General features: G+C 45.4%; 1 pseudogene; it reads right to left on the reverse strand.

Moving 5' to 3' along the window:
* Positions 1 to 36,100: 36,100 nt before the first annotated feature.
* LOC134445481 (uncharacterized) lies at positions 36,101 to 40,329 on the reverse strand (annotated as a pseudogene).
* Positions 40,330 to 72,089: the final 31,760 nt, after the last annotated feature.

Genomic DNA, 72,089 nt, shown 5'->3' on the forward strand with positions numbered 1-72,089 from the left:
CCATCCTACGTACTTCCGCCAAGACACTTGGCTCCGCACTACGTCTGGTACCTGTCTTCTGTGGAACGATGTTGACCGGTAGGAATTTCGCCTGTGTTCTGACAAACAGTCATACATTGTAATTTTATCCTACGGTAGGATGTTCTGTCAGACATGTCTGTTAAACGGTCCTACATCGCCATAGATAGACGTCAGACATGTTTGTTCAACAACGTATAAGTTAAATCCTGATTTTTTTCCAAAAATGTCCTTCCTGCTTCCTGTAATCGCGTCAGATCAAACAAAGTCCAGACCATGAATAGGAAATGGAAATGGTAGTATTATGGGATGGTCAGGACCAGGCTTGGTATCCATGGCAGATAATAAGGAAGTAGTAGGAAGACACCACAGAGCAAAAGAAGAAGATGATTAAGACATGGGGTTCATCCCAATATGTGTCCTTGCCTCCTCCACTTGTGCTTGTCTCCTCGTCCCGCCTCCTGGCCCCTCCTCCGTGGAGAAAACGATAAAGTTTCCCAGCTGTCAGCCTAGCCACAACAACTTTTGAGGGACTGTTTTTCATTCACCATCCCAATTGCAAATGAGAAAAAGACTTTACAATTGAGCTTTTGCAAGATATTGAAATATAATGCTGTTGTCAGTGATGTCATCATGACGAGAAGCGAGTGGAGGAGGCAAGTGGAGGAGGCAAGGTCCCATATTAAGATGCACTCAAGGCCTCAGGTTTAGCAAAGCAAATACACGCAGAGAAGCAGGAACGCACGCTCGGACCAGCACAATTCTGCCCAATGCTCAAACCGGCTCAACCTCATGGAAGGTAGCCAATTTTCCCCAAGGAGGCTTTGATACACTGTAATTTTAAGCTAGGACAGACAGACAGACAGACACACACACACACATTTCCAGCCTTTATGTTATATCAATTTGCACTTTCTGCGTTTTCGACGGCAGTTACGACGGGTGTAGATCTTATTTTTTCCTGTGTTTGGGTGGCATGTCAGGAGTGCGGCCTGCCGGCGTCTTGCCAGCGTGACGCATGCGCACACACACACACACACACACACACACACACACACACACAGACACACACACACACCCCGTGCCAGTTCATCTAACCTGTTGCCTCAGTGACAGCACTAGGTCAGGTGGAAACGAAGGCAGACAGCCAGCTTTCCTGCAAATCATCCACATCATAAAAAACTAATGAATGCCTTTCGAATGCCTACTCAAGTCTGTCTCTGGCAGAAACCAGTCAATGACAGCACCAAGGCCATCTAAGCCATCAAGAGAGGGCTCTGTAAGAAGCAAAACTGCCTCACAGCCTAGCATCAAAGCTCATCCTCTCCCTGACTGCGGAGAGAAGCATGATTCTATTCTTAGACCTTTTACCACTGAGGATGCCACAGAAAAAGGGCATATTTATTTACAAACATTTTCCAAGTAATTCTAAGTAAGACATAGTTGCACTGAAACCCTCAGCTCTTTAAAGGATAACTCTCTGACTAAATAAACGTTTTCCTTTACTGAAGTAGATGTTCTGTATAGCCTACTGGAGCCAGAGATAGTGAGATTCTATCCTCTTGTATTCTCTCTGCTGGAGCTTACACAAACATACAGCTACTCTGATAAAATTAACAGCACCACACAGCACAGTACTACACATGCATGCTGTGAGATTGAGGCTTGACCACCCCTCTCTCATATCAGGATGACCGCAAGAAGAACGACCAGGCAACTCAAAACTAAAGTGAAGCGGGTGCGAGTTTATTTACAGTGCAGTAAGTGACTTAACAAAAAGAGAAAACAAAAACTGAGAATAAACGAAAAAGAAAACCGGCCTCAATCAGGCAACTCAAATATAACTACAACAAAAGACTTTTCAGATAACTGTTTTAAATTCTGCACTTACTTCTCTGTCTCTGCACAGCTTCACAGCAAGCGTGCTTTCCCCTGGCCCTCTCTAGCACAAATGAAAACCCCTGCCCTTTTGAAGGGCTCACAATCTAGCAGAGAGCAGTGATTGGACATACATTCAACCAATCAGAAAATAGCATTACATAAATCCTTAAAATACACATTTAGAAATACATTCACATAATCACAATATCCCCAGAAAATAGATTATAAAAAGTAGAAAACATACATCCAACATTTACCCCATATGTATATTAAATAAAGCTACAAAACACTATTTACTCACATATGACGTCACTGTGCCAATTCACATTTCGCGCCACTGACCGGACAGTGGTTAAAAACAATGGTTCCGCAAGGGCTCCGGTTTCCCCACGGACCATTTGGATGGAACACCCATTGGCAGCGGTGAGTGAGAATGTTTGTTTGTAGTGTTGGGAAACTATTGCGTTGCGAGTGGAATATGGGACGAGACAGCGGGTACCTACACTGCTCGCGGTGACGGTAAGTACATGTTTAATTGTGGAATATGTGTGTTTGTTACATGTGTGCATTTTCGCGATAGCCGCGGTAAAAAGGTAAAAGTTTGGCTGAGGTGTGTAGGTGATGCTAACAGGTGTCTGGGTCTATGTGTGTGCGTGACTGCGTGCGCTTGCGTGTCAATGGAAGTGTCTGTGCGTGTCGGGAAGTGTATGTGAGTGTAGGGAGGATGTGTCGCTGGCATTTAGTGAAAAATATCAGTAACACCCATCATCATTTTTCACATTTCCTCCCCCTTCTGTTGGCTCGCCATGGTGGTGGCGAGACAGGAAGTCCGCAACAGGGTTCTGTGACCCCGCCCTGTACCTCACAGTAAACCTAAAAGGTTGCAATGACAAAAACCAACGAGTGATTCGAGCATTTGAGTCTTTCATTCGGCCCAACCATTGTAGGGCCCTGTGGTCGGTCTCCAACAGAAAGTCTCTACCCAACAGGTAGTATTTAAAAGTCTCAAGTGCCCACTTTATAGCCAGGCACTCCAGCTCCACCACAGAGTATCTGGTTTCGCGAGGGAAGAGCTTGCGGCTTATGTAAGCCACCGGCTTCTGCTGCTCCGCCTCCCCCTGAAGAAGGACTGCCCCCAGTCCAACTCCAGAGGCATCAGTCTGGACTGTGAATGGCTGTTCAAAGTCCGGGCTCTGTAGAACAGGCTCGGCAACCAGAGCCCCTTTCAGGTCCTGGAAAGCCCGCTCGTGCACCTCTCCCCACTCGACCTTGGTTGACCCCGACTTGCGAGTCAGGTCTGTGAGGGGTGCAGCACGGGAAGCGAAGTTGGGTATAAATCTCCGGTACCAACCGGCGAGACCCAAGAAAGACCGGACGTCCTTCTTTGTCGTTGGTCGAGGACAGTCACGGACCGCCTCAACTTTGTCTTTTTGAGGCCTAATGACCCCCTTACCGATGATGTGGCCCAGGTATCGAACCTCTTGCTGGGCCAGAGAGCACTTTTTCGGCTGGATGGTCAGACCAGCCTCGCTGATCCGACGAAACACCTCGGCTAGGTGTTCAAGGTGCTCCCTCCAGGTGGCGCTCCATATCACCACGTCATCCAGATAGGCCGCTGCGTAACCGCCCGTGCCCTCCAGGACACGGTCCATCAGCCTCTGGAACGTTGCTGGCGCCCCCTGCAGGCCAAAGGGCATGGTGGTGAACTGGTACAGCCCCTGCGGAGTACGAAAGGCTGTGTACTGCTTCGCCTGCTCCGCCAGGGGCACCTGCCAATACCCCCTGCAGAGGTCCAGCGTGGTGATGAAGGACGCCCTCCCAAGCCCCTCGATCAGGTCCTCCAGCCTGGGCATTGGGTAGGCGTCGAAGGTAGACTGTGCGTTCAGCTGCCTGAAGTCAATGCAGAAGCGAATGCTTCCGTCCTTCTTCGGGACCAGCACAACTGGACTGCTCCAGCCGCTGCTGGACCGCTCGATCACGCCCAGCTGCTTCATCACCTCCAGCTCCTCCTGCAGAGCGGGAAGCAGACGCTCTGGGATGCGATACATGCGTTGCCGCACTGGAGTTGTGTCTTTCAGCAGCAGGTCGTGTTCCACCAGCTGCGTTCGGCCTGGCTGCTCGGAAAACAGGCCAGGAGGAATGATGGCCTTCAATTCCTGTGCCTGCTGAGCAGTAAGGTGGGAGATCTCAGGGTCAGTCGGGGAAACTGCTGACGGGAAGAACTGCTCTGGTGGCTCGACATCCCCCTGCACATCCTGCACCATCAGCTGCTGGCTGGGCACTTCATCACGGTCCCGCCACTCCTTGAGCAGGTTTATGTGGAAAGTCTGCTTGGTCTTTCGACGCCCCGGCATCTCCAGTTCATATGTCACCGGCCCCAGCTGACGTGTCACCCGGTACGGTCCTTGCCACCGGGCCAGAAGCTTGTTCTCAGTGGTTGGTAGCAGCAACAGGACCTGCTGCCCAGGCACGAAGCTCCTCTGCCTCGCCCGCTGGTCATACCACCGAGTCTGGGTCTGCTGGGCCTTTGTCATGTTGTCCTCCACGATGATCGCCATCTCCTCCATCTTCTGTCGCATCTTCAGCACATACGAGACCACGCTGTCCTGCTCCTGGGGTTTCGGGGTCACCCAGGCGTCGCGCAGCAGATCCAGTGGGCCCCGGACCTGGCGCCCATACAGGAGCTCGAATGGGGAGAAACCAGTGGATGCCTGTGGTACCTCCCTGTAGGCAAACAGGAGGTATGGCAACCACTGGTCCCAGTCTTTGCCATTGTCTGCAACAAACTTCTTGAGCATGGCCTTTAAAGTCTGGTTATACCGCTCCACCAGCCCATCAGTCTGGGGATGGTAAGGAGTGGTCCTTATCCCCTTAATCCCCAATAAGTTGTAAACTTGCCTCAATGTTTTTGAAAGAAATGCGGTACCTTGGTCAGTGAGAATTTCGTGTGGTATGCCTACCCTGGAGATCAGTTGGAGAAGTGCACGTGCAACTGAACCTGCTGTGATTTTGCGTAGTGGGAATGCTTCTGGGTAGCGTGTTGCATAGTCACACATTACAAGGATAAATCTGTGACCTGACCGTGTTTTCTCAAGGGGCCCCACTATATCCATCCCTAACCTCTGAAAGGGAACACCAATGATGGGTAGTGGATGCAAAGGGGAAGGTTTGGCTTTGTGTTTACTGGTCAGTTGGCAGATGGAGCATGAACGGCAGTAACGCATAACATCAGTGTACACGCCTGGCCAGTGAAAACGCTGCGTTATTCTCTCAAGTGTTTTGACATTGCCTAGGTGTCCTGCCCACGGTATGTCATGACCCAAACGCAGCACTTTATCTCTGAGACATTTTGGGACAACAACCTGCTCAACAGCCTCATCTTTTGATTGGTGGTACAGCACATCATCTCTGACAAAATAAAACTCTCCATTAGGATCAGGGGCCACTCCTGTATCCACACCATCAATCTCAGTTACAGCAGAGAAAGCATTTTTCAACGAGTCATCACTTTTCTGTAAGTCACTCAAGTTACTTGGAGGCTTCCATACCTCATTAACATCAATGTTTGGTGTTGGCATTTGGCTAACAGACTTTTCTGCTGTCCCCTGCAGTTTAGCTAGCCTGCGCTGTCTGCGTGTTTTAGGAGTCTTGTATACTGCAGGGAGGTCAATATCGATGTCAACATCACTCTGACTGTATGGCAACACATCGCACAAAGCATTTGCATCATCATCAGCTGACAGCTTAGCCTGCGCTCTGGTAACCACCATGCTGACTGGCTGCACTGACTGCACAAGTTCAGGCAAAATCAAAACATCCTGCCCCAACACTACAGGATAGCGTAGCCCACTTACAATGCCTGCTCTCAACAAAAAAGCTTGTCCCTGCACTTCCAGACGAATGTCAACAACTGGGTATACATGTTCATCTCCATTAACACAACACACTCTCAGCTGCCCTTTCCCCAAATCCTCCGACATGTCTATGAGGTGTGGCTGGACTAGAGTGTGTGTGCTACCAGTGTCTAGGAGTGCAAATGTTGACGTGTCATTTACAGTTACAGGGACTGTTTGTACTCTGGACATTGCATCGTCAGCTCCTTCTTCGGGTCTTAGCACATTACAATAGCCAGACCCCTGAGCTTTTCTTGCTGGGCAATCTCTAGCGATGTGATTGGGTTTACCGCAGTGGTGGCATAGCAAAGGTGGCCTTTGTGGTGTAGCTGTCGGTGCTGGGTGTCTAGGTGGCGGGGTGTAGGGGCGTGTAGGTGGCCTTGGTGGTGTGGTGTAGGGTGAGGTGTAGGTGTGCTGTGGTGCTCTGACCTGACCTAACCCCCTAGGACCAACTCCCCCACCAGGAACCCCAGACTTACCACTCATGGCTGGCCGGTTGAAGTTCTGGTTCTGGAACGTCTTTGGTCCAGGTCGAGCTGCCAGGAACGCCTCCACCAGTTCTGCCGCCTTCTGACCTGTGGCTGGGTTGTGCTCCTTTACCCAGACGCGGATGTCAGGAGCTAGGGTGCGCAGATACTGTTCCAGGATGAGGATTTCTTCTATCTGCTCCACCGTCTTCTCTGTTGGTCTCACCCACTTTCTGTAGAGGTCCCTCAGGCGGTGGTACAGCTCACGTGGGGTCTCTCCTGTTCTCACGTCTGGGTCCCGGAACCTTTGTCGGTAAGTCTCTCCATTAATTTCATATTTCGCCAGGATAGCGGTCTTCACTCGGTCATACTCCATGGAGTTTTGCATGTCCATTGCCACGTACGCTGCTCGGGCCCGACCTGTAAGATACGGCACCAGGTAGACGGCCCAATCAGCTTTCGGCCATCTGTAGGCTGTGGCAAGTCTCTCGAAAGTCATCAGGTACTGTTCTATGTCGTCGCCCTCTTCGAGCTTCGGCACTGCGGCCCGTGTCCAGGAAACTGGAGTCATCACGGTTGGGCCAGATGCGGGGGCTGGGGGTTGCGCTGCTTGCTGTGCTGGAGGTCGTCTGGGAGCCATCACAGGAGACACTGGAGCTGCTGGTGCTGGTGCTGGTGCTGGCTCTGGCGCTGGAACAGGAACTGGATCTTCTGGCGCTGGTTCTGCTGGTACGGCTCCTCATGCTGCTGCTGCTGCTGCTGCTGCTGCTAGGAGGTCTGGGGGTGGCGCTACCAGGTTGCGCGGTTGTCCATCCTGCGGTGGATCTCTGGCGCCGTCGTCACCTGGTTGTCCTCGCCACTCTGCGGGAGTCCGCCGTTCCCTCTCCAGCTCATCATGGACATTGTTCAGCTGGATCTGTACACTGCGCCATCGCCTTTCTTGCTTCTGGGCCTCCTGCTGCTGATCTTGAATGGACTTCTGAAGCAGATTGAAGAGTGCGCCCATGTCCAGCATCTCTGGAACTGCCGTCGCTCCAGCCATGGCAACCTCTGTGTGCTCCCCAGCATTCGGATGCTCCTCTTCATTCTCCGCTGTGTGCTCCTCCATGGCATCTTGGGGAAGACGCCGATACGCCATGCTCGGCTGAACCCGCCTGCCTGTCGTCTTCTTCAGCGTCTTCTTTCGAGGCGCCACTGTCGCCACTTCTTGACACCACCTGTGAGATTGAGGCTTGACCACCCCTCTCTCATATCAGGATGACCGCAAGAAGAACGACCAGGCAACTCAAAACTAAAGTGAAGCGGGTGCGAGTTTATTTACAGTGCCGTAAGTGACTGAACAAAAGAGAAAACAAAAACTGAGAACAAACGAAAAAGAAAACCGGCCTCAATCAGGCAACTCAAATATAACTACAACAAAAGACTTTTCAGATAACTATTTCAAATTCTGCACTTACTTCTCTGTCTCTGCAAAGCTTCACAGCAAGCGTGCTTTCCCCTGGCCCTCTCTAGCACAAATGAAAACCCCTGCCCTTTTGAAGGGCTCACAATCTAGCAGAGAGCAGTGATTGGACATACATTCAACCAATCAGAAAATAGCATTACATAAATCCTTAAGATACACATTTAGAAATACATTCACATAATCACAATATCCCCAGAAAATAGATTATAAAAAGTAGAAAACATACATCCAACATTTACCCCATATGTATATTAAATAAAGCTACAAAACACTATTTACTCACATATGACGTCACTGTGCCAATTCACATTTCGCGCCACTGACCGGACAGTGGTTAAAAACAATGGTTCCGCAAGGGCTCCGGTTTCCCCACGGACCATTTGGATGGAACACCCATTGGCAGCGGTGAGTGAGAATGTTTGTTTGTAGTGTTGGGAAACTATTGCGTTGCGAGTGTAATATGGGACGAGACAGCGGGTACCTACACTGCTCGCGGTGACGGTAAGTACATGTTTAATTGTGGAATATGTGTGTTTGTTACATGTGTGCATTTTCGCGATAGCCGCGGTAAAAAGGTAAAAGTTTGGCTGAGGTTTGTAGGTGATGCTAACAGGTGTCTGGGTCTATGTGTGTGCGTGACTGCGCTTGCGTGTCAATGGAAGTGTCTGTGCGTGTCGGGAAGTGTATGCGAGTGTAGGGAGGATGTGTCGCTGGCGATTAGTGAAAAATATCAGTAACACCCATCATCATTTTTCACATGCATGCATACACACAATGACCCTTCACTAGTACTCATCATCTCCTGCCTGATAAACAATGCAGGATATTTATGGTGGCAAAGCTGAATTCAGATAACCGTCCTCTACTACAGTGCACATGCTGTGACCATAAGCTCCTCACAGAGAGAGAGAGAGAGAGAGAGAGAGAGAGAGAGAGAGAGAGAGAGAGAGAGAGAGAGAGAGAGAAAGAGAGAGAGAGAGAGAGAGAGAGAGAAAGAGAGAGAGAGAGAGAGAACTGAAATAAGCTTCCATGTGTGGGATGAGAGCCAGTAAAGTCATCTCTACATCTCTGGCTCTGGATTGGAGGCTATTACAGTAAACAGTACATGCATATGCGCAGGCACACACACACACCAAGACAGATATGAAATAAACTTCCATCTATGGCTCTGCATGGACGGCTACTACAGTAAACAGCACAGGTCTTTAACTGCATCCCTGCCGAGCCACTCAACTCAACAATCACAGACAGATGCTAGCAATATGGTATTTCCCTCTCACCTCCATTAAGCCATGTTCTGTTACCACACACACTAGTGGTATGGATCGGCACTGCCCTCACGATCCGATTCGATCACGATTCGGGAGGTAGCGATTCGATTCGATTTGATTCGATGTGATCCGATTCAATTCTACAATGCATTGCAATGCATTACATCTCTACTGAAAACAAAGCAAATGTTTAATCAGTCATGATGAGGCAATACAAGTAGTCAGATACTGAGCAACAATTTATTGGCTGTTTTCTGTATCAGTCTGTATCAGTCTTGCAATGTTTTGAAGTGCTTTTATTCAATTTAACATTCATTTGCTCCGGAAATATACATGGAAGTAGTTGAAACTTTTGCTGGATCGATTCTGGAACTTGCCGGATCGATTCTGGATCGTCCATGCCCCGGATTGGATTGCATCGCCAAATCGGTCATTGTTGACACCACTAATATATATATACACATACCCACACACACACACATGCACACAATGTACATGTGCAAAATGATGCGCCTCAAAAAATATATATACAAAGGAAGTGTGTGTGCGTGTATGTGTGGTTGTTCTGGTGGTGAGAGCTTTGAGATTCACTCATACAGATGCATATTGGGATTTGTTGGCCCACAACTCTTCTGTCTCTAATAAAAACAACATCCTCTTTAGTGTATAGACTTCCTCTTGTGTTTTGAGGATGTAGACTTCCTCTTGAGGGGAATCTGTGATGTTTCAGTGGAAGGTGGTGCAAGTGAGGGGAATAGGAAAACAACTGAGAGGTAAGAACAACACTGACAGATCAGACGGGGCCAGAGGAACAGTGTGCTGCTGTGCTGTGGTAGTTACTGTGCCAGTGATCCAAGTCAAATAAAGAGAAAACAAGCAGCAAGAAGGCACCACTGAGTAACACGAGGAGATGACAAAAGAAGATCAAATATGCCACACATACACACACACGTACGTGTATGCATTGCACACAGACGCACAGACACAGACACTGCACAGTTCAGCTATACCTACAACCTGCATCCACACAGGAAGTCTAAATTGGCAGAGAGCCGTGTTCTCAAATGAGCTAAAGCCTGCAGTATTAGAGAGCCACAGCCTGCAGTATTAGAGAAGGCAGTCATGGTGTCCCTTGAGGAGGCTTTAATTCTGTTCTAGCATCTGTTACACTCAGAGAGAGAGAGCGAGAGAGAGAGAGAGAGAGAGAGAGAGAGAGAGAGAGAGAGAGAGAGCTGAGATAAGCTTCCGTGTGGGATGAAAGCCATCTCAGGCTCTGGATGGAAGGCTATTACAGTAAACAGCACAGGTCTTAAACTGCATCCCTGCCGAGCCACTCAACTCTCTTCTTCTCCCTCTACTCCATCCAATTATCATTTACCAACAAAAACACACTCAGGAGGAATTAGATGAAGCCTAATTGGCATAGCGGGGGCAGAGTTGTCACTAGCCTACCTGATGACATTTTAAGTAAAGTTGAGCATTAAATCTCTGCAAAGTTGTTTTTTTTTCCTTTTTTCATTTGTCACATACAGGTACACTCTGTCTTCATTTTCTAATTTCTTTCATTAATGATGCAGAGGAGGTGAGAAGAAGCCTACTCTATGGCACACAAATACAGGCACACATATACACATATTGATTTATTTATTACAAATATGATCAAGTTTCAACAAAGAACTTCCATGGGAAGCGCAATTCTCTAAATGGACCATTTCTGGGTGCTTTTCAAACAACCCGAACTCTGACTCGGAGTGCCCTTGAAGCGAACCACACACTCACACACACACTCACACTCATGAATATCCAGCAGGGTACTCAGCCAGATGAAGAGGCATCACAATATTCTCTCAGACCGAATTGAGGAAGCTTTGCTTCATCATGAAAAGCTAGGTAAGTGGCTTTAGACTCTAACATAATCTAATCTAAATCTAAATAAACCGTTCACACTGCAATCCCGGAAGTTCTGGCACTCAGATGATCATACCAAGTTTCAAGTTTCAAGTTCCAAGTTTCAAGTTTATTTAGCCATATCAACAGTATAAAAATACAGTTGTTAGGAATGATGCTTGGTGTGCTCACACAACAACACAAACAAAAGACACAAAACTGGGGAGGGGGTATGAAAGAAAAAACAGGGGGGTACACAGTATAAATAAACAGGGAATGGCATACAAAACATTGGAGACATAGAAAAGTGCAATGGAATATTTAAAGTGCATGGTATGTAAAGAACAGTAGTAGCATTGTGCAAAGTAACAAAGGATACACACAGGATGTGGTGCTCTCTCAGCTGAATAGCATGCTGCACCAGAGACACTGGAAAATAAGGAGACCAATCAAGCTCATACTTTTCCAGGATCCACTTGACGTTTGGTGAACCCCTTTAGGTTGAGAATACAGTAAATGGAGTTCCCTTCACGCACATCTATAAAATCGTCACCAAACAGAGAAAGAAGAAGAAGGAGGAGGGGACAACGCCCCCTTGGGAGACTGAAGTTGAGCACACTCCTTTGCATTGGGTGGGCAGGAGGGGACAACGCCCCCTTGGGAGACTGAAGTTGAGCACACTCCTTTGCATTGGGTGGGCAGGAGGGGACAACGCCCCCTTGGGAGACTGAAGTTGAGCACACTCCTTTGCATTGGGTGGGCAGGAGGGACAAACGCCCCCCTTGGGAGACTGAAGTTGAGCAAACTGCTTTGCGATGGGTGGGCAGGAGGGGACAACGCCCCCTTGGGAGACTGAAGTTGAGCACACTCCTTTGCATTGGGTGGGCAGGAGGGGACAACGCCCCCTTGGGAGACTGAAGTTGAGCACACTCCTTTGCATTGGGTGGGCAGGAGGGGACAACGCCCCCTTGGGAGACTGAAGTTGAGCACACTCCTTTGCATTGGGTGGGCAGGAGGGGACAACGCCCCCCTTGGGAGACTGAAGTTGAGCACACTGCTTTGCATTGGGTGGGCAGGAGGGGACAACGCCCCCTTGGGAGACTGAAGTTGAGCACACTCCTTTGCATTGGGTGGGCAGGAGGGGACAACGCCCCCCTGGGAGACTGAAGTTGAGCACACTCCTTTGCATTGGGTGGGCAGGAGGGGACAACGCCCTCTTGGGAGACTGAAGTTGAGCACACTCCTTTGCATTGGGTGGGCAGGAGGGGACAACGCCCCCTTGGGAGACTGAAGTTGAGCACACTCCTTTGCATTGGGTGGGCAGGAGGGGACAACGCCCCCTTGGGAGACTGAAGTTGAGCACACTCCTTTGCATCGGGTGGGCAGGAGGGGACAACGCCCCCTTGGGAGACAGAAGTTGAGCACACTCCTTTGCATTGGGTGGGCAGGAGGGGACAACGCCCCCTTGGGAGACTGAAGTTGAGCACACTCCTTTGCATTGGGTGGGCAGGAGGGGACAACGCCCCCTTGGGAGACTGAAGTTGAGCACACTCCTTTGCATTGGGTGGGCAGGAGGGGACAACGCCCCCTTGGGAGACTGAAGTTGAGCACACTCCTTTGCATTGGGTGGGCAGGAGGGGACAACGCCCCCTTGGGAGACTGAAGTTGAGCACACTCCTTTGCATTGGGTGGGCAGGAGGGGACAACGCCCCCTTGGGAGACTGAAGTTGAGCACACTCCTTTGCATTGGGTGGGCAGGAGGGGACAACGCCCCCTTGGGAGACTGAAGTTGAGCACACTCCTTTGCATTGGGTGGGCAGGAGGGGACAACGCCCCCTTGGGAGACTGAAGTTGAGCACACTCCTTTGCATTGGGTGGGCAGGAGGGGACAACGCCCCCTTGGGAGACTGAAGTTGAGCACACTCCTTTGCATTGGGTGGGCAGGAGGGGACAACGCCCCCTTGGGAGACAGAAGTTGAGCACACTCCTTTGCATTGGGTGGGCAGGAGGGGACAACGCCCCCTTGGGAGACTGAAGTTGAGCACACTCCTTTGCATTGGGTGGGCAGGAGGGGACAACGCCCCCTTGGGAGACTGAAGTTGAGCACACTCCTTTGCATTGGGTGGGCAGGAGGGGACAACGCCCCCTTGGGAGACTGAAGTTGAGCACACTCCTTTGCATTGGGTGGGCAGGAGGGGACAACGCCCCCTTGGGAGACTGAAGTTGAGCACACTCCTTTGCATTGGGTGGGCAGGAGGGGACAACGCCCCCTTGGGAGACTGAAGTTGAGCACACTCCTTTGCATTGGGTGGGCAGGAGGGGACAACGCCCCCTTGGGAGACTGAAGTTGAGCACACTCCTTTGCATTGGGTGGGCAGGAGGGGACAACGCCCCCTTGGGAGACTGAAGTTGAGCACACTCCTTTGCATTGGGTGGGCAGGAGGGGACAACGCCCCCTTGGGAGACTGAAGTTGAGCACACTGCTTTGCATTGGGTGGGCAGGAGGGGACAACGCCCCCCTTGGGAGACTGAAGTTGAGCACACTGCTTTGCATTGGGTGGGCAGGAGGGGACAACGCCCCCTTGGGAGACTGAAGTTGAGCACACTCCTTTGCATTGGGTGGGCAGGAGGGGACAACGCCCCCTTGGGAGACTGAAGTTGAGCACACTCCTTTGCATTGGGTGGGCAGGAGGGGACAACGCCCCCTTGGGAGACTGAAGTTGAGCACACTCCTTTGCATTGGGTGGGCAGGAGGGGACAACGCCCCCTTGGGAGACTGAAGTTGAGCACACTCCTTTGCATTGGGTGGGCAGGAGGGGACAACGCCCCCTTGGGAGACTGAAGTTGAGCACACTCCTTTGCATTGGGTGGGCAGGAGGGGACAACGCCCCCTTGGGAGACTGAAGTTGAGCACACTCCTTTGCATTGGGTGGGCAGGAGGGGACAACGCCCCCTTGGGAGACTGAAGTTGAGCACACTCCTTTGCATTGGGTGGGCAGGAGGGGACAACGCCCCCTTGGGAGACAGAAGTTGAGCACACTCCTTTGCATTGGGTGGGCAGGAGGGGACAACGCCCCCTTGGGAGACTGAAGTTGAGCACACTCCTTTGCATTGGGAGACAGAAGGCACACTCCTTTGTGGGCAGTAGGGGACAACGCCCCCTTGGGAGACTGCTTTGCATTGGGTGGGCAGGAGGGGACAACGCCCCCTTGGGAGACTGAAGTTGAGCACACTCCTTTGCATTGGGTGGGCACTGGGCAGGGTCTGATGTATCGGACTCTACTAGACAGTGGCCATTTCTCAATGTTAGTGTGCACCAGATAATCGTATATGAGAGAGAGATATATCAGGCGGGTTCTTTTCCCAGTATCCACTTTCCGTCGGGTGAACGCCCCTTTAGGAGACCTTCGATTAGGAGACCTTCGATTAGGAGACCTTCGGAGTCTTGAGGTTGAGAATAAATGGAGTCCCCTTAGCGCTGTAGATGGCGGTAGCGCACGTCTTGTGCAAACACCACGAAAAGAGAAGAAGAAGGAGGGACAACGCCCCCGTAGGAGACCGAATTTTGAACACACTCCTTTGCATTGGATAGGCGGGTTTTAACAAATCTCTGTCTAGAATATCTCTGGTGTGCACCCTTCAAAGTGTGTCAGCCTAATTAGTCATGTCCAGTGATTGGATACTCCGCAGAGTTCACCAAAAGACTATGGCCACTGTTTGGCTGTTCTGTACACATCAGGCTTGTACGAAATTACGAATTGAATGAATTTGAATTCAAAGTAATGTCATAATACAAACACTAGGTGGTGTCATTACCTCGAGTTTCTCTGAATTTAAGCTACACCACCCATTGAGAGTACATTGCTACTAGACACCTAAATTTCCTTCGGGATCAATAAATGTTACTCTACTCTACTCTACTCTACTCTAAAACACCACCACCTAGTGTTCATATTATGGCATGACTTTGAATTCAAATTCATTCAATTCGGAATTTCGTACAAGCCTGGTACACATAGTACATTTTGCAGTGTCACAAACCAAACAGTAGGGGCACCAGAGGAGCACCAACTGAACACAGTGTGGTCGGATTTCAGCTGCCAGATCCCTTTTGGCCTTTGCTTCATCCTGAGTTCCACAGGCAGCAGTGTAGTGCTGGGAAATATGAAATATGAAAGCGAAGTGAAAAAGTGAAAGTGAAAGCCCATTGGGAAACTCCAACTCCCATTGTCATTGTGACACAGCACTCCACAGCACACAAGTGAACACAAGTGAACACTGCACACTGCACACAACGAAATTGCATTTATGCCTCACCCGTGCAAGGGCAAGGGCAGCCCTCAGTGGCGCCCCATGGGGAGCAGTGCGGTGGGACGGTACCATGCTCAGGGTACCTCAGTCATGGAGGAGGATGGGGGAGAGCACTGGTTGATTACTCCCCCCACCAACCTGGCGGGTCGGGAGTCAAACCGGCAACCTCTGGGATGCAAGTCTGACGCCCTAACCGCTCACCCATGACTGCCCATAGGGTCTGTTAGCGCTGTAGCATCTCCATGCCTCTCCACACCTACACTGTGCTTTGGCAATGACTTCTCTTCTTTTCCACACAGTTCTTTTCCGCATTTGTATCCCACCCTTTTTTACTGTGTTGTAATGCGTTTTGTTTCCTGCCATGTGCAATACTTCCCCTGTTTTGTTTTTTATTCTTCAGTGAATAAGATACAAGGAGCATGATGTTACAGCTTGAAACACTACCTTGAGACCCATTTGAGCAGTGAAGGGAGTGTCTCTAGAATAGACCAAAGGAAACTGTGTAGTGGGGGATCCCTTCTCTTGGTGCGTGTGTGTGTGTGTGTGCATGTGTGCGTGTGTGTGTGTGTGTGTGTGTGTGTGTGTGTGTGTGTGTGTGTGTGTGTGTGTGTGTGTGTGTGTGTGTGTGTGTGTGTGTGTGTCTGTGTGTCTGTGTGTCTGTGTGTGCATGCGTGTGTGCATGCATATGTGCGCATGTGCTTCTGGACTCTCTGAGCGCTATCATGTTTCTCACACTAATCCAGCCGTTTAACTAATCCTGACGTTTACAGGTCTGTTCAGTACAGAAATGCCCTAAGGCTACGACTCTATTCTTGTTGAAACAGAGCGACCTCAACAGAATGCTCAGCAGTTCTGTAGATATGAATCAAGTCATCAATGTGAATGAGAATGGCAGTAGTCGTAAGAAACTGTTTTTTTTTTTAAACGATTTGAAAAACGATTTCCTTCGCATTTTCCTCCTGAAGTAAATACGTACATCCTTTAGAGAAAACCATGAGTGCTTGAAAGACAGAGGGATCAAAAGCCTAGTCAAGTTGTTGTAATTAACTTGGGTTTGGGAGAAATAAAAAACCTTCAGAGAAGGGACAGTTGGGATGAGTTTACTGACACTCCCCAGGCTTTGTTTTACAGTTGCATGATAATGAGTTAGGCGACAGGCCTGCATTGACACAGCAGAGGAGACATCGGGCTGCATAAAGAAATGAATGTGTAATGAATGTGAATATAGACATAAATGTGCAATATGTTGTTCAGCCCTTTTACTGGGAGGAATTTTGAAAAACTGTCCCTGTGACCAGGGGCGTATCCAGGACATTTTTACTAGGGTGGCCAAGATGACACACAAATATAGTCTGAGGTGGCCATGGAATCATGGAATTATATACACATACGGGGGTCCTCCCACACAGAAAATGTTGCATTTATTCTATGCTATTTCCTGCATTTTAAAGAAAAGCACCAGTGAACTTCAAATACAATATTTTATAGTAGTATAAAATATATATATATATATAGTATTGAAATGTTCTATGTTTAGGTCTTTGTTTTCTATGTACGTATTCACAGAAATTAAAGATAATGCACACACATATCCTCATTAAGTTATTTTAATGTGCCAGGCTTTTTAATTGAAAGTGCAGTGTAATCTGGTTAAATGCTATGCATTCACATATAAATATGCATAATTGGCCATTTTTAAATAACTGAAGTATGAGAGAGTAGACACCAACTTCATGAATGACATCTGAACCTGACATACCATGCTCAGTAGGTGGAGATCCAGACAAACACAGATTCACAGTCCGTCTCTCCTCCTCCTCCAAATGTGGCTGGTCAACTGTGGTAATACAAGGATAGTTTAAAATGACAGACAGACAGACAGACAGACAGACAGGTCCATGCACATATACATATAATACAAATCTTTAGTTCATCATCTTCTGTCTCAACATTTGTCAGCTGTTAAACCCTTTAATGCATGGCGTTATACCTTTGTCGTTACCAGAGAGTTACCATAGTGTATTACTAAAGACCCCTGTGTTATGTAGTGTGGCACTATGACAGAACCTTTTTGATGACAATAACAGTGTTTCACTGGTTGAACGGTGTGCATGAAAGGGCTACATGTAACTAATTCAAACTTTCCATGCACAACCTACCATCTTGTATTGGGATAGTGGACTGCTCATCAACACTATCCCTAGGCTGCTGGCTTGTGTGGGCATCTGCACTGGTGCTGGTACTGGCTGTAGCTGACTCTGACTCTTTTTTTTTCTTGATAAAGAAGCTCTCAATATCGTTTCTTCTCTTCATCTTAATGTCACTCACTGGAGGAAATGTAATCAAATCAATGCAACCAATTAATCATTCAATCAACTCACTTATAAGCATAGTAACTGGCTACAATATCAGAGGGATTATTGTCGAATTGGCAGAGTACACATGTTGTGTTCATGAGTTTTGTGTTCGTGGTTCCCCTTAGAGTAACAACTTTGACTTCATTCAACAATGTCAGAATACAAAAAAAACTATATTATTGATGTTGACAGTGTCAGATGTCAAAGCAGTGGCATATGGTTTTAACAAAGAAATTACATGACGTGAATTTCAAGTCTGAGGCGCCGTCGGCCTGCAAGGCAATTACAGCTGTGAGGAGTGGCTGATTCTAAAGCCGTGGCTGCAGGGTTTTAGCAAAGAAATTACATGACGTGAATTTCGTTGGTGAACAAACTCACATCTGTACCATGATTTTGTGTGCGTGACGATTTATTTTCGCTACGTTTGAACAAAAGGATTACGATATATTGACACATTTGAGGTCAAATAGGCTATGTGAGGCAGAGGTGCTCTTTACTATGACTTACTCCGACTTTATTTAAGTTTGATTTAAACTCCAAGAAAAGTCAAGACAATCGAAGAAGCAAAGGAGAAGCTTCTCACTGAGAGAAGGCATCACAACAATCATAGTCCAGCTTAGTTCATTACTCCATACTCCATTAGTTCATTTCACATGCTTTTCGAGCTAGGTACTGACTTCTGCCTACCGATCCTGACTGTAGATAACAACCGACTACCCTTTCCAATGTGTGGCCATTGGGCCAATGCTATCCATGCCATGTCCCTATATTAACTATCCTGTTATCAACAAAAAAATAAACTGACGTGCACGTTAGGATTGTGCTGTGCTACCAACTTGGTTTGCAGCTGCCACAACACTAACTTGCTCTCATTTAGTCATGTTGTCGTTTCGTGTAGCTATCTCGTATGTTGGCTCTTCCTGGCTGCTAATAGGCTACTTGCATAAAGTTTTCAGAATTAGGTTTTCCAACACATTCAGACAATCAACAAATCATTAAATTGCCATACCTTATTGTCCAAATTAGACTGTCCAGGCAGTGGATGCGGTCTCTCGTGAAGGAACTGCAGGTGACACAGTGCTCCTCAACATCGCTGGTGCGGGGTTGCCAGATCTTTCACGATAAATAAGCGACTATAGGGGCAGCAGGCGACACGCAGTGGTCATCTCGTGTAAGCCTACTGATCAGAAATCAGCCTTGTGCAGCATCAGTCCAACGACTGTCGTGTTAGTTAAAGTGTAAAACTGACCCTAGATCTGTCAGCCAGCGATCACCATGGATTGACAGTTTTCTCTTGTTTGTTGTTGGGTTGACGAACTTGAATGAATACCTGATAATTACCTATTATTGGTCTTATACTGTTGTTATTATTGTATATTTATTTATTTATTTTTAAAAATATATTTTTTTATTAATTACTTGTCGAATCAAGGGTGGCCAGTAGGGTGGACAATAGCGTCCCAGGGGTGGCCCTGGCCACCCCCTGCCCCCCCCTAGAATCGCCAGTGCCTGTGACCAGCACCCCTCATGTAGAATGTGTGTACGCCTATGCGCTGTGGGGAAAAAGGCATAGCCTACTCTCTTAGACCCTTTTTGTCTATGCGTTAACAATTTCACAGTGCTCCTAAATTCTTATCTGTGCTCCTATTTTGTTTTTGTTTTTTTCAATGCATAGACCCCTGCATTAGGGACGAATGAAAAGTGTGTTGCAAACAGAAATTATTCACTGTATTGCATTTTTTAAAATATAAATGACAATGCACTACATGTCATGGGTAAAATCTTGTGTAATTTCTCAAAACATAAATGGCTGAAATGTAGGCCTATAGTTTCTAGCTTCTCCATGCGCCAATGTCATACTTTACTCATTGTTTGGCCATTTTGCATTTACGCCGTGTGAATTTCCACGCGAAGGACAAAGACATGCGCCTTTGTGTGTGTGTGTGTGTCAGGCACGTGCACTCCAATACGGCAGGGGAGGCACGGCCTCACCAGCTCCAGATGATTATGATGAGATGCAGTAAATGTGAATAATAGCCTAGCCTAGTTACAATAACAGCTATTGTTGTCTAGCATCTGCACCATAACTACAATTTGAGCCGTGTTTAAACTGTTTCACTCGTTCTCAATCATTTTTGTGGCCAAAATCGTAATATTTGCCCATTTCATGTCAAATTCCTCCGAATACGCCGAATTTGGGGCAACTCTGAATTTGCCTCACCCCCGGATTGCGCAATACCTCGTTAACAAGCTTCAGCGCATGCGCCATTTTGCTCGTTCTGTGAATGCAACCTGGTAATATTGTATTAAACGTTTTTATACACTTAATAGAAGTATGTATGGTGTGCCCTCATTTCCTGATAATTTTTTACTATTTTCTACGTGTGATTATCATTTCTTTACTCTGAACGCTTTGGCATAACGCCCACTGAAATATACAGCGGTGAGGCCAGCAGTAGCCTGGCCGCAGACTCCTTCTGGAGTTGAGAGTATTGCTGGCCAGTTACGTCATAGCGAATCTGAAGTTCACAATTACTGTCAGTCGGTGTTGTTGGCTAGCTTGTTCTCTTTGACTGCTACAAGTGGATTTCATAACGACACTAAGAGCATTCTCAAAGTTGGATTTCCAAGGGGAAAATATGTGATAAAGAATGGAGGACCGACAGAGCTGAAGGGTTTGCTACTGCAGATGACCGATCAGAAGATTATAACTACCCGATCATTTCAAAGTGAGTGGTACAACAGAAACTATTTTTTTTTGTTTCCCCTGTGTCTTGTTTGCAACCGGCGAGAATGTGTGGAAGACCATTCGCATGGGATTTTACGACTTAACAATTTACTAAGGACTAAGGAGCCTCACGAAACACAAATCCTCGCGGCTACTCATATTCATATTCAATGCCAAATTGCTTTGGACGTTTGGTGCGTCTCGAATAGATGTGGCTTTGGATGAACAGCACCGGCTAAAGTAACGTTAGCATGCGCAACGCCAAAGCAAAGGAAAAGAGCGGCGCATGGACCTGATGATCGAGTTAAAGGTAAGATCAGTGTTTCCTATGTGTGTGAAGCCTGTGTTTGTGAGACCCGTGGGGAGATCCGCCGTGATTCTGTCTGGTGTGGTGGTAGCTTTTGTGATCTGAACAGGATTCTCATGTGCCCTGTAACTGTTTGTAAAGTTGAGTACAGGGTACCGTTGAGGTAAATCAAATATACCCGTGTAACTACAAGACTCTGATCCACTGACGTTATAATAGAAGTCTGTGCTCTGATCTAATTCCAAAGTGTAGGCATAACATAAATGACAGTCCCAAAATATTTGGTGACCATATCGAAGCTTGTGTAGTAATCTCTGTTTAAATGTCGTAGCCTCGTACAAGTAGATGTAGGCCTACATTTGCACGAGAATCCGGTGCTTATCACTAAAGTTATCACACCAGTTTGTTCGCCGTGGTGCTCAGCGGTCTATATGACACCATGTTTTGAATCCTGTGTGTGTGTGTGTGTGTGTGTGTGTGTGTGTGTGTGTGTGTGTGTGTGTTTCATTGAGCATCCGCCGTGATGTGGTTTATGTGAGACCACTGTTTGAATCCTGTGTGTGTGAGAGCAGTGGGCTTTGAAGGAGCTTACACTCTTCACTACTCCCCTCCTCTCCTCTCCTCTCTTTTCCCATCTCCTCTCCTCTTCTCCTCTCTTCTCTCCTCCTCTCCTCTCCTCTCCTTTCCTCTCCCCCCTCTCCCTTTCCTCTCCCCCCTCTCCTCTCTTCTCTTCTTTTCTCTCCTCTCCTCTCCTCTCCTCTCTTTTCTCATCTCCTCGCTCCTCTTCTTCTCTCTTCTCCTCTCCTCTCCCATCTCCCCTCCTCTCCTCTCCATCTCCCCTCCTCTCCTCTCCTCTCCTCCTCTCTCCTCTCCTCACTTCTCCTCTTCTCTCCTCTCCTCTCCTCTTCTCTCCTCCTCTCCTCTCCTCTTCTCTCATCCTCTCCTCTCCTTTCCTCTCCCCCCTCTCCTCTCTTCTCTCCTCTCCACTCCTCTCCTCTCCTCTCTTTTCTCATCTCCTCTCCTCTCCTCTTCTCTCTTCTCCTCTCATCTCCATCTCCCCTCCTCTCCTCTCCTCTCCTCTTCTCTCTTCTCCTCTCCTCTCCATCTCCCCTCCTCTCCTCACTTCTCCTCTCCTCTTCTCTCCTCCTCTCTCCTCTCCTCTCCCCTCCTCTCCTCTCCTCTCCTCTCCTCTCTTCTCCTCTCCTCTCCTCTCCTGTCTCCTCTTCTCTTCTCTCCTCCTCTCCTCTCCTCTCCTCTCCTCTCCTCTTCTCTCCTCTTCTCTCCTCGTCTCCTCTCCCTCTGCCGTGATGGTGCAGTGTGGTTTATGTGAAACCACTGTTTGAATCCTGTGTGTGTGTGTGTGTGTGTGTGTGTGTGTGTGTGTGTGTGTGTGTGTGTGTGTGTGTGTGTGTGTGTGTGTGTGAGTGAGAGATCTAGTAGCATTTACTCTACGGAAATGCAGCATGTTTTATTATGTAGGCCTAACTTATGTTAAGAAAGCTATGGCATATGAAACTTATCGGTAGGCCTATTTGATAAATTTACTAAAACTGTAGCTGTAGTATTATATATTTGAAAATCTGATATTGGAAAAGTCAGTGCCTCACCAGCCATAAAGTTGACAGCACGTCACTGGTGTGTGTGTGTGTGTGTGTGTGTGTGTGTGTGTGTGTGTGTGTGTGTGTGTGTGTGTGTGTGTGTGTGTGTGCCACACCATGGCTTTACTGTAATGGAGGTGACAAGTAAGACCATGTTCCTAGCATCTGTATTTGTCTTTAATCCACCCTGTGGGAGAGCAAAATGTGTGAGTGCGTTGTGTGTGTCCGTGCCTGTGTGTTCGCTTTCTTTTCCATCTTGTGTCCTGTCTTGTGTCCTGTCGAGGGCTTTTTATTCCCTCCAGCAGCGGCCGCTGAAGCTGAGTCGTGGTCCCAGCAGCTACTCAACCAATCACATGCACCGGCCCTCACAGCCTCCAGTGTACTGTCTGCTGTCAGAGAAAACAACATCCTCCCCACCCCCCACCCCACCCCCATGAGCAGAGCAGCAGCTAGGCAAAGGAAATGGTTCCCCCCTTCCCCACTGTTATTCATGTGGGGTCATTTGTCAGAGGCCGACGATAAGGCGACAGGGACGCTGGCACACGACTACATTAAATAGCTATCTAATATGCTGGCCTTGTCTGAGTTTTTCCTCTCCTCTGCTGTTCTTCTGCTTAATGCCCTGAAGTAACTTACCGTGGTGGTTGTTTAAAATGTGTGAAATATTAATGTGGGTAATGATACTAATTGGATTAATACTTTCAGGGAAGTCGTTTAGCGGACGAGCTCCGGTGTCGGTGAAAGCTGGAGACGTAATCACTCCGCTCCGCACCGCACCACAGTCCCCTGTGTGTGCACTACCCACCTCTCTCTAAACATGTCCACGGCTGCAATTACTGATCTGAATCCCAACAGACTCATGGTTTATTTAATGAAATGAGGTCACTGCTAATAAATCACACACAGTGAAGGATTAGACTAATTACCAAAGCAGATTCCCTGAAAGGTATAGGGCCTAGTTAAGGACCTCTTTTAAATGGAAGTAGACCTATAGGGATCTCCAGTCAGGCCCGCCGACACGAGCCCAGGGAGATAGGGGGTCCAGAATTTGGTCCCCATTACATTGTATGTAAGGGGCCCTTTCAGATGACTTTGTCCTGGGCCTAGCAAAAGCTGTCAGCGGCCCTGTCTCCAGTATATATATATAGAGAGAGAGATATGCAGTGAAAGTAAGTGTTGTGATACATTGTCATGAATTGATGCAGTATATCGTGAAAATAAGTGTTGTAATTTCAACACTTTCAACACTTCATAAATTCACTCTGCTCTCTGAAGAAGACGTTTCCAAACTCATCACAAGAAGCCGTCCCACTACCTGCCTACTAGACCCAGTGCCCACGAACCTTCTTCAAGACATTGCCCAAACAGTGGTCCCAGCAATCACATCCATCATGAACTCCTCACTCTCCTCCGGCACTGTCCCCTCCGCCTTCAAACAAGCAAGGGTGACACCACTACTGAAGAAGCCTACACTGAACCCTGCTCATGTCGAAAACTACAGACCTGTCTCACTGCTTCCCTTCCTATCCAAGACGCTAGAAAGGGCAGTTGCAAAGCAGGTCACCAACTTCCTAAACCAGAACGGATTACTGGATCCAAAACAATCTGGTTTCAGAAGTGGACATTCAACTGAAACTGCGTTACTCTCAGTGACTGAAGCTCTAAGGACTGCAAGAACGGAAGGACTATCCTCGGTTCTCATACTACTAGACCTGTCTGCAGCCTTTGACACAGTCAACCACAAGATCCTCCTGAGGATACTCACAGCCATGGGAATCACAGGCGTTGTCCACTCATGGTTCAACTCCTACCTCTCTGGACGCACCTTCAGTGTGTCATGGCAAGGGAAGCTGTCTACGACTCACACCCTCTCCACAGGCGTACCCCAAGGATCAGTGCTGGGACCCCTTCTGTTTGCAATATGCACCTCCTGCCTGGGACGTGTCATTCAAACACATGGGTTCTCCTACCACTGCTATGCTGATGACATCCAGATGTACCTGTCGTTCCGTCCAGAGGACACCACGGCTTCGGAACGCATCTCTGCCTGCCTCACCGATTTGTCAACATGGATGAAGGACCACCACCTACAGCTGAACCTGGCCAAGACAGAGCTCCTGGTGATCCCAGCTAAAGAGTCGCTCAGTCACAACATCAACCTCAAGATAGGCTCCACCATCGTGACCCCAAACAAAGTCGCCAAAAACCTTGGCGTCATGATTGATGATGAGCTGTCATGCTCCAACTACATCAACTCGGTCACCCGGACCTGTCGAATCCAGATGTCCAACGTACGGAATATCAGACCTGTGCTGACACAATATTCTACACAACGACTGGTCCAGGCCACAGTCCTGTCCCACGTTGACTACTGCAACTCACTCATGACAGGTCTACCTGCTTGTGCGCTAAAGCCTCTGCAGATGATCCAGAATGCGGCGGCACGGTTGATATTCAATCAACCCAAAAGGACCCATGTTACTCCTCTATTTATTGAGTTGCACTGGTTACCGATCGCCGCCCGGATCAAGCACAAGGCATTGACCCTTGCCTACAAAACCATCACAGGAACGGCCCCAGCGTATCTGAAGGACCTACTAACGCCTTATGTTACTGGAAGAGAACTGCGCTCATCCAGCACAAGCCGTCTGGCTCTGCCATCCAGTTGCTCTAGGTACTCCCAGTCAAGATTGTTCTCCGTTGTGGTACCCAAGTGGTGGAACAGTCTCCCAGAGGCAGCAAGACTAAGCACATCTCTTGCAGCCTTCAAGAAACAACTAAAGACATTCCTCTTTCGAGAGAATCTACTAGACTAATGCTTGAACTGGCCTTGCCCCAGGGCAGACTCCTGACATGATGTTTAGTTTAGTTTAGTTTGTGAGTGTGTGTTTGTGTGTGTGTGTACTCGTTATTTACTCTATATAAAAAATAAAAAAAAAGACTAACCCCTCTTTGCAACTGCACTTGTTGTTCTGTATATCTCCTGTGCACTTTGTATTTGCTTGTGATGTTGGCTTGATTATGTCCTCTTTTGAAAGTCGCTTTGGTTATAAAGCGTCTGCCAAATGCAATGTAATGTAATGTAATGTAATGTAATTGTATTGTCATGACGATTTTTTGCACGCCCCTTGTGGCTACCAGCCTGCCAAAGACAGAGCTAGTTCATCTTACTCTTAAAGATTAAAGCTGCCCCACTAGTAGAGGGCTGAAGCCCAAAAAATAGGCCTTTGACTTCAAGTCATGATGCAAAGGTCCCCTTTGGCATGGAAGTACCTTAAGGTCATACAAATAAATTTGTCCTAAGACAAAAGTGAGATCTAGCCTCGCGAGCCATCCACGTACTTCCGCCCAATACGAAATGAAATGGTAGTATTATGGGATGGTCAGGACCAGGCTAAGTGAGATCACTCAGAGATTGGAAGATTGGAATTCAACATGTTGGCCAGTTTGGGTCACAGAAAGTATGGATGGGCACAGACTACGGGGATGCTGTCATTTATTACTTATAATTAAGTTTATTACTACAGAACAAAAACTCATCACAACAGATCAGACATTCAGTCTATAGAGCACTATCAGTCTCTTATTGCAGCGCCCTGTGTTTGTGATATAGTCCATCTGTGATGTGATATGTAGGCCTAGTTCATCTCCTGTGCTGTGATGTGTAGTAAATCTGTGATATGTAGTCCATGTGTGATATGTAGTCTATCTGTGATATGTAGTCCATCTGTGATGTGTAGTCCATCTCCTGTGATGTGATATGTAGTCCATCTCCTGTAATGTGATATGTAGTCCATCTCCTGTGCCTGTGATCAGGCCTGGATTAATGCACAGGCTAGATATGGCTGCAGCCTAAGGGCCCCCAACTGCCAGGGGGCCCCTGAATCGCCAAAAGTGAAAAATTGCAGGACTGTGACAAGATGCAATATTGAAAAATCCATCTGTCGAGTTGAGAACAGTTGGTAGACATGTTATCCTTAATTTCTAGCTCCTAATTATGACAATGTCTATGTAACTTTGTTGTGAAATTTGTCCTCTGGGGGGGCCCACAGCAACCTGTAGCCTAGGGGCCCCAGGCCATCTTAATCAGGCCCTGCCTGTGATATGTAGTCCATCCGTGATATGTAGTCCATCTGTGATATGCATCTCCTGTGCCTGTGATATTTAGTGCTTTTGTGTTGAGGCTAAATAAGGAAATACATCCAGGGCTTAGACTCTAAAAAGTCTGCCATCTTTACAGCTGCCATCCAACACGTAGAGGATGTTCATCTTCAACTCCCACTCTGGTGTTGTGGACGGGGCTGCGCTGGAGAGGATAAACAATTGATGTGCCCAGGGCCGGATTAAGATGGCCTGGGGCCCCTAGGCTACAGGTTGCTGTGGGCCCCTCCAGAAGGCAAATTTCTAAAAATAAATAAAAATAAAACGAAAAATGCACATAGACATTGTCATAATTACATAGCATGTTTACCAACTGTACTCAACACGATAGATGCATTTTCCAATATTTTTCACTTTTGGCCAATCAGGGGGGCCCTGGCAGGTGGGGGCCCTAGGCTGCAGCCATATAGCCTGTGTGTTAATCCGGACCTGGATGTGCCATAGTCATAAACAAAACAAAAGCGAGACTCTGCCAACAGCTTGTTATTCTCCACCTCTCTCTCCTCCTCTTGTTATTCCCCTCCTCTGTCCTCCTCTCTCCTCTCTTCACCTCTGTCCTCCTCTCTCCTCCTCTTCTTATTCCTCTCCTCTCTCCTCCTCTCTCTGTCCTCCTCTCTCCTCCTCTTCTTATTCCTCTCCTCTCTCCTCCTCTCTCTGTCCTCCTCTCTCCTCCTCTTCTCTTCTCTCCTCCTCTCTCCTCCTCTCTCTGTCCTCCTCTCTCCTCCTCTCCCCTCCTCTTGTAACCTCTGTCCTCATCCTCTGTCCTCTCTCCTCCTCTGTCCTCCTCTTTCTGATCTTTCCTTCAAGCATGGGGTGAGTTTCCGTCTTTCTTTATAGGTTGATTTACTGTACGTGCCCCTTGTGGACACAGAAAGCAAAACCACAAAGAACATACACATACATACAAACTAACCCATAAAGTGTAATTGATTTTTTTTTCATAAGACGTGCTATAAATTCACCAATTGATTCCAGGTCAGTTGAGAAATTATTTAATCCGGGGCCCATCCATGCCACCACCTACTCAACATCAGATGCTTCATAAGCTTCATTTACTTGCTCGAGTCAGGGTTAGGTTTGTAGGCTGTCTGTAGATCGTGTACCCATCATGCACTTCACTTCTTGGAGAAAACAGAACAGAAAGCCATTTATCACAATATTGACTCCTGTGGTGCCTGTTTCCATTGTGGCAGTAAGTGGTGCATGAGAAAGAAACATATGACAAGGGAACATGGTGTAAAGTTCTTCATGGAACTCTGTTGCTCACAGGGGGCCCCTGGTGATGTGGGGGCCCTAAGCCATCGCATAGTTCGCTTATGCCTTGGACCGGCCCTGATGTTCACCATCCACTCCACATCGACCTTTGGGGTTACGACTTCAACATGCCCCATGGAAAGGAAACCTTGTAATACAGAATGGCTCATTCAGGATAACAAAAACCTCATAAAGTAGTCGATATCTCAAGAGTACAATGAGGTTTTCTTTGTGTGGCCAGATAGCTCTCTTGTGTGTGCTACAAACTGTAAGTCATGCAAGTGCAGTGACCATTAAAGTCTCTAATGAAGCACATAAATTGAAGAAATGGCGTGTGACTCTTTTTTTACTATTTGTATCGTATTGGTCATCGTAACGGTGAAATTAACTGGACAGACTCTTCTTTTCCGCTTCTTGTGTCATTACCATATCCGACCGGCATTCAGTTTGGCCAATGGTCCGCACATTTTGACATTAGCTTGTTAAGTTTTTTTATTATTATTATTGAGAGGACATGCTTGCTGTGAACCAGCGAATTACATGGAGCAACTATGAGAGGTAATAGACCTACACATGTTATCTTAGCAGGTTAGTGACTTGAAACAAATAGGCTGTGGTACATTGGACCATAAAAAGGAGCATACATGTAGCCTGTTTTTTTCTGATGAATAAGGGGGCATTGACATTTTTTTAGTGGTAGTAGACGTCATTTGCCAAAACCATAGCTAATGCCACTAGTTAAATTATATTAATTAATATTTGGTCATTGATGTATAAGCAGTCACTCTGCTTTGTTTTTGTTAGTTTAGTTTAGTCTAGTTTATTGGTTTATTTGACAGGGGCCATGTACAGGACAACTCCAGTAACAGAGTTAGCTACAAAGCTCATTTGCATCTGTGGTCCCTGGACACTGGTCCCTGGGTGTGGGAAAACCTCTGCTCCTGTCTCTCTCTACAGACGGGAAGAACTTGTCTCTGTCACAAGTCCTCTTTAGTATTCCTGTGCTGGTGGCCATCTCGGTGGATGTCATTACACGCCCTGGTGCAGAGCTGTATATTAGCTGAGCTTAGCGGCAGCAGGTATTAAATCTCTTTGAGGTCCATATTAATGGAGTGATTATCACACCTTAGGCTTCGTCATCTTCTGAAGAGGTTGAATGTGTGTGGCTAACTGAGCAGGTGTGTCTTGTATATTAATAATAAAGGATATATTGTACAGCATATAGGCTACTGTATACATTTTGCATGAATGCACTTTCGTGTCGTATATGCAGGTGTGAATTTGTATATGTATGTGAGTGTGTGACAGAGAGTGTGTGTAGATAAATGTGAACAATATTTTGTGTGAATGCAGTTTTGTATGTTGAATATGCAAGTATGTGTGTGTGTGTGTGCGTGCGTGCGTGCGTGCGTGCGTGCGTGCGTGCGTGCGTGCGTGCGTGCGTGCGTGCGTGCGTGCGTACACGTGCGTGCGTGCGTGCGTGCGTGCGTGCGCTCGCGTGCGTGCGTTCGCGTGCGTGCGTACATGGGCGTGTGTGCGCACGCTTATTCGCGTGTGAATGAGACTTCATTCATATCAGGAGTAAAATTTCATGTTCACTGTCCCTCCAGCAAAAAGCAGGCAAGCAAATGCCAAGAAACACTGAGGAGACGAATGAAGCAGAGCTGTCAATCACTCACTCTTCCCCTCCTGCTCTCTTCTTTACCTCCCATCATTGCCCTCCGTGCCAATCCCTCTGTTCCTCCCCTCCGTATCTCCTTGCCCTTTGTCTTCTCCATGTTCTCATTTCCCCTGTCTTGTCATCTGTAATTCCTTCTCTCATCCCTTGTCTTGTCATCTATAATCCCTCTCTCCTCTCCTCTCCTTCTCTCCTCCTCCCCTCTCAGTTGTATGGTGCTGCATTGTCAGGAAGTGATGACAGTGAAAGCCTAGCTGCATAAGAAATGCAAATGGCTGATGACTCTGTTTCACCACTGATAAAGGGCTGATGCAGTACACCATTACTCCTGCATTGTGTGTCTGTTCTCTAGCAACCTCACTTCATTCCTCCGCATTTGACCCACCCCACGTTTCTGTCTATTTCTCGATTTACCGGTATCAACTTTTCTCTCTGTAATGTTGTTGCTGTATATTCCATTTGTTATATTTCACTCTCTCTGCTGATGACTGTTTTCACCCCTGACAGAAGACTGATGAGGTACACCATGGTACAGTAAAGATACAGGTGGCAGTACACCATGGTACAGTAAAGATACAGGTGGCAGTACACCATGGTACAGTAAAGATACAGGTGGCAGTACACCATGGTACAGTAAAGATACAGGTGGCAGTACACCATGGTACAGTAAAGATACAGGTGGCAGTACACCATGGTACAGTAAAGATACAGGTGGCAGTACACCATGGTACAGTAAAGATACAGGTGGCAGTACACCATGGTACAGTAAAGATACAGGTGGCAGTACACCATGGTACAGTAAAGATACAGGTGGCAGTACACCATGGTACAGTAAAGATACAGGTGGCAGTACACCATGGTACAGTAAAGATACAGGTGGCAGTACACCATGATACAGTAAAGATACAGGTGGCAGTACACCATGATACAGTAAAGATACAGGTGGCAGTACACCATGGTACAGTAAAGATACAGGTGGCAGTACACCATGGTACAGTAAAGATACAGGTGGCAGTACACCATGGTACAGTAAAGATACAGGTGGCAGTACACCATGGTACAGTAAAGATACAGGTGGCAGTACATGATACAGTAAAGATACAGGTGGCAGTACACCATGATACAGTAAAGATATAGGTCGGTGGCAGTACACCAGTACTCCATTACCTGCATTGTGTGTGTCTGTCCCCCCAGGCCTACAGGACCTGCATTGTGTGTGTCTGTCCCCCCAGGCCTACAGGACCTGCATTGTGTGTGTCTGTCCCCCCAGGCCTACAGGATCCTGCCTCATCCTGGTCCTCCTCACTTCCTCGTCTTCATTTAACATCCATACACTCATAGACGTGCACAGATAGACACGAGGTGTTGCTTGGGCAGCACCAAGTTGCCTTTAACGGACAAAAGTGCCCTTTTGAAAGTTCGTTTTTTATTTTTATTTTTAATTATTTTATTCCTTAAATGTAGGGTTAACGCTGTAGTCGATGTTCCCATCATCATTTAGACATGACTGTCAATTAAAATCGAGTGATAATAATGCCTCATGCCCCCTCCAACGGCACACATCCATTTGTCAACGTGAGCGCACTTGAACTGACAGATTCGGAAGCGCGTTGCACAGGCAGCAGTGTGGTGGGCAGCCCCCACTGTTCTCCCCTCCAGCCAGGTAACAGTCAATAGCCTATTTATGATGTTGAAAGTTGCTTGTGAGTGACTTTGGAAGTGATCTAAAGAGAGCCTTGACTTTTATAATGAGACTTTGCAAATTGTGCATTTATCAAATATACCGCAGAAGAGGTAGCCAAAGTTATGTCAACAATTAACACAGTGTAACATGATTGTAACAACCATTATTAGCCTATAATGAATCCAGAAGTTGCTCAAACAGTTTCGGGTCTAAAGATGAACCTGTTCTGTAGATGTTTGGGAAACAGCAAGAGGATTCATGTAGGCCTAGGTATGTTTGGGGGAAACGTTGGCCTCCTGATGAAATATGCAACGCGCCAGATCACATTTGTGGGACAAAACAGCGGTCATGGCCAGGTCGGGAAAAAAAGTTTGTGGGTGAATTCCAGCAAATCTGCCACTTATAGCCTTCTGCACAGCAATAATAACAGGGTGCACAGCAATGTCTTATGCGGCGGGAAGCAGGAAGTGTTTAATGACACCTCCAGAAAAGTGTTATTACTTAGCCTACACGGATAAAATCTCCGACCCAAAGTAGCAGTTTTCACTCACAATACCAGTGTAATAAGATTTGATAACGTCTTGCAATGATAGTTGAGCTTTAATATTCGTCTTAACAGTTTGAAAACACACATGAACTAATTAAAATCGGTACTAATGGAGGAAAAATGACCGGAGATGCAGAGTTTTCCAAGTAAGGAATCTAGAATGAATTGCTTCCTGATCACTGCGCTGGGAGACGCACAGTTAAAGCGACAGTACACTTTTTAGTCCATGCGGTAAATGATGCTCTCGGCATGCCATGCCGGGCTTGGTAATCTAATTATTTTAACTTTCCTAAATAATATTCATAATTTTAAATATTTTGAAATGTTTTGTTTAGCTTACTGTAGAATGTTCATTAAAATGTGATTAAAAAATAATAATATAATAACCGAAGCGTGACAGCCGCCAGTTCCACATGCCCCCCACCACCACCCCAGGACCTGCCCCCCAAAATGTCTGTGCACGCCAGTGCCTACACTATAGTTCTCAGACTTTATACTCTTTTTTTGTCTTAATTCTCAAATCTCTCTCTCTCTCTCTCTCTCTCTCTCTCTCTCTCTCTCTCTCTCTCTCTCTCTCTCTCTCTCTCTCTCTCTCTCTCTCTCTCTCTCAACATTTCTCTTGCAACTTTACTTCATTCCTCCACATTTTTACCCACCCCCAATTTCCGTTTTTTTCTCGATTTGTCTTCTTTTCTCTCTGTAATATGTTATATTTCATTCCCTCTGTTCCACAATCCCTCGCTCTCTGCTTTCCTATTTCCTCCACTCCTCCTTCCTCCTCATCTCTGCTCTGCCTCTCCACTCCTCCTCCTCCTCCTCCTCCTCCTCCTCCTCCTCCTCCTTCATCTCTGCTCTGCCTCTCCACTCCTCCTCCTCCTCCTCCTCCTCCTCCTCCTCCTCCACTCCTCCTCCTCCTCCTCCTCCTCCTCCTCCTCCCTCCTCCTCCCCCTCCTTCATCTCTGCTCTGCCTCTCCACTCCTCCTCCTCCTCCATTTCTCCCTCCTCCTCCTCCTGCTCCTCCTCTTCCTACACCTCCTCTGCTCTGCCTCTCCACTCCTCCTCCTCTTCCTACCCCTCCTCCTCCTCTTCCTCCTCCTTCATCTCTGCCTCTCCTCTCCTCCTCCTCCTCCTCCACTCCTCCTCCTCCTCCTCCATCTCTGCTCTGTCTCTCCACTCCTCCTCCTCCTCCTCCTCCTCCTCCTCCTTCATCTCTGCTCTGCCTCTCCACTCCTCCTCCTCCTCCTCCTCCTCCTCTCATCTCTGCTCTGCCTCTCCACTCCACTCCTCCTTCCCCTCATCTCTGCTCTCTCTCTCCACTCCCCCTCCTCCTCCTCCTCCTCCTCCTCCTCCTCCTCCTTCATCTCTGCTCTGCCTCTCCACTCCTCCTCCTCCTCCTTCTCCTCCTCCTCCTCCTCCTCCTCCTACACTCCTTCTCCTCTTCCTCCTAAACCCTCCTCTTCCTCCTCCTCCTCCTCTTCCTGCACTCTCCTCCTCCTCCTCCTCCTCCTCCTCCTCCTCCTCCTCATCTCTGCTCTGCCTCTCTCTCTCCAGTAATCCGTCAGGCTCCCCTCTAATAACGTGCGGTGCGGTGGCTCTGCTGTAATTGCCTTAATCCCAACCACCAGGCCGGTGACAGCACTCAGTGATTTGTGGCAGCAGTGTTGCAGTTGTGCCCAGCGACAGCAGTGCCGTACCCCTATACGGTCACTCCAGATCCCTTCTCGCTGTCTCTTCGTGGCTGATAAATGGCCTCCGTAAGTCTTTAAGAATTATAAAAATAAATAGGATTCATAAGTGAGATTGACAGTGCTAAATATTGAACCAGGCAGGACGGAGGAATACCACACTAAGCACCTGTGTCCTCTGTGCCCTTTTCCTCTTGAAGTTGCCTTGCGTGATGCTTGCTTACTTACAGTAGGTGGCAAAGGCCTGGTGGCAAAGGCCTTGGTCATGACAGGCCCATGTTAAATCACACGACCACACACGCTCTTTCTTGTGGATGACACTGTGAGGATGAGAAAAACAAACTTAACCCTGTGAAACCTGAACCATGAAAGCAATGAGAGAAAATTCTAATTTTTTGGAATTTGCTTCAATATTGGTCCCTTATAAGAAATGTAAAAAAAAAATTCAAAATTGAAAAACAAAGTCTAACAGTCTAGCACTCCATGTCCTCTTTTCCAAAAAGTGTGAAGCAATGATCACTTTCCCTGACCCATCCTCAAGTGTTTAATTTGCACCTTTTCTTTTCTCACCTTTTTTGCCAGGGACAAAAATACTTCTGTATTGTTTTTGTGCCTTTATTTTTCTGGCTTCCGACTTCCAGCACTGCACTGTGGCGACAAGTGCCGGTTAGTGCATCTGAGTATCACAGATTGCCACAGAACTATCTATCTATCTATCTATCTATCTATCTATCTATCTATCTATCTATCTATCTATCTATCTATCTATCTATCTATCTATCTATCTATCTATCTATCTATCTATCTAGAGCCTATACACTTCATGTTACTCAAATGCTAATGACTGAATCTAAATGTATTACTGAAGACTCTTGGTAATATCTCAAATCTCAGCAATGATGTTCAGATGTACGTAGTTCAGGTTTTTCAGAAAATAAGTCTGAATATCTGCTATCCCATCCCAAGGCTACTTCTGACATAGTAAAGAGCCACACTGAAGGACTAGGTGCTGTGGTGTGAAAAATTATAACTCCAGACTCATCAGGCCTTGAGTTTCCTCATTCATATCCACAGAGAAGACGGAAAAGTACAAAAAAAAACAGGAGACTATGGTGCCATTTACGTAAGCAGTGGTGCACTGTTATTTAAGGCCAGAGTGACAAGGGGGGCACTTTGCATATGGCCTGATCTCTTTGTTGAACATTATTTTAAAGGAAAGAACTGAAAATAAATGCACTGAGTATGTGATAGCTGTATCTCTGCAGTTACTTGTGTAGGGGAATTAAGTCCAAAAGGTGTATTGGCAGGGCTGTCTCACCATCAACTGAGGCTGGCGTAGTCGAATATTACTGTGTGCCTGTTACATTTTGGCAGAGACAGATTGCCTCTGCATTTTTGAGTAGGTAACTCCAGCCTGTTGCATTTGGTTGCCTCTGCCTTTTTGAGTAGGCTACGTAGGTTATTTGCCTTGCTCTGCTATGTGTCTTTGCTTGCTTTGTTTTTTGAGAACACAGTGTCAGCGCTTCAGCAGTTTCAGGTACAGTAGTTAGGTCAAGATGCAGCCAGGGAACCTTACGCTGATTCACTCCTCCTAATTAGAGCTGCCTCATCATAGCTAGGGCTGTGACGATATTGAATCGAATCGTGATTAATTGTGATAAGCAGTCAAGATCCTGAATCATGATGCAAGGGCACAGTTTCGTGATGTGTCCTTTCAAAGTTCTGTTACCCTTTAGTCCAGAAAACAACCACATGATATGATGTGATAGTGCTTGAAATCATCATCATTATCATCATTACTATTATGAAACTTTATTATTAGCCTTTTGCAACCTATTCTACGTATAAACTATCATGGTTTGGCAAAGGTGAAAAAAATGAATGAAGTAGATATCACAATGCATTGCAATAATACATTAATCACAATGTATCGTGATAGTATGGCATCATGCCATGTGTATCGTGATGCGTATCGATTTGTGAACCCCTTGCCAATAACCACCCCTCATCATAGCACTGTTTGTTGTCATTTAATTAGCAGAATGTTTTCACACTCTGTGATTCTGCATTTCTGAAAGCCATGAGACAAACCAACAAAGCTCTGATAGAGAGAGAAAGCTGTGAGAGAGAACGGAAGAGAGCGAGCAGGAATAGGCTAAGAAAGGAGGATAGGTGATCCTGCTAGCCATTTTTAATCACCAGATCATTTAAGTTACATAAGCCTTTGGGTATGTTCCTTCACTGTCTCTTTTAAAGGGACACTGTGCAGGAAATGATCAAAAAAGGTACTGCAACTATGCTGCTAATTGAAACTGGGCTGCCTATTGCCAAATTTGATCTTTACATGAAAGTTTACTCAGTAATAAACAAATATTTTCTAGTATGGTCCAAGTACAGTCATTTTGCAGCTAAAAATGGCTAGTTTTGGAAATTCAAAATGGCGGACCATGGAGAAGATCCCCCTTTTCATGTATGAAAAGTGCAATTTTTCCAGTCATAATGAATGCTTAGAATTTGATGGTGGTGGTCAGTATTCATGAAAAAGGTAACATTAGTGAATGGGTAGCATGAATTCTGGAAATAAACACCTAAAATCAATGTCTCTTTTAATGATGTTTTGGTTGGCAGCATGGGCTGTAATGACCATTTTTGTGTCAGGTTCCGTAAACATTCACTGCCGGTCACATGTTTGGTCTGTTCAACATTCTCGTGACGTTACGGTACTAAGGAAAGATGAGGGAATGGAGGAAAAAATGGCATTATCATCTTCTTTTATTGATTGGTTCCTTTCTAGTGTGACATATTTTGATGAAAGGATTTCTTGAAAGGCGTTCGCCTTGTTACAGTACCATCTGTCCCCAGGGGGAGAAGTGATGGCGGCTGGCTGCCACACGTCCTCATCTGCTGATCACTGATCACTTGCATCCTCCACCAGCACGCTCAACACACTGCTGCTTCCTCAAAGGAAATACGGGAAGAGGGAGGAGAAGGAACAATTGTCTTCCTCGTTCCTTTAGATCTGGCTCTCCTCTCTTCCTTTTCTTCTTTACAGTTTCCTGATGTCTCTGGAGCAGTCATGTGTGTCTGCAAGCTTGTTAGTCTTGTGGTGTGATGTGTCATTATGATACAGGAGCTAACTAGAACCAATATATCGTAATGCTGCACACTCCATCAGGCAGCTGTGAGCTATCTGGCTCTGGGATCACAGTTGGTCAGCTTCTTACTGGTAGACCTGCTTTTCCAAAATCTTTTCTCAATGCAGTGGTGTTGGTGTGTGTGCATGAGTGCGTGTGTGTGTGTGTGTGAGTCTGCGCGTCCCTGAGTGCTTTGGTGCGTTGTGAATGGTGAGTTGGGTTTAAAGGGGTCAGTTATGGTAATGGCAAAAATCCAAGCCCTTAACAGGGTGAGATGGCAACCCCAGTCTTAGATGGCAACCCCAAAGCCCCAGTCCTAGAGCTCTCCAAGTGAGCCAACATGTGAGCACCTCAGGTCATTATGAGGCTAAATTAATGCAAGAACTCCCAGAAGCCCCATGCAGCCAGAACTCCCTGGGCATGCCAACAGAGCAGTCAGCAGTGAGCATGTTGGCTAAACATTCTTACACTTCTGCACAACAGTTCAGATAACTAGCAAAATGTCATATACCTCCCAAAACAGCTCATTCTTGCATCAGCACTAAACCTTCTCCCACATAAATAGTCAGTACCATAAAAATGGCATATATCCTTCTCAATTGGTTTGGCTCATTTGCATTAATTTAGTCATTCTGTCAAAATAAACTGGATGGTTCAGCATAACGCCATGGATCCTCATCACTTGCTCATATCACTCCAAAACCAGTTTACCCGTGTGTCAAAACTAAATTCCTTCCACAGAATGCCATCTGAAAAAATGTCAAGAAATTAGCCAAATAACAGAGGAAACTGTAGTATACACGGTTGTAAAATGATTTTCCACAAATTAGTAAAGTTACAATACCATCTGGCCTGTTGAACACTGTCATGAATTTACTGTTTACAGTAAAGAAATTCTTACAGTTTTTCTCGATTGGTTTGGCTAATTTCTTGAAATTGAGATGACATTCCTCAAACTTTAAGGTAAATTGGCCAAACAGACTTACACTTCTTCAAAACATTTCAGATAACCAGCAAAATGTCATATGTCTCCCAAAACGTTCATCCTTGCATCAAAATGAAGTCACTCTCCCATATAAATAGTCAGCACCATAAAAATAGCATAGATCCTTCTCAATTGCTTTGGCACATTGTCATTCATTTCATACTTCTGTCAAAATGAACAGGACGGTGAAGCACAACTGCATGGATCCAACATCACATGCTCATATCGCTCCAAAATTACTTCACTTATGTGTCAAAACTAAATTTTCTCCTCACACAAATCATCAGTGCCCCCAAAATGCATTGTCACTTTGGCATTGTATAAGTACTATAAGTCAAAATGCTTAGAGGTTTTGTCTTTATGAGGTCTAGCTAAAGGAATACATTTTCACACCACACACACACACAGCACTAGTAATTCTGCTGAGGAAATGTCACTCTTTATTCACAAGTACATTTTTACACATTACTGCAGGTAGGAAAACACAAATACATGTATACAATTGATATGCATACAAAATTTAAAAAAACCCTGCAAAAACAAAGTAAAATACATGTTACAGTAAAGAAAAACAAAAACAGTCAAGCATCACAAATGAAATATAGTAAAATTCTGACTACTCTGCGTCATTCCCCTCTCTCTCCTCCTCCTCATCCTCCTCATCTTCCTGGCCGTCCATCCTCTGCAGTCTGTTTGGCCATAAGTTTTCATCAACATCGCATCTGATGTTTTCCCTAGCAATGCACCGTGGGAAGAAGCGGCGTGAATGCCTCAGCCATCCTCTACACTGATCGCCTGTTATGTCATCACAGGCAGCATCCATGGCATTGAGGAGGGACCTCTGGTTCTGGGCATGATGCTCGTACACCCTCCATCTCCACGCAGAGAAGAATTCCTCTATGGGGTTGAGAAATGGGGAATAGGGGGGTAGTGGGACGTTGTGCATTCTATGGTGGGTGTCAAACCACGCCCTGATGCGATGGCCACGATGAAAGCTGACATTATCCCAAACCACAACAAACTGGGGTAGGTGGAGCCCTTCGAGACCCCTCTCATTTTCTGGAACTAAATCTAGGTACAGACGATCCAGAAAATGGAGGAGCTTCTCTGTATTATATGGCCCTAAACTTGCCATATGTGTAGCCACACCATTTTCAGAAATGGCTGCGCACATGGTAATATTCCCCCCGCGCTGCCCGGGGACATCCACTGTGGCCCGCTGGCCAACGATATTACGGCCACGCCTGGCCAGGCCAGGTTGAATCCTGCCTCATCGATAAACACTAGGATATGGGGGGTTTCATTCCCCTCTAGTGCCAGGATTCTCTAGCCTGGGCGAATAGCCGACTGTTGACTCCGTCAATCAGTCTGGCAAAAGTCATGAGGAATCCGTCTCCGTGGACGATGGGAGATGGTCTGATCTTACTCTATCATTTAAATTAATTGAAGTTCCAAACTCAAATTAAAACCCATATTGTGCTTTTTTTGCATGCCTGTTACGTTATAGCGTCGCAAAAGCATACAAATAACATAACGAAAGCGTGAATATAGTTACCTTAACCAATCAGTAACGGAGCTCGCGGGTGAATTCTACGTCACCACTCTCAACTGTTTGCTGATTGGCGAAACACTGAGAGAACCGAGCTCGAAGCTTTTGCCAGACGATGTGCGGAGCCAAAATCTTTGGGTGGAGTACAGAGGATGGCGTCGCGAGGCTAAGGATTCTCTACAAAAGAGAAAAATAAACCAAATCAGTCATATGGCTCATACAGTCACAGCAGTAATACTCTTCACAAAGTCAATATAACCCACTGTGGTCCAATCCCAGAGTGCAGGTATATGCAGAGATTCTGCAGGTAGTGTTCTAACACTAGTAGAGGGGAGACATGATGATACTGTTCTGTTATAGTTGTTAGGTAAAATGTTGTAGTCAGATGCTGTATTGTACAGTAAAGCTGTATTCCAAAGGTAAAGAGGATATTTCTACTGGTAACGCTGAGAAATTGGAACCTCTGCGTGGTGTAGGATACTTGCAAACTGATAGACAATGAATAATTGGCTTACCTGAACATACTGATACCGCAGCTCTTTCACTCTGGCTGAGTTTCGATCAAATGGTACTCTATAGATCTGCTTCATGGTCATGTGATTTTTCCTCAGCACCCGGTCTATTGTGGCTATGCTGATGGTGTTGATGTTTTGGAAGACTGTGTTGTTCTGGAGGACTGTGTTTCGGATCTGTGACAGTGTGATTGCATTATTTGCAATGACTATGTTGCATATCTCTTCTTCTTTGCGAGGAGTGAGTAGTCTTCTTCTCCCACCTATGTGACGCTGTCGCCCAATCCTGCACATAGACACAGACAACATGACTTTTTGTGGTGTTTTTGTTACATACTGTCAATCACTGACTGTATTGCATACTGCTTCATTCTGCTGTGATTTTGTAGCTTTGCTAGGCTACTGTGCTTACAAATGAACAGCAATACTACTGTAATGTGCAATGCTGCTTTTTGTCTAGTTTAGAGTACAACTGTATTTTGTTTGACATGGTACAATAGTGTGCTGTATCATACTGTGACATTGAGGTGAGATTTTGCAGTAGCCTATGCCCCCCCCCCCTCTCTCTCTCTCACACACACACACACACACACACCGGATAACAGTACAGTATGGCTTTCTCAGAAAATGCTGTAGTTCCCTCATTGCATAGGCCTACCTTTTTTCCCGGCGAAAGGTCTGGATGATGGAGGACACTGTGGAGCGTGGCACATTTGGTTGCACTCGGCGCCCTGCCTCTGCCATTGTGAGACGATGGTTGACAACATGATCAATTATGGTGGCCCGAATTTCATCCGGTACACGATGTCTGTGAACTCCTCTTCCTACTCCACCACCACGAACCCTCACTCCTCCTCTTCCTACTCCTATACCACCGCGCAACCCCAATCCTCCTCCCCTTGCTCTTCCTCTTTCCCTACCTCCTGGATGTTGGCCTTGTATTTGTGGTCTCTCCATGTTGACATTGGGAAAAAGTACTAGCACCAGGCCAAGCTGTATATATACAGCAATATCAGCATTCAAAGTCATAGACAACACCTGTCAGGTAACTCAACAGACTGATGGATTGGTCTCCTGTAATTCGGGCCACTCCTCCTTGCTTTCACCTGTTACCTACTTACCTGATTGTCATGAATGTATGAAATATTCCATAATATGTGACTGTATTGTACTACAGTTTCTTAGCTACTTTTGGCAATTGAGCAAACTATTCTGCATATGGTGACTCATTGAATGACATTGTGCTGACATGTTTTGGGGAGAACAACCATTTCACTGAAAACCAACCAATTGGGATAGATTAGCAGCATGCACATCTTTGGAAGATATTCTAAATGTAGGCTGATTGTGTGAAATGTAGGCCACTTGTACATAACCATTTGCAAAGATGTACTAAGTGCTTGAGTCATGTACAAAGCATTTGCAATGTGATGAAAGCAATGAAAAATGCCATTCAGTTATGAGAAACCACAAGTGAGTTTTGAGATTTGTCCATGTCATTTTCAGAATGTCATCTCAGTTTCAAGAAATTAGCCAAACCAATCGAGAAAAACTGTAAAATACAGTATTATGTCCTTGACTGTTTTGACAATTGTGTAGACTACTTTGCATATGATGACTCACACAATGAAATCATGCTGACATGTTTTGGAGAGGGCAACCATTAGACTGAGAATTGTCTAATTCGTTTAGATAAGACAGGACAATTTATTTTGAAAATGTGCTAAATGTATGCTCAATGTGTCAACTGTAGGATACTTATATATAGCCATCTGCAGAGATGTACTAAACATTTGAGACATGTACAAAGCATTTGAAATTTGATGAAAGCAATGAAAAATGCCATTCTGTTGTGGGAAATTGTAAGTTGGTTTCGAGATTTGTACGTGTTGTTTTGAGAATGTCATCTCAGTTTTGAGAAATTAGCCAAACCAATCGAGAAAAACTGTATGAGGCCAAATTAATGTGGTTGTCATGTGAGACAAACCGTGTCTATCACCTCCCTCCCTGCTCCCATAGAAACCCATTAAAGGGGCAGAACCTTTGTGCAATAGATGTTGGAAATTCACTTTTAAACCCTATTTTGGGTTCTACAGGGTTTACGGCACAAAATACCGTATGAGAGAAACACAAAATATAAGACAAAGGTACAATCTGTGGTTTAGCTGTACTTTGGCCTATTCAATGTTTGCTTTGAGTTTTCATGAAGATAGTGTAAAATTATTTGATTATTAAAAAAGGTGGTTCTGTGTGCAATCTGCAGAGACTTTGGAAAATGCCTTTGGAAAATGTGTCTTTGTGTCTTTGCTTTGTCCCTCTGAGTGCCTATGTATCCTGTGTTGTGCTGCATGGCAGCTCTGTTTGTTGAGGATGCTCTGAGGTGAGTGAGATCAAGGTAGAAATAAAATAAGAGAGAAAGATGAAGGACAAAGAAAAAAGGAGAGAGAGAGAGAGAGAGAGAGACTGTATCAGTATGCAATGGACTGATGTCTAGGCAAGTCGAATGAACAGAAACAAAACTGCTGATTTCCCCCAAATCTCAGTGTTGTCTCCCGTGGGTGATGCGGAGTAGAGGGATGACTGGTTCGTGACAGCGGCCTCTGCCTCCGGCAACCTCCTCATTAAGGCTCTAGCTCCTTCTCCAGTCTACCCATCATGCATCAATAAGAGCACACAACAACCTTCTCATTAAGGCTCTAGCTCCTTCTCTACATGATTTGTTCCAATAAGATCACACAACACAGCCGCCAAACATGGAAGGAAAAACAGACACGCTTTCTGCCCAGGCAGGGTTTTTTGTGAAGAAGAAGAAGAAGAAGACAAACTTGTGGTGTGTCCAGGCAGTTCTTTTTTGACGGTGAAGACAGGTTTGTGTGGTGTGTTGTGCGGTGAAGACAGGTTTGTGTGGTGTGGTGTGCGGTGAAGACAGGTTTGTGTAGTGTAGTGTGGTGTGGAGACAGGTTTGTGTAGTGTGGTGTGGTGTGCGGTGGAGACAGGTTTGTGTAGTGTGGTGTGGAGACAGGTTTGTGTAGTGTAGTGTGGTGTGCGGTGAAGACAGGTTTGTGTAGTGTGGTGTGGAGACAGGTTTGTGTAGTGTGGTGTGCGGTGAAGACAGGTTTGTGTAGTGTGGTGTGGAGACAGGTTTGTGTAGTGTAGTGTGGTGTGGAGACAGGTTTGTGTAGTGTGGTGTGGTGTGGAGACAGGTTTGTGTAGTGTGGTGTGCGGTGAAGACAGGTTTGTGTAGTGTGGTGTGGTGTGCGGTGAAGACAGGTTTGTGTAGTGTGGTGTGGTGTGCGGTGAAGACAGGTTTGTGTAGTGTGGTGTGGAGACAGGTTTGTGTGGTGTGGTGTGGTGTGCGGTGAAGACAGGTTTGTGTAGTGTGGTGTGGAGACAGGTTTGTGTAGTGTGGTGTGCGGTGAAGACAGGTTTGTGTAGTGTGGTGTGGTGTGGTGTGGAGACAGGTTTGTGTAGTGTGGTGTGGAGACAGGTTTGTGTAGTGTGGTGTGGAGACAGGTTTGTGTAGTGTAGTGTGGTGTGCGGTGAAGACAGGTTTGTGTAGTGTAGTGTGGTGTGGAGACAGGTTTGTGTAGTGTGGTGTGGTGTGCGGTGAAGACAGGTTTGTGTAGTGTGGTGTGGAGACAGGTTTGTGTAGTGTGGTGTGGTGTGGTGTGCGGTGAAGACAGGTTTGTGTAGTGTAGTGTGGTGTGGAGACAGGTTTGTGTAGTGTGGTGTGGTGTGGAGACAGGTTTGTGTAGTGTAGTGTGGTGTGGAGACAGGTTTGTGTAGTGTGGTGTGGTGTGCGGTGAAGACAGGTTTGTGTAGTGTGGTGTGGTGTGCGGTGAAGACAGGTTTGTGTAGTGTGGTGTGGAGACAGGTTTGTGTAGTGTGGTGTGGTGTGCGGTGAAGACAGGTTTGTGTAGTGTGGTGTGGAGACAGGTTTGTGTAGTGTAGTGTGGTGTGCGGTGAAGACAGGTTTGTGTAGTGTGGTGTGGTGTGGTGTGGAGACAGGTTTGTGTAGTGTGGTGTGGTGTGGAGACAGGTTTGTGTAGTGTGGTGTGGAGACAGGTTTGTGTAGTGTGGTGTGGAGACAGGTTTGTGTAGTGTAGTGTGGTGTGCGGTGAAGACAGGTTTGTGTAGTGTGGTGTGCGGTGAAGACAGGTTTGTGTAGTGTGGTGTGGAGACAGGTTTGTGTAGTGTGGTGTGGAGACAGGTTTGTGTAGTGTGGTGTGCGGTGGAGACAGGTTTGTGTAGTGTGGTGTGGTGTGGTGTGGAGACAGGTTTGTGTAGTGTGGTGTGGTGTGCGGTGAAGACAGGTTTGTGTAGTGTGGTGTGGTGTGGAGACAGGTTTGTGTAGTGTGGTGTGGTGTGGTGTGGAGACAGGTTTGTGTAGTGTGGTGTGGTGTGCGGTGAAGACAGGTTTGTGTAGTGTGGTGTGGTGTGCGGTGAAGACAGGTTTGTGTAGTGTGGTGTGGAGACAGGTTTGTGTGGTGTGGTGTGGTGTGCGGTGAAGACAGGTTTGTGTAGTGTGGTGTGGTGTGCGGTGAAGACAGGTTTGTGTAGTGTGGTGTGGAGACAGGTTTGTGTAGTGTGGTGTGGTGTGCGGTGAAGACAGGTTTGTGTAGTGTGGTGTGGAGACAGGTTTGTGTAGTGTGGTGTGGTGTGCGGTGAAGACAGGTTTGTGTAGTGTAGTGTGGTGTGGAGACAGGTTTGTGTAGTGTGGTGTGGAGACAGGTTTGTGTAGTGTGGTGTGGAGACAGGTTTGTGTAGTGTGGTGTGGTGTGCGGTGAAGACAGGTTTGTGTAGTGTGGTGTGGAGACAGGTTTGTGTAGTGTAGTGTGGTGTGCGGTGAAGACAGGTTTGTGTAGTGTGGTGTGGTGTGGAGACAGGTTTGTGTAGTGTGGTGTGGAGACAGGTTTGTGTAGTGTGGTGTGGAGACAGGTTTGTGTAGTGTGGTGTGGTGTGCGGTGAAGACAGGTTTGTGTAGTGTGGTGTGGTGTGGAGACAGGTTTGTGTGGTGTGGTGTGGTGTGCGGTGAAGACAGGTTTGTGTAGTGTGGTGTGGAGACAGGTTTGTGTAGTGTAGTGTGGTGTGCGGTGAAGACAGGTTTGTGTAGTGTAGTGTGGTGTGCGGTGAAGACAGGTTTGTGTAGTGTGGTGTGGTGTGGAGACAGGTTTGTGTAGTGTGGTGTGGAGACAGGTTTGTGTAGTGTGGTGTGGAGACAGGTTTGTGTAGTGTGGTGTGCGGTGAAGACAGCTTTGTGTAGTGTGATGTGGTGTGCGGTGAAGACAGCTTTGTGTAGTGTGGTGTGGTGTACCCTATTACGTACAAGAGTTTGCATGTTGTGCTATAAGGACTGCCTTGGGCCATACTGGGTCTTGTAAAGGTAATAAAAGTGTCCATTTCCCTTGGATACTCTCAGGTAGTGAAAGTGTCCATTGCCCTTGGATACTCTCAAACACTAGATTTATACTCCTCTAACTCAGGTGTCACTAGCCAGGTTACATGTAGGCCTACCACTAGCTCACCCCTCTCAAGTGTCACTACATGTAGGCCTACCACTAGCTCACCCCTCTTCTACACTTACATTTGTTTGTTTTCATCTGAAGTCTTCCTGCTCACTTATTTCCCCAACTTTTGTATGTAAATTACCTTAAGTAAAGAACCTTCTGCCAATTTCAGTATGCTGTTGTATTGCCCACGCCACCCTTGACTTCTCAGCAGCCTACCCGGAGATGCTACATTTTTCGACTCAGCCCTTTCCAAGATCTGTACAGTATACACTATATGTATAACTATTTATATGAGCACAGCAAAATGAGATGGAGATAATATCATAATTATAACTATTCTGTGTACAGTAAATATTATCTTCATCTGATTTTGCTGCCGCTGGTGTTTTTACTGTCTCAACACCCACTCATTGTCACTGCCTGCCTGTCAGGTGTGAGCTTGACATTTATTTCTCTGTGTATCTGACAAGTCAATGGCAGCAGGTGTGGCTTATTCATAAAATCTTCAGTGATCTGACATTTAGGTGTTTTTACTTCAGAGTGGCACTTCGGGAAAATGGGTACAGATTATTTGACATTACCAACACAAGGACTTCAATGATGAAACTAGAGCTAAAGATTACATTTTATTGTCACCTATTTGAATGTTTGTATATTCCACTGAATGTATGAACCATATTTTCGCCCACAAATTTCAATCTGCGATGGGGCATTAAATAAAGTCTGGGTCTTGTGAAGCCTTCTTCACCCACTATTATTTTCTCTCATTTTGTTTGAACAGTGAACAACAAATAGGTAGATGATTAATCTTGAGAGTCAATTGGGAAATTAAGCCTTTTAATCCTTTGTACTCACTAATACATGCTGAAGTTTTCTCTTATTGTGCGTGTGCTATTACTATCAGTGTATGTTACTGCTGTTACTGCACACGTCACATTCATGGTAGTATCACAGGGCTGTGGTGCATTCTGCCAGATATGCTGCACACAGTGCAGAGGTTATGAATCCACTTTGGAAACATGCGAGCCAACTGGCTTTCCTCAGGGCCTACTGTACTTAAAGCATTTCACTCCCACTTCTCCACAGTAGTCCTTGTTGTATTCTACTTAAAGCATTTCACTCCCACTTCTCCACAGTAGTCCTTGTTGTATTCTACTTAAAGCATTTCACTCCCACTTCTCCACAGTAGTCCTTGTTGTATTCTACTTAAAGCATTTCACTCCCACTTCTCCACAGTAGTCCTTGTTGTATTCTACTTAAAGCATTTCACTCCCACTTCTCCACAGTAGTCCTTGTTGTATTCTACTTAAAGCATTTCACTCCCACTTCTCCACAGTAGTCCTTGTTGTATTCTACTTAAAGCATTTCACTCCCACTTCTCCACAGTGCACAGTAGTCCTTGTTTTGCTGCAGCTCATATGCTAATCATTGAAGATCGATTGTGTTATGTATAAACTACGTGCACTTTAAGAACCGAACAACCCTATTGGAAGCAGGGTAATTTAAATAATTTGAATGACCGCTAATTTCAAGGCTGTTTAAGTGTCATACAAGCACCTGTAAATGGTATCGGTGCCCTATTTGTTGGTACTCGCCGATACCGATACCACCATTTTAGTGCCGATCCACCGATCCACCGATACTGGTATCGGTATCGGTGCAACACTAGTAATTACACATGCATGTGAGCATACAGCACACTGTCTACATACATGAACATACACGTAGTTGGCTCACTGGCTTAAACTGAACATGGCGTGTTACTCTCTGTAGATTAATATGCCAATGGGAACTGAACAAACAGCCTAGGGGGCATACAATATTAGCTGCCATTGTACACCTGAAGTGTACCTTTCCTTTCTATTTTTGTGACATTTTTTTACATTCTATTATTCTATTATCCATTTTTAGTGCATGCATTTTAATCTTGTTAAATTTTTTTTTATTTATTTTATTTATTTTTTTTCTTTTCAAGTTCAAGGAGTTTATTGTCATTGTCAATGAAGTCAACGAAATTGTGGGTGGAGCAACAACACTGCGTAGTTTGAAGTAGGCCTATAGAAGTAACCAAAAGAAGTAGTCAAATAAAGTCTAAATTCATGAAGTATATCATGAAGTATAATAAATTAAAGTAAATAATAGTAATAATATGAGTATTAACAAATTAATCAAGTAAATCAAAAAAAAAAAAAAATAAATAAATAAATAAATTAATCATGAATCATTGGTTCTAATTCTATGAATTGTTGCTTCTGTACTTTTGTTGTAGGCCATGTTAAGAGGCTCTCTCTGTGATTTGTAGAGCAAATTTTCTAAATGTGAGAAAATAAATGCAGCCGCTGGCACTATAAAAACAAATTAAGCATGTTGTGTCAGTTTCTGCACAGGGTGGAAAGAAACCAGCGACTGAATGAAGTCTGACGTTGACTTGAAATTCAGTGCCATGCCTCAGTTTTATAGCTTCCATTGCACGTCAGGATGAAGGCCTTGTAGCGCACTGGTGATGATTAATCATGCCATAATAATTCTTGTTGCAGACTACGGTACTCTCTCTTCCAAAACTATTTCGTCTCTTTTTCATGACATGACCATGAATCTTATTACAACTGAAAAGTGTATTGAATAGTTCTGCTCAATAGTTGGCAAGGAGATAAGATACAATTAGTCAATCAATTGGTCTTTTTAGCACATCTTGTCCCAGAACGATATAAAATCTTGCTAAAGGCACCATTTCCCTTCCGTTATTGTTATGGATCCATAACTGTTGCTAACTCTCTGTTCTGCCTCTATTTCTATTTTTCCTCATTTCCACTACATCTCTCTCAGCTTTTTTAAAGAGACACTGTGTGAGATGTTTAGTTGTTTATTTCCAGAATTCATGCTGCCCATTCACTAATGTTAGCTTTTTCATGAATACTTACCACCACCATCAAATTCTAGGCATTCATTATGACTGGAAAAATTGCACTTTTCATACATGAAAAGGGGGATCTTCTCCATGGTCCGCCATTTTGAATTTCCAGAAATAGCCGCAAAAATTACTGCACTTGGGCCATACTAGAAAATAGTAGTTTATTACTTTGTAAACTTTCATGAAAATATAAAATTTGGCAATAGGCAGCCCATTTTCAATGAGCAGCATAGTTGCACTACCTTTTTTGACCATTTCCTGCACAGTGTCCCTTTAACTCTTTTTTTCCATCCCACTAATTCTCAGTTTATCTACACCTGTCTCCAGGTCTCACCCCACACACACACACACACACCCCACACCTCTCTCTCTAAAAATTGATTTTACTTTTTTCGTTTCTCCCTGCCTCTATCTACATCAGTCTATTTTTGTCTCTGTTTAATTTGCTGTTTTTCTCTCATTGTTCAGCCGTACTCTCTACTGCATCTGTCCTCCTGCTGTTGAGAGTTCTGCAAGTATGACACACAGTACAGTAACCTACGGTACATGAGCTCTATTTTTAAATGCGTAGCCAAAGCCAAAGAAACACTGCAGCTATTTCCAGAACTGCAGCTCCAGGCCTAAAATCAAGAGTGCCACTTCCTGCTGCTAGCCTAAGGTGTTATTTACCTCACCGAAGAGTCCCATGTGACACTAAGAGGCACCCAGGGGAATTGGGAGACTGCAAGATGTGTCTACAACAGCGGTTCTTAACCTGGGGTGCGGGCACCCCCTGGGTGAGATTTCAGGGGGTGCGCGGAATTGTGTTTGTTGTGACCGAAATTCTCATAGCAAACATTATAATTACGCCAAATCAATACCAAATTCAAAAATCTCTTGGTCCCCATGTAAAGCCATTAAGATATTGATTCATGTCTCAAGCAAGAATCATTGTAATTAGTTAAATCATTTTTTAGTGCGTCAACATTAGACGTTTGGGTTGGGGGTGCGCGGCTTGTCTTGGGCACATGTAAGGGGGTGCTTTAAGAAAAGAAGGTTGAGAACCACTGCTCTACAGTATGATGTGTGCCTGTGTCTGCTTTGGTGTCTCTGCGACCAGTTTCAGGCCTAAAATCAAGGGTGCCGCCCTCCGCTTGCTGCTAGCCTAAGGTGTTATTTACCTCAACGAAGACTCCCATGTGCTACTTTTAGAGGCTGTGACACCCATGGGAACAGGTACACCGCAGGGTGCATCTGTGAGTGTAGGAGGCTGTTTGTGTGCCTGTGTGAAGAGTCTGTTTGTGTGCCTGTGTCTGTAAGAGTACGTATGTGTGCCTGTGTCTGTGTGTGTAAGAGTCTGTGTACCTGTGTCTGTGCATTTTCTATTTTCTTTTTATTAACGTGCTTTATGTCTTCTATTTTCTTTTCATCAACATGCTTTATGTCCTCGCATTTGTATCATTCCTTTTGTTACTAACAGTCTTTTATGCATAAATTGTATGTTCTTGAGCATCTGTAATGCCTCTGTGTAAGTCTTTCTGTTTCTTTGTTTTATTGATAACACTGTGGGCGTCCTCCATCTTCTGTGAAGTCAAATGATCGGTTCATACACCTCCCTTGGAAACTGCGTTTTCATAACCTTCAGTTTCATAACCTCTTCAGAGAGAGAGAGAGAGAGAGAGAGAGAGAGAGAATGAGAGATAGAGAAAGAGAGACAGAGAAAGAAAGAGAAAGAGAGAGAGAGAGAGAGAGAAGAGAGAGATAAAGAAAGAGAGAGAAGAGAGAGAGAGAAAGAAAAAGAGAAAGAGAAAGAGAGAGAGCCTCCACACACCAGTACTGACAGCACTGCAGAGGACTATCAGTTCAAACTATTTCGGTTATCCCCGCGCACAATTTCACCACAGCAGAGCAGAGCAGAGTTCGGATAATCAATAGGTGGCTCTGACTGCAGTGTTGCCAGACTGGGCTACTTAGGATGGCCGCCTAGAGGTAAAAATGGCACTTGGAAGGGGTTTTTTTGCTCATTTTTGGCCATAGAAATCAATAGAATTGGGTGGGATTTAGTGCTTCCAGGCGGGTTTTGAGCTTTTGTTTGGTCTGAAAATCATCAGCCTCATCTGGCAACCCTGCCTGACTACCTAACCGGCAGCCGCCATCAGTAGACATCGGCACTGGTGTGCGCGCTTCTATTGAAAATGGTGGAATCGAACATTGGCAGAGCAGTACGTTGCACTTTGTTGGAAATGGTCATGGTAAATGGACTGCATGTATACAGTTTAACGCCTTTTCCACTCCTTCGAGCACTCAAAGCGCTTTATATGCCTCACGTTCACCCATAGAGCTTGAAAGTCCCGCCCCTTAGTTCCGCATTTCACGGGACCTAAGCTGACCATCTAACAACATGGTAGCCAGTAAATATCTTCTGATCTCAGTCATTATATGCGCTGGGCTACAAATATGCTGTTTAAGAGGCTAGATATAGATTATTCATGCAGAAGTATCAATATTTTGTTCCGAGGCCTGCATGAAAAATGTGAAGAAACACACCTTTCTAAACCGTTTGGTGCTTTGTACAAAATATTATACAAAAATATCAGAAACATCATATGTGGAGCTCGTGGCACAATTCATAGGCGATCAAAATATCATTTTAATGGCGCCAGTGGAATACATGCTAACATTTTCCGCTAAAAACGCTGTTGAGGTCCCATGAAATCAGGGGAAGTGACGTCACTTTCAAGCTCTATTCACACACTGGTGGCAGTGGCAGCTGTGGCTTGAAGAGGGATTTAAAGGACAACCTTGTAGTCCACCCCCTGCCTATGGGAAGACAACCTTGTAGTCCACCCCCTGCCTATGGGAAGACAACCTTGTAGTCCACCCCCTGCCTATGCAAGTCCAGTGTGGCTGGACAACACAATGGTCACCTTAATGGCTAATTTATCTGTTGGTTAACAGACATTGTTTTTTTCTAGCCGTTATTAATTTACTACCTTGGTTCGGAATTACACACCAGATGTTAATGATTCTTTTCTGTGTTGCTGTCAAGAGCTGTTTATCAGCCGTAATGAATAGCAGACAGGAGCCAGGGTGGTGCACTGCACTCTGGGTAATGCTGATATAACAGGAGCCAGGGTGGTGCACTGCACTCTGGGTAATGCTGATATAACAGGACTATCGCCAGGAGAGTGTGTGGGTGTGTTTGTGTTCGCTTGTCTGTTATCTCATGCATGTATGCGTTAGTGTGTGGGTCGCTGTATACATTGTGTGCGTGTGTGTGTGTGTGTGTGTGTGTGTGTGTGTGTGTGTGTGTGTGTGTGTGTGTGTGTGTGTGTGTGTGTGTGTGTGTGTGTGTGTGCGTGTGCGTGTGCATGTGTGCTTTAGCGTGGGCCGCTGTATACAGCTTCTGTTGTTTTGTGTGTCTGTGTGTGTGTGTGTGCCGCTGTATACATTAGTTCTGTTGTGTACATTGGGTCTTTTTTTCTGAGTGAGCTCGGAGTAATGTTTATTGATGTGTTAGGCAATCAACTGGCAACAACTCATGGATTATTTGCTATCCCAGACAGACAGTAGATGTCACTTTTCCTGACCCTCCCTGTCACTTGCCAATGAGTGTGTTTAAATGCAGTTCAGTATCTCGAATATGAGGCATATCCCCGTTATGATCATATTCGGGATATGGCGTTCATATGAGCACAGAACATTATATCCCAGTCTACATTCTTGGCTGTTATAGTAGAATTCTCTTCAAATGCATGTAGCCTGGATACCAGCAACAGCGTTCAATGGGAAGCCCCTGTATTCAGGATAAAGTCTTTACGTCAGTATCTCGACTGTCGGAATACTCCTCCTAGCATATCCCGATTTCTCAGTGTCCCGAATAAGGGCTTATTCGGAATACTGCAGTCGGAAAAAGGTGTTTATGTGCTCAAACGCAAATTCGGGATGTTTATTAACCCGATCATATTCGGGATTCTGAACTGCATATAAACGCACTCAGTGTGCAAGTAGCCAGATTGTATCAGGATAGTTTAGCCAGATTGTGTCAGGATAGTGTAGCCAGATTGTGTCAGGATAGTTTCATCACAGACTTCCTCAACTCACTGAGGACCTTCTTCAGTCAATTTGAAGAAAATAACACAACAACACCTACCAAAGCCCCTGTCTGCCCAGACAGTAGAACACTTCAACTGGACCCAGTGGACGTTAGTTGGGACCCTACTCAAGGTGACCCCCAGAAAAGCTGCAGGTCCAGACAGCATACCTGGGCCTGTGCTCAGAGACTGTGTAGGCCAGGGGTGGGGAACCTATGTCTCGAGGGCCGTTTGCAGCCCTTGAGGTCATTTTATCCGGCCCCTGATATGATTTTTATGTTATGCAGCTTCACATGAAATACGACATATTTTGTAAAGGAATAGGCCTATTAGAAATTACATTTGCAATACAAATAAGTTATATTCAGGGGTCCTAGAGAATGTGGGGGTTGTTTTAAAGGTAGCTGCCTTCAATATAGACCTAAAGTGCAGGGGGAAATCCTGGTTTGTGTTCATAATACGGCCCTCGGAGGACTTTCACGGCCCTCAGATGAATTTGAAGTGGCCCCTCGAATGAAAAAGGTTCCCCCCCCTGGTCTAGACTCACTCACTGATGTCCTCACAGACATTTACAACATCTCTCCAGACCAAGCCAAGTGAATGTTTCAGACAGGGATGGGCAAAGATACAGTTACATGTATTTTCAATACAAATACAAAATACCCATCAAAAATGTACAAATAAGATACAAAATACATAACTGTAACAGTATCTAATATCGAAATACAATATTTTGTATTTTCAACACAAAAAATTACCCACAAAATACAACAAAAACCGTTGTGTTCAAAAACTAGCAATTTGACTTACACAATGAAATTAAATGAACAATTAAATTCTGAGAAATGAAATGATGGTTAGAAAACAAACAAAAGCTCAAACAAGAAAGAAAGAGGCCCTGCTGTAGGCTAAGTAAGTATGTATGCCCTTTATCATCCCAGTGGGGAAATTCATGTTGCAGCGATATCGTACATGCATACAACTTGTGCAAAAATACTGACGATGACATACAAACACAAGACCAAAAAGTTGAATAATACTATATAAGGGAGATATACTGTAGGCTGTCATCATAATTAATTTTTCAAACAGCTTCAAATTCCAACGTTGGCTATGGGGCCGGTTTATGACGCCTGCAAATGAGAACATCTCTCAACTGGTCACCCTTCACTCTTGACTTAATTTGTCAATTAACATGTCAGTGCCATAAGAATAGCAATCATTTCTTTGACAAAGTAGAGATACAAGTGGTTTAAAAAAAAAAAGTGCACTATAGGATGGTGGCCAAAGTAGGTATTGCAACTATACTGCTCATTGAAACTGTGCTCCCTATAGCATGGAGGCCAGAGTAGGTATTGCAACTATACTGCTCATTGAAACTGCGCTCCCTATAGCATGGTGGCCAGAGTGGGTATTGCAACTATACTGGTTGGCTCTATGAGTACATTCCAATATGCGACCTTGCTTCCTCCACTTGTGCTTGTGGCCTCGTCTCGCCTCCTGGCCCATCCTCCGTGGAGAAAACAATTAAGTTTCCCAGCTGTCAGCCTAGCCACAACTTTTACGGGACTGTTTCATTCACCATCCCAATTGCAAATGAGAAAAAGACTTTAAAATTGAGCTTTTGTGAGATATTTAAATATAATGCTGGTGTCAGTGATGTCATCACGACATATTACTTCCTGGTACGAGGCCACAAGCAGAAGTGGAGGAAGCAAGGTTGCATATTGGAATGCACTTTGGCTACAGCTAATTTTAAAACACTCAATTCTACACAAAAGGCCTTAAATGGCAAACTGAAAGCAAGTTTGATTGACATGGGGAAAACATTAACACGTCATTGAGGAATTAATTAAATGATTAGCCACTCACCTTGAACCAAATTGAACTTCCTGTGCAGTCAAGGCTTAAAAAATCCAAGCATATGCCTCCAATTCAGCTAGGGGCATTCATATACTTTTTAACCTACAGCACCATCTTGTGTTCATATTGTGTAATAACATTCTTTAGAACAAAGTATTTATATCCCCGAAACGCGGAGCGTCGGGGATGTAATGGTTTTGCGTGCGCCGCCACGTCCGCCGCCGCGTCCGCTGCCGCCACCGCCGCCACCGCCACCGCCGCCGCGTAAGGTCTTTCGTGTTAACGCGATAACTTTTGAACGGATGTTTGGATTTGTCCCAGATTTTCTGGGTGAATGCTCTAGGGCAGGTTCATGAACTGATTCGAGTTTGGAGGTCAACACTTTCAAGATGGCTGAATTCAAGATGGCCGAATTTTTGTTTGGCCCATAACTTCTGACTGGGTGGATGGATTTCTCCCAGATTTGGTGTGTTAATGCTCTAGTGTAGGTTCATGAACTTATTCGAGTTTGGAGGCCAACACTTTCAAGATGGCTGAATTCAAGATGGCCGAATTTTTGTTTGGCTCATAACTTCTGACCAGTCGGATGGATTTCTCCCAGATTTGGTGTGTTAATGCTCTAGGGTAGGTTCATGAACTTATTCGAGTTTGGAGGCCAACACTTTCAAGATGGCTGAATTCAAGATGGCCGAATTTTTGTTTGGCTCATAACTTCTGACCAGTCGGATGGATTTGTCCCAGATTTGGTGTGTTAATGCTCTAGGGTAGGTTCATGAACTGATTTGAGTTTGGAGGTCAACAGTTTCAAAATGGCGGAATTTTTATTTGGCCCATAACTTCTGACTGGGTGGATTGATTTGCCCAGTACTACCTTATTTTAACAGTTCACCATTTCAGTGAATCTACCATATTAGGTACAGTGTAACAATATTTAATACCATGTAATACAAGTGTAATACCAGTGTAACAATATGCAATACCAGGTACAGTGTAATAACCAGTGTACAATATTTAATACCATGTAATACTAGTGTAATACCAGTGTAACAATATGCAATACCAGGTACAGTGTAATAACCAGTGTACAATATTTAATACCATGTAATACTAGTGTAATACCAGTGTAACAATATGCAATACCATGTAATACCACTTACACAAAAATACATGATGTAGTACAAAATTGGTACATGGTGTTACACTGGTATTACATGGTATTAAATATTGTTACAATGGTTATTACACTGTACCTAATGTGGTATATTCACTGTAATAGTGAACCATTAAAACAGTGTTACCATTTGCCCCATTTGTTGCTTCATTTTCACAATAGTCGTTTGGTTTTAAGCCGCACATCATTGATCAATCTATAGATATTAAATATATTTCTTTAATATTTTTTTATCTATTATATACGTTTATGAAAAGGTGGACGGGAGTGGTAGGAATGATGGGGGACTGGAAGCGTCGCGTTTCGGGGATATACCTTAAGCAGTCGAAGGCGACTGCACAGGCAGTCTAGTTGTATTTTGTAGTTTTGTGAAATACACAAAATACTGGAGGAAAGTATTCTGACACCAAATACAAATACATGTAATTCACTTATATGAAAGAAAAATACAAAATAGTATTTTGTATTTCAAAATGTATTTCAATTACATGTAATAGCAATACTGCCCATCCCTGGTTTCAGAGAAAGAAATTCAATTCATGTACCAGTGCACATGTTAGTTTACTGCATATTGTGTGTGTGTGTGTGTGTGTGTGTGTGTGTGTGTGTGTGTGTGTGTGTGTGTGTGTGTGTGTGTGTGTGTGTGTGTGTGTGTGTGTGTGTGTGTGTGTGTGTGTGTGTGTGTGTGTAGAGTAGAGTAGAGTAGAGTATCGTTTATTGATCCCAGGGGGAAATTAAGGTGTCAAGTAGCATACACACATAAATAAAGACATTGCCCACAAGACATAACACACATATTTACACATGTGTGTGCGTGTGCGTGTGCGTGTGCGTGTGCGTGTGCGTGTGCATGTGTGTGTGCGTGTGTCTGTGTGTGCGTACATACGTGCGTGTGTGCGTGCACGTGTGCGTGCATGTGTGATTATTGTCAATGTCTTATATGTTTAGTTTAACTGCACTTTGGAGGTCAAACACAATTTAAAACGTCTATGTTAACCCTGTTATGTAGATCTTAGACAATAAAGTACACTTGACTTGACTTGTTTGGGAGGCAGGGAGGGGTTAAATAGAATTGTTTCCTTTTCTGCATGACCTGAGACACAGGGTGTTCTATTAGTGCAGAATTCTATACATTTTAATACATTTTTATTTCATTTACATGCGAGTGATAAAGCTATATATTATTACCATATGAGACGTTAGCATTGGAATCTAAATGGTTTCTGATTTGGGGTTGATCTTTTGTAATGAAGGTGGAAAGTTTTTAGGCTATTTGAAGTTACAGGAGCATGTTAAAATCAGGAGTGTGTTTCAGACAAAAGGCCGTAGGCATCACCTTGTCAGCCTCCATTTCTGAGACACAATTTCAATAAATTATCTCCAGAATCTCCAGAACTCATCATGTTGTGTCAAAGTCACGTCAGGCTCCAGGGCCTGGCAAGAACACTTCTCTCCACTCCAATACGTTTGGCACACAGCTCAGAATACATCACCCTGATGAATTAAGTACAAGCACCCTGAAGTACACCTCTCATAGTGGGCAGGCATTTCCCTGTCAGTCACCTCTCACAACCCCATATTACACAACCCACAATTCCTGGGCTTGAGCATCCCCCCTGTGCGTTTCCATGTGCATTTGTTCGTCCGCCTGTCTGTCCGTTTTCGACAGTATGAGTGTCTGTCTACAGTACTGTAGTTGTTTATGTGGAACAGAGAGATAGATTGTGGAGAGAGAAACAGCGAGCGAAGGTGTTTGGCTGGCTGTGATGTTTGTTTACACATTTGGAGAGATAGAGATAGAGTGGACTGGCTGGTTTTATGCCTTAGTTCACTGTGCAGTCAATGGAAAATGTTATCTTTTCTTCCTCTGGAAACTGTCCACTGTCACACATGCACGGACGCACGCACTCAGAGAGAGAGAGACAGAGAGAGAGAGAGAAAGAAAGACAGAGAGAGAGAAAGAGAGAGAGAGAAAGACAGTCAGAGAGAGAGAGAGAGAGAGATCAAGAGAGAGAGAGAGAGAGAGAGAGAGAGACAGAAAGAGAGAGAGACTGAATCCAGTCGACGACTCTGGAAAAGGAAACTGTAAACAGCAGCTACTCTCCACTGCAGCAGACAAACACTGGACACATGCATAATTGGCTTTGTCCGACTTCAGATGACTGGATTATTTAATTTATGTTAACTTCATGCTTTTACATCCTGTCCTGTTTTGTGTTTGTGTTCTAGCCTTGTCTTTGCCATTGAATTTCAATTTATGTCTATAATTCAATTTGACTCTGTTTTCCCTGATTGTTTTCCAAAGCCTTGGTTTGGTTTGGTTTGGTTTATTTATGGATATAGGAAGACAAAAGGTATCCAAGGGATAACATGTAAAAGCGTAAACACTTATTTCCAACATGGTCCCTGATGGAAGAGGACAAGACATAACAAAAACATGTAACAGATATCACATACACATATACAATCATATTCCTAAGTCACCTAATTCTCTACTTTATTCCAAAAAACATTTGTTTCAATACCCCTTTTGTTTCTGCCATTTTAATATTTAGTGGAAGGCTATTCTATAGCGTAATCGCCGTATAAAAGAAAGAGCTGCGAGCTGTGCTTTTTGAAGCTGGTACCTTACAGGAGCGAACACTTGCTCTTGTTCCATGGGCATGTTGAGTATGCACCATTACAACATCCCAAGTACTTACGGGCTATCCCATTAATAATGTTAAACATATGATTCCGTTTTAGCTGTTCAACCCTTAATTTCACAGGCAGATAGTCCACTTTCTTAAAATCATTTGAAGTAACATGATACCTAGATGGTTTATCTAATATAAAACGGATCATGTTGTTCTGCATAACCTGCATTTTATTTTTAATTTTCACTGTCAGGCCACTGTACCATGCTGAACAGGCATAGTCAAAATGGCACTGCACAAGCGCTGACACAAAAAGTTTTTTTAACTTTAAAATCTAATTGCCTTGTGTTACGGTACAACAATTTCAATTTGGTGGAGTAAGCAGACCTAAAACCACATTGACACTGAGCAAAGCTCAAACGAGTCAGGTAATACATCTTTATAAATTGACCTCAGAAATTTGGCTCCAAACTTCCCAGATCCTACTGGAAGATGTGAAGCCAAGCTGGCAGCAATTGTAGTAAAAAACGTATTAAAATGATTTGATATGACTTTTTTTGTCAAAGCAAACTGTATTGTTAATATCAATCCCAGTATTACAACTATTAGTATTTGATTTTCCAGCACCAATGTCTTTTAGTATGATGCGAGTCCCTCTGTTGTTTCTGGAATAAAGCTGTGTGTGTGTGTGTGTGTGTGTGTGTGTGTGTGTGTGTGTGTGTGTGTGTGTGTGTGTGTGTGTGTGTGTGTGTGTGTGTGTGTGTGTGTGTGTGTGTGTGTGTGTGTGTATGTGTGTGTGTGTGTGTGTGTGTGTGTGTGTGTGTGTGTGTGTGTGTGTGTGTGTGTGTGTGTGTGTGTGTGTGTGTGTGTGTGTGTGTGTGTGTAGCAGCAAACTATAGGAACAGTCTCATTGCTGTCTTCTCTTCTCACGGTTCAGTTGCCATGGCTCACCTTGGCCGCCCCCAACTTGACTCAGGGAATACTTTGTTTAGCGGTGCAGGATTGACTCACCGGTGGGCCCCGAAAATAGGGGCTCGCGAGGGTATGGGGCCCACCGGGAAATGCCCTTTATGCCAGATGGCCAGCCCAGCCCTGACTGTAGTCCAAGTCAGCACATCTAAACAATGTGCCAATTAGCGAGGTGTCCCTAACGAACTTTAATGAGCACACTGTGAGTGGGCGGGTTCAAATTATGAATTAATTTCTGGACAAAAATAAACGAGGCAGCTTGGAGGTGATTACTATGGAGACATGTGAGAAGGTAATGAGCTGAGAGAAGATGAGGGGTTGATCCTTTTCCATTACACATGACTCATCTTGCTTACAGTAAAAGTGGGACTTTTGTCCAAGAGATCATGTATTAAGTACAGCTGTTTTAGTGCCGTACAGTGTATTGGCCTAATTAGTCACGCCCAGTGATTGGATACTCTTTATTAGTCACACCCAGTGATTGGATATTCCGTAGAGTTCACCAAAGAGTATCCAATCACTGGTTGTGACTAATTAGGCTGAGACACTTGGAAGTGCACTGCACTAGGTTTTGAGAAGGGCCCGCCAACTCTGTCTACACTCACATTGTCACAGCCTGCTGAACATCTGAAGTCAAGTCATGTCATGTTTTATTTATATAAACAGACAGCTGAACGGCACAAAAATGCTTCACAACAAATAGATTAGGTACGCCAAATTAAATATATTTCCATGTTCACCGCCACAGCCTGCTGAACATCAGATAATATTAGATTAGGTAGGGCATGACAAATTAAATACAAAATGTTAACACGGAGGAAAAGATAATAAAACAAAAACCAATCAAACAATAGAAAGGCAATCAGATGATCCTGTCTACAACCCTGATCTCATATCACACAGCAGTTAGTCTGTGGCTGTCTGGATCTGATAGGCAAATTGGATTAGCTGTTTACTGTTGCGGAATCCTTGAATATTTTACTCCTTAAAATTGAATAAATTACCTTTTTTTCCCCAGAGCGCATAGCTCGTGAATTAGACATCAGAATGTCATCAAGAGTGTCAATATTGCCGTGCAGGGTGGGTATGTGGAAGATAAAGAGTGGCTAACACCCACATAATATATATCATGAAAAAAAAAGAGAAAGAACCAAATCTTTGAATTATGCAGAAAAACAGGTATATTGAACTTGTGATGTGCATTGGTGTGTTTTTGATACTCTCATGTCTTTGCTCTTATTGTTGATTTTTGACTCGATTCGTCTTCTTGCTGTCTGTCACCAGAGCAGCTTCTCACTCCCCTTGAGGCTCTCCTCTGGAAAGCACATCTTCTCTACCCAGGAGGCACTCCTCTGGAAATATCTCTCTCTCTCTCTCTCTCTCTCTCTCTCTCTCTCTCTCTCTCTCTCTCTCTCTCTCTCTCTCTCTCTCTCTCTCTCTCTCTCTCTCTCTCTCTCCTCTGGAAATCAGATCTTCACTACAAAGACCTGTGCTCTCTCTCTCTCTTTCTCTCTCTCTCTCTCTCTCTCTCTCTCTCTCTCTCTCTCTCATTCTCTCTCTCTCTCTCTCTCTCTCTCTCTCTCTCTCTCTCTCTCTCTCTGGATGAGCACGTTTCTGTGGGTATCCTCCACTGGGAGACGGACTCTCTCTCTTTCTGTCACCTGGTCTTGTGGATCTGGGGTACAAGTCCAAATTAAATCAGCCCAACGGTCTCCCAGAGGAGAATGAGCTGCAGCAGGAGTGGGGCTCCCAGACACATGCTGCTTCTCCTCCTCCTCCTCCTCATCATCCTCCGCCTCCTCCTGGAGTGGGGCTCCCAGACACGGTGAAGTATTGAAGGGAAGACACAGGAAAGAGAAAGAGAAGAGATTGAAAAGATAAAAAGTTTGGACATTGGCAAGAAGGAGAAAATGGGACTGGATTAGGTGAGAAGAAGAATAGATAGCCGTAGCCAATCGAGGAGAGACTGGGACTAAAGGACACTGATACTGGCGATAGATGGATGGATAGATAGATAGATAGATAGATAGATAGATAGATAGATAGATAGATAGATAGATAGATAGATAGATAGATAGATAGATAGATAGATAGATAGATAGATAGATAGATAGATAGATAGATAGATAGATAGATAGATAGATAGATGAGGAAGAGGTCTCAAACATGTGTGCTGCTATTCTCTATGTTCTGAATTAGAAAAATGTTGGGTGCAAGGTGCATCCTCTTCATCCATTAGATTCTCATCTTACCATATAATATTTTATTGATGGTTTGCATCCAATATACCTTGACTGGGACAAAGAATGGTCTGATGCCTTTTTCTGATGCTATTGTGGCTGTACAAGCACATAGGCCTAATTGTGAATTAATTCAGACTTCACAAGCACTTGAGAGAGAGAGAGAGAGAGAGAGAGAGAGAGAGAGAGAGAGAGAGAGAGAGAGAGAGAGAGAGAGAGAGAGAGAGAGAGAGAGAGGCAGCGAGAGAGAGAGAGGCAGCGAGATGAAAATGGAGAGAATACCTTTGAGAGAGGGAGGATGGGAGACAAAGGGAGCTGGAGAGTGAGAATGAAGAGAGGAGAGGAGAGGAGAGGAGAGGAGAGGAGAGGAGAGGAGAGGAGGGAAGAGAGAAGGGGAGGGGAGAAGAATGAAGAAGAGAGGAGAGGAGAGGAGAGGTGAAAATAGATGAGAAAGTGGGAAAGAAGGAATGGAGGGAGACGGAGGTGTGAAAGTGAGTGGTGTATAAGGATTCATCTTAAGGAAACTTAATGAGGCGCTCCACTTAACCTCCGAACAAGAGAGGCCTCTACTCACTTCAGAGAGCAGTGCAATCCCACGTTTACCTCCAGACAGACTTCTTCTTCAAGTCATGTGGGTTTCCTGACAGAGAGAGACGTTTTCAGCCCCAAGGTCCTGAAGGATGCAAACTGCAACTTCAACCGTGCACACTGTGTTGTGGTTGTCTTTCTATTTCCTCTTATTCTATGAAAGTCAGCGGAAAACTGCGGGAGTAAAGACATTATTCAAGTGTAACAGGTTGGACTGTTCAGGGTGGGTGCAATGACTGGGCCGGGACCATAGGGGAGCTGTGGCGCTGAGGGATAGGAAGTGCCCGGTCAGAAATGATGGCTTCCTTTAAAAACAGGAAGTTGGAGGTGCCGGGCCTCTTTGGTCTCCATTGTGAAGGGGGTAAGGTTGGTGGCGTGCAGCTTTATTTTCTTTTGAGTGCCTGTGTTGTGTGAAAGATATTGAGTGTGTTTATGTGTTGAGACTGTGTAACTTACCTGGTTAACTTACCTTGGTGACTCACCTGACTCTCCTGTAGCTGGGTTCCGTTGGTGTTGTGTGAGTGCATGAGTGCAGTCTTAATGTGTGATTGAAGGTTTGTGTGTGTGTGTGTGTTTGATTCATTCTGTTTTGTTCGTCTCAGACAGGGTGGCCAACCTGTGCTGGGACACTGTGCGCCACCAATTACTCTAGCCAGCGGCCCAGTGAGATAGTTGTTATTGGTAATGTGTGTGTTGATTTTATGCTTTTAGATATTATGTGTTAAACTTTAATAAAGATAATTATATTTAAAACATAGTCTATTTAATTAGTTGGGTTTTAAGCTTGTGCATCGTGGGCCACTGGCTGGGGTGAGGGGTTAGCTGCTCACCACAGTCTTATTTATTTAATGTTTGTTGGGGTTTTACTCTTAACAGTTTGCAGTGCCTTTAACCCTTTGCATGCTGATATATTGTGTGTCTTTAGTCATAGGATTTGTAGTGGCTATAGTATTGTAGTGTTTCCTGTTTGCATTGATACCCCTGTAGGTGAGCAGCTATTCCTCCGATCCTCCCATTTGTCTTCTGTGTCCCTTGTTTCAATAAACCCCCATATACATTTGATTTGTGTCTTTGGTCTTCTGTGGTGTCCACGACTTACTGGTGTCTGAACTTGTTACATCTTTGGCGTAGTCTGCAGCACCAGTAATTTTTTTAAAAAGTCGTACACCATTGAAGATGTCTCAAAACGAAAATGAGGGAGTTGGGAGACCAAGAGCTTTGTCTATGCCATCTTTCTTTCCATACATGATGCCTTGTTCTAGATTCTCAGGGGGGAGAGGGGCAAATGACATTTCTTTTAAACAATGGAAAAGTGATTTGGAAATGTGGTTTCGAATGTGTGCTGTACCAGAAGAAAACCAAACTGATTGGGTTATTAACTGCTTAGATGGGGAAGCAAAGCGGGAGATAGCCATTTTACCTGACACTGACAAAGACACAGTAGCTAAAGTTTTCAAAAAGCTTAAAGATTTGTATGCTAGCCCTGCCTCTGCCTCAGTCACTCGCTCGCTCTTTTTCAATTGTAGGCAACACTCTGAAGAGGGTGTGAGAGGCTTTGCGCTCCGCCTACAGGAGTGTTGGCAAAAAATGATGGTGAAGGACGCTGCCAATATCCTGAACCCAGAGGTGCTGATGCGAGACCAGTTCATCTCTGGACTTTCGGATGAAGGGCTGAAGAGGGACCTGAGGCTAAAGGTAACATTGAATAATGACCTTAAATTTTCAGACGTGAAGACTGAGGCAGTGCTGCGTGCCGGGTTGGAGGAAGAGGGCCATGCCTATTGTGGAGCAGTGAGGAATGCCACACAAAAGCAACCTTGGGAGGACGATCTTAAGAAACTGAAAGTGGAACTGAAAGCAGAGCTGTCAAAGGAAGTCGAAGTCCAAGTGAACAATCTCTCCCAGACCCTCCTGCAGGGTATTAGAGAAGAGTTCCAGAAATCAAGACAGCAGGGGAGTTCCCAGAGCAATGGCTCGCTGCAGGCCCCCCAAAGGTCACGGAGCTATTCCCCAGCCCCGAGACACCAACGGGCAGGTCGACAGCCAAGGCCCCGTGAGTATGATGAACAAGGGCGCCCCATATGCTTTAACTGTGGAGCCCCTGGTCACATCGCCCGCAATTGCCCTAAGCAGAACCCACAGCCCACTTTAAACTAGTGCCCCCTGCTGTTGAGGATCAAACGGTAGGCCCACTTGTAAATGATCCACTACATGCACCTCCTAGGTCACAGGAAAAGTCATGCCCCACCCCTCACCAAGTAGTGTCTGCAGTAAACCCTACACATCTCAAACCAGTCTCTCATTCTGCTGTCACCCCTCCACCAACAAACCAGTCCCCCTCGACACTGCCCATGGCAAAACCTGACCCACCCCATACAAGTTCCCTGTCATTGCATGTAGCTAACTCCACAGCTGAAAATGCCCCTTCAAGCACAAGTCTGCCCTCTTGTGATCTTGTTGGGGAATGCCCCATGATACAGGTGTCCATGGATGGAGTTGCTGTCTCGTGCCTGCTGGATAATGGATCCCAAGTATCCATGATGCGTCAGGACTGGTTTGAAGAGCATTTCGGAAAGAATGGTCAACGGCTAAAGGATCCAACCTCCTGGCTAAAGCTGAGAGCAGCCAATGGCAAAGAAATACCATATCTGGGGTATGTAACGCTTCAGGTGGACGTTGCTGGTGTAAGCCTAGAGAATGTGGGAGTAATCGTAGTCAAAAATTCATGTCTGACAGTGTCTGCACTAGTGGGGATGAATATCATCAAAGAAGTTTGGCAGATCTTGTTCCAGAACAGTGCCCCCTGTGATGTCAAAAGGCAACCACCATTGAACACCTTTGGAAAAGTCATGTGGCAGAAAGCTATGCACATCTGCCAAAAAGAACACCGCTTCACCTCACCAGAGGGGTTCGTGGGCTATGCCCGTCTGGCCAGTCGGCGCCCTGTAACAGTTCCAGGTAATCGTGAGGTGCTCTTGAACTGTAAAGCTCGAAAAGGACCTTGTGGTCGAAGTTACGAAGCTCTCATGGAGCCGCTGCCCACCAGAGACGGACTGCTGGTGGCTCGCTCCCTGGTGAATGTGAACAATGGTCAAATGCAGGTGCGTGTCCGAAATATCAGTAATACACAAATGACCTTGTACCCATACCAAAGATTGGGAGAATTGGTGACATTAAATGTGTGTGAAGTGTTTGATGACTGTCCTGACTTGCAGTTGGTCCCCGATGAAGCCAGTGGGGTGCCAGTAAATGCAGTGGAAGCAGGTAATGTGAACGCCAACCCACCACCTCAATTTGACCTAGAAGGGGTGCAATTGTCAGCTGAGCAAAAAGAAAAACTGGCCACACTGTTGACTACACATCAGTCTGTCTTTTCACAGCATGAGGAGGACTATGGCTGCACGGAGACCATCCTACATGAGATACCAACAGGGGATGCAGCCCCAATCAGACAGAGATATCGACAGATCCCTCCAAATCTGTACGGTGAGGTCAAGGCTTTGATTAAACGAATGTTGGATGCCGACATAATCAAACCCAGCTCAAGTCCATGGTCCTCTCCTATAGTCCTAGTACGGAAAAAGGATGGCTCCATTCGGTTTTGTGTAGACTATAGGCAGCTGAACCAAGTAACCCGAAAAGACTCATACCCCCTACCCCGGGTGGAAGAAGCATTAGCCAGCTTAAAGAAGGCCCGCTGGTACTCGACCCTTGATCTTGCGTCAGGTTACTGGCAAGTCAAAATGCACCAAAAAGATATGGACAAAACGGCTTTCACCACTCCTATGGGGCTATTTGAGTTCCAACGAATGCCATTCGGACTGTGCAATGCACCGGCAAGCTTCCAACGCCTGATGGAGAGCTGCTTGGGAGATCAAAACTATCAATCATTGTTGATTTACCTTGATGATGTGATTGTTTTTGCCCCAGACTTTAATAGCCACCTTGATCGCCTTGATTTTGTCTTCTCTCGCCTCTCCCAGCAGGGTCTAAAGTTGAAACCAGACAAATGCAAGCTCCTCCGAAGCAGTGTCCAGTATCTGGGTCACGTGGTATCTGATGCTGGAATAGCTCCAGACCCTGACAAGGTGGTGGCTGTTCAGGAATGGAAGGTACCAAAGTCCACAACAGAGTTGCGAGCCTTCCTTGGCCTGGCTGGGTACTACCGCAGATTTGTTAAGGGGTTCTCACAAACAGCAGCACCACTGCATAAGCTACTGGAAGGGCACCCCACCAAGAAACCTAAGGCCAAAGCATCATGCCCCCCATGGAATTGGTCAGATGATTGTGAAGCAGCCTTTGAATCCCTAAAACAAGGCCTTGTGCAGGCACCACTCCTGGCATTTGCCGATTTCACATTACCCTTCCTGCTTTATACAGATGCAAGCCACAAAGGCTTAGGGGCTGTGCTCTCTCAAAAACAAGATGGACAGGAGAAGGTTATTGCTTATGCCAGTAGGGGTCTCCAGGGTGCAGAACGCAATGATGCGAATTATAGCTCTTTCAAATTGGAACGACTGGCTCTTAAGTGGGCAATCACTGAAAAGTTCCACGAGTACCTCCTTGGATCAGATTTCACTGTATACACTGACAACAATCCCCTTGCACATCTGGCCACAGCACGATTAGGGGCAGTGGAGCAACGGTGGGTGGCTCGGCTGGCCAGCTACAGATTCCAGGTCAAGCACCGCTCTGGCAAGTCAAATGTAAATGCTGATGTTCTGTCCCGTTACCCAGTAGGTGCTGCAGTGGTGCCAGAGGAAGACGATGGCATGGAAGTCCCCGGGTTCGAAGAGGTGACCGTTGAAGTGGTGCAAGCTTGCCTCTCAGGGTCCTGCTCAGCAGCCTCTACAGGACCAGTGTCAGACCAGCCACCGCCCTCTGGGGGCTCCAGAATAGGACAAGACTGGACAATGGAGAGGTGGGCAGAAATACAACAGCAAGATCCTGTAATCTCACGTGTATTGCATGTTTTCCAGACAAAGAGGCCTTTGCGGCGGGAGGAGCGAGAACGAGAGACCCCCAACGTGCTGAGGCTGTTGAAAGAGATGCCCCGTCTGCGGCTTCGAGAAGGAGTGCTGTATCGGTGCATTCAAGATCCAAACACCAACATGCTGCGCTACCAGCTCATTCTCCCTCAAAGTCTCCAGAGGGAGGCATTCACCTGTTGCCATGACAAGATGGGACATTTTGGAACTGAAAAGACTCTGAAAACATTGCAGATAAACTACTATTGGGCACACATGGCTGCCGATGTCCAGAAATGGTACTCAGAATGCCCGCCATGCATCCTTAGGAAAAGACCTGGCACGTCAGCTGTTGGCTTGACCCCTATTGCTGCCTCCTACCCTCTCGAACTGGTCACCATGGACTTTCTGTCCCTCGAAGCAGCAGTGGGGGGCTTTCAAAACATCATGGTGCTGACTGACCACTTCACCAAGTTTGCCTGGGCAGCAGCCACCCGAGACCAAACAGCAGTCACCACAGTGAGGGTCATGTGGCAGCAGGTCATACAGTACTTTGGCTGTCCGTCCCGGTTCCACTCAGACCAGGGTCCAAATTTTGAGGCAGCAGTGGTGAAGCAGCTCTGTGAACTATACGGCTGTAAGAAGAGTCATACCACTCCTTACCATCCAGAGGGTAACGGCCTCACAGAACGTTTCAACCGGACCCTACTTGGAATGCTGGGAACTCTGGTGGATGAGAAGAAACAAAGGTGGGCCGACTACTTACCTGAAATGCTGCATGCCTATAATAACACTGTCCATAGCTCCACAGGGTATACCCCATCCTACCTCATGTTCGGCCGGCATGTCAGGACCCCCCTGGATGTGATGCTGGGGCACCCTGTGGATGAACAGAGTACTGTGGAGGAGTGGGTGAGAAGACACCATGAGCGCCTACACTACGCCTACCGGAGAGCGGGTGAGTTGACTGGCGGGGCAGGGCAGCATCAAAAGAAACAACACGACAATCAGGGTCTCCTTGGACCTTTAATGGTGGGAGAACGGGTGTTGGTTCGTAATGTTGGTCCTAAGGGACATGGCAAACTTGCTAATTTTTGGAGTAATATGCCCTACGTGGTGATTAAACAACCAAACCTTGACATACCTGTTTATGTTGTTAAGCCTGAAAAGGGGAGTGGGAAAGAAAGGGTTTTGCATAGGAAGTTGCTTCGGCCTTGTCCTCTGTCTTTACAGGCCCCTGGGGAAGAAACGGCGACGGCAGCAGATGGACCTGGACCCTCAATCCAAGCTGCAGACGTGGCTAGGCCCCCAACTCCTTGGCTGTTCCCACCAACCTGGTTCCTACCACCACTGACGGCCTGCACTCCCGCTGCACGTCCGTCCACAGAGGACGAGGCTGCCTCTGACGCTGAGGGGCCACGTCGGTCACTCCGTGCCACCAAAGGTGTCCCGCCAGAACGATACCGGGATGCTTGAGGTCAGCCCGAGGACGGGCTGCGTGAAAGCGGAGGGGGGTGTAACAGGTTGGACTGTTCAGGGTGGGTGCAATGACTGGGCCGGGACCATAGGGGAGCTGTGGCGCTGAGGGATAGGAAGTGCCCGGTCATAAATGATGGCTTCCTTTAAAAACAGGAAGTTGGAGGTGCCGGGCCTCTTTGGTCTCCATTGCGAAGGGGGTAAGGTTGGTGGCGTGCAGCTTTATTTTCTTTTGAGTGCCTGTGTTGTGTGAAAGATATTGAGTGTGTTTATGTGTTGAGACTGTGTAACTTACCTGGTTAACTTACCTTGGTGACTCACCTGACTCTCCTGTAGCTGGGTTCCGTTGGTGTTGTGTGAGTGCATGAGTGCAGTCTTAATGTGTGATTGAAGGTTTGTGTGTGTGTGTGTTTGATTCATTCTGTTTTGTTTGTCTCAGACAGGGTGGCCAACCTGTGCTGGGACACTGTGCGCCACCAATTACTCTAGCCAGCGGCCCAGTGAGATAGTTGTTATTGGTAATGTGTGTGTTGATTTTATGCTTTTAGATATTATGTGTTAAACTTTAATAAAGATAATTATATTTAAAACATAGTCTATTTAATTAGTTGGGTTTTAAGCTTGTGCATCGTGGGCCACTGGCTGGGGTGAGGGGTTAGCTGCTCACCACAGTCTTATTTATTTAATGTTTGTTGGGGTTTTACTCTTAACAGTTTGCAGTGCCTTTAACCCTTTGCATGCTGATATATTGTGTGTCTTTAGTCATAGGATTTGTAGTGGCTATAGTATTGTAGTGTTTCCTGTTTGCATTGATACCCCTGTAGGTGAGCAGCTATTCCTCCGATCCTCCCATTTGTCTTCTGTGTCCCTTGTTTCAATAAACCCCCATATACATTTGATTTGTGTCTTTGGTCTTCTGTGGTGTCCACGACTTACTGGTGTCTGAACTTGTTACATCTAGGTCACGGGGTCAAGAGGTGTTATTGTGTGAAGTGGAAAGAAACAGCTGTCTTCATGTTGAGCCTGACCTGCTGTGGTGTTACATAACAGCAGGTACGTCCGGAAAACAACGGCTTTTTAAAGCAGGTCTGGTGTGAACCTTTTTCTCTTTGGTGTGAAACATTATGGTGTATGTGAAATCAAAGGTGTTTCTTGTCACACACTTGAACCTTTTTATTTATGTGAGAACAGCAGAGACCATACAACTATAGAAAGATTTCTCTCTCTCTCTCTCTTGCTCTCTCTCTCTCTCTCTCTCTCTCTCTCTCGCTCTCTTTCTCTCCCTCTCCCTCTATCCCTCCCTCCCTCTCTCTCTCACACACACACTCTCTCACACACACACACTCTTCTCTCTCTCTCTCTCTCTCCCTCTCTCTCTCTCTCTCTCTCTCTCTCTCTCTCTCTCTGTGTCAAGCAAACATGGGTATATTTCAATATATATATTCAAGCTCATTAATATTTAATACCTCAAGTATTTCTGCATCTCCTGTGAGTACAGTTTGTAGGCAGCAGTTAAGCTAAAACCGCAAAATACATTTCAAACCTGTAAAGACACACACACACACACACACACACACACACACACACACACACACATACACACACACACACACACACACACACACACACACACACACACACACACACACACACACACACACACACACACACACACACACACACACACACACACACACACACCACCGAATTCCCAAAATTGGTAATTGGTAAAGAAGTGTGAATCACCAGATGTTTGTTTTGCTTTAGGTGTTTGTAATGGTTCAGCTACAGCCAGTGTAATGATTGCAAGCACAGTTTAAATATTTACATTTGAGAATAATTCCTGGTTTACTGACCGAAACGGGACATCTCATTACTTCTCCCTCTGCTACCGCTACATATCCATGTATGTGACCAGTTACATGTACAGTAACATGGAATAACACAAAGCATAATCGGCTGTCTTATGTGACCAGTTACATGTACAGTAACATGGAATAACACAAAGCATAATCGGCTGTCTTATGTGACCAGTTACATGTACAGTAACATGGAATAACACAAAGCATAATCGGCTGTCTTATGTGACCAGTTACATGTACAGTAACATGGAATAACACAAAGCATAATCGGCTGTCTTATGTGACCAGTTACATGTACAGTAACATGGAATAACACAAAGCATAATCGGCTGTCTTATGTGACCAGTTACATGTACAGTAACATGGAATAACACAAAGCAAATCGGCTGTCTTATGTGACCAGTTACATGTACAGTAACATGGAATAACACAAAGCATAATCGGCTGTCTTATGTGACCAGTTACATGTACAGTAACATGGAATAACACAAAGCATAATCGGCTGTCTTATGTGACCAGTTACATGTACAGTAACATGGAATAACACAAAGCATAATCGGCTGTCTTATGTGACCAGTTACATGTACAGTAACATGGAATAACACAAAGCATAATCGGCTGTCTTATGTGACCAGTTACATGTACAGTAACATGGAATAACACAAAGCATAATCGGCTGTCTTATGTGACCAGTTACATGTACAGTAACATGGAATAACACAAAGCATAATCGGCTGTCAGTTGAAATTGATTTGGCTTGTTGGTGCTATCTGCTTTAAACTTGGATTTTTTTTTTGCACACCTCAGCTGGCAGGTGCGTCGGAAACTGCCTTAGCCTGATGAAGGTCTAGGACCGAAATGTCGTTCATTAAAGAAAAACAGCGAAATGGACAGTGTGCAGGAGTTTTTTCAAATAATGGTGCTGTCTGCTGTCACCCGAGCTTAAAACAAGTGACTTTTTTCACTGTTTGTTCGTGATCGTTGAATATTTTATTTTATGTCAACATGAAACCTTGTTTCTGTTTTTATAATACCTATAGTATTATATGCAATGAGAGTCTGATGCATGTTTTGATTGTTTGGTTGATAATGTCTGTGGTCACTGACATTTAGTAGCCTAACAGACATCAGGGACAGCTAATGTCATTGTTGTATGAATGATTTTTTATTTTTTTTTACCTTTTCACTGGATCTTATGAGAAGCATATTCATTGCATTACATTGATTATCAATTATTGATTCAACAGCATGTGAAAACCGCCAGATCAATAACGTTCAACGCTATTGTTCAACGCTACGGTCATAAACTGTTTATCTCTGGATTGGCTGTGGTTGTACCACCTTACGTCATGTACTAAAAAAAAATTCAATGACGCCTACATACATTTTCTTTACGTCTGTTTAACTTGAGTTATTTAGAAGTGACGTTTAGTCTGTTTAACTTGAGTTATTTAGAGGTGATGTTGAATGTTATTGATCTGGTGGTTTCCACATGCTGTTGTTTATCTCTCGTCCCCAATGCCATTTTTTTATCTCTGCAGCAGGAAGTCAGCAGGTTTTATTTTCCCCTAAATGATTCAGACGAGAGCCTGGTGGGTGTAAATCTGTCTGCCTGATGCAGGAAAGCAACGGGGGAGATGGGGGCATGTTTGGCTACCAAAGCAGAAACACGAAGGCCTCGCTAAATCAGAGAGCTGTCACTTTAGACTTCACGGAGCCTTACTCTGTACATGAAAACACATACACACACAAATACACACTCACTCACACACACACACACACACACACACACACACACACACACACACACACACACACACACACACACACACACACACACACACACACACACACACACACACACACACACACACACACACACACACAGTAATGTATTACTATATGATCACTCTCTCGCTTGTACAGTACTCTTTCTCTCATGCCTACATGCATATGCTCACACTACTATGCACACACAAACACACGCACGCACACGCACACACACACACACACACACACACACACACACACACACACACACACACACACACACACACACACACACACACACACACACACACACACACACACACTTGCTTATATGCATTGCCTTGTTACTGATGGAGTCATAAGACATCTGAGACCGTCCAACGTCCTCATAAAATATTGTCTAGTTCTCTTTAGGTTTAGGGAATGACTTGACGGGTAATTACAGCAGTGAAGAAGTCGACCACTTGGCTCCAGTCTCCACCAGTCTCACTCACTCACCAGCTTGCTTTATAACCATGCGTCTTTGCATCAGCATTGGCAAATATTTACCACTTTCTCTTATTCTCTCTTCACCTGTTACTGTGTCTGTCTCATCTATATTTTTTATTTTCCTGTAGGTGCAGCTGTGTGTGTTGTGTGGATTTCTATTATAAATAAGTGAGCGTCAGTCTGCTTCTCCTT

The sequence above is a fragment of the Engraulis encrasicolus genome, chromosome 1, assembly GCF_034702125.1.
Source record: "Engraulis encrasicolus isolate BLACKSEA-1 chromosome 1, IST_EnEncr_1.0, whole genome shotgun sequence".
Lineage (NCBI taxonomy): Eukaryota > Metazoa > Chordata > Actinopteri > Clupeiformes > Engraulidae > Engraulis > Engraulis encrasicolus.